The sequence below is a fragment of the Amblyraja radiata genome, chromosome 1 (genome assembly GCF_010909765.2).
Source record: "Amblyraja radiata isolate CabotCenter1 chromosome 1, sAmbRad1.1.pri, whole genome shotgun sequence".
Classification (NCBI taxonomy): domain Eukaryota; kingdom Metazoa; phylum Chordata; class Chondrichthyes; order Rajiformes; family Rajidae; genus Amblyraja; species Amblyraja radiata.
In genome coordinates this window covers 21,991,037-22,063,125 of record NC_045956.1, presented here as the reverse complement: position 1 = coordinate 22,063,125, position 72,089 = coordinate 21,991,037, and the positions used below count along the sequence as shown (strand labels likewise).

Here is a 72,089-nt window from a genome sequence, read left to right as displayed (position 1 = left end):
ATAATCTGCCTGGATAATATGAGCATCTGCTGACCGAGGAAATGAAGCAGCTTGGACATTAATTGTCAGGAGATGAACCAGGGAAGGAGTTGGGGAGGGAGGGAGAGAGGGGGGGGGGGAGGGGGGGGGGGGAGGGGGGGGGGGGGGGGGTTATTGGTGGTTGCCGTTGGAGATGAGTGAAAAGAGTCCAGAATTCCTGTTGAGATACCGCTCTCACTTTTAATTTGCTTTTAGATGCTGAGGTTTTTTGGTTGGGGAGAAGTTTTCACAGTGCTTAGCACCAGACGAGATGTATTTCCATTCCGAGTTGTTACTGCACAAGATCTTAGACACTGTTGTACAATTTATCCTTCTTGAAGAAGGGGCTCCTGGAAGAACATGATTACAAAGGGACAATACGTAGATTATTCCTCCGGGGACTGGAGTCTGCATACCCCAGGCATCGGCATCCTCCGTCAATGCTTACCACAGCAGTACATCGCTGAGGTCTTTGTACTGTGATGTCCATCAGAAAGTAATGCATTCCGTAGAGATCAAGTCTATTCATTGGCGATGTGGGGAGACTAGGTCGTAGGGGAGTAATCCATTCACAACCTTGCGATAGGAAAACAGAAAGGGGCAGAGGTTGCTGCCTGCGCTGGCAGAGAGAACACTTGATTATAGCCACACCCTGACCTCATAACAATCCTATACCAATATAAAGTGAATGTACCCCACAGCTGGCGGCCTCTGAAGTGCTGACCCTATCAGTTTCAATAAATTCATTAAACACGTCAATATAGGCACGGCCTGAAACATAAGAGTTCAGAATTTAAAAGCCTTGCACTCTCCAGAGTTTGACTACGTGCTGAAGTTTATTTGAATTGCAAGTACATTCATCTGTTTGATCAGATTTCAGTCGTTTCAGGCTGCAACTATTTTTAATGTTTTATTTAGAAGATGACACTGGCATTTTACGTTGCCTGTGAAATAATAGTCCAATTTAAAGGGACTACACAGCAAAGCAGCCTCCCTCGACAGAATCAACTAACCTCCACCACCCTATTCCTAAACAGAATAAACAGTGGATTTAAGTTTTATAAATGGTAGGAAAATTCATAAAGTATATGAGATATGATGTTTGTACTTAGAAACAGCGAGACAGGTAATCCATCTCACAGAGATCATAATATTAAAAAAATCCAAACTACTAAACAATCAAACTAACTAATACGGGAGTCAGGGGTTATGGGGAGAAGGCAGGAGAATGGGGTTAGGAGGGAGAGATAGATCAGCCATGATTGAATGGGCTGAATGGCCTAATTCTGCTTCTATCACATGACTTTATGACCTTACAACCTAATTCAGCAGCTATCGACTAAAAGTATTGATATTATCCTTAAGCAACGTAACATTATATTACACAGAAGAAATTGTGATTCAATATGTGAAACCACCAAAGTTAGAAATTGAAACTTCTATAGAGGTATAGTATTTAATTAAAAGCAAACACTGTCTGTTTCTCATATGTATTTAATTTTTTTGTTTACTTTAGAAGTACAGCATGGAAACAGGCCCTTCAGCCCACTTTGTCCGCATTGACCAGCTAGCCCTGCACGCTAACACTATCCTACACACTAGGGCCGATTTACAATTATACCAAGCCAATTAACCTACAAACCTGTACGTCTTTGGAGGGTGCGAGGAAACCGGAGCGCCTGGAGAAAACCCATGCAGGTCACAGTGAGAAGGTAAAAACTCCATATAGACCGCCCCCTTAGTCAGGATCGAACCTGGGTCTCTGGCGCTGTAAGACATCAACTCTACTGCTGCACCACCATACCGCCTTCCTCAGGCTTTATCTTGTACCAAACGTTATTCCCCTTATCACTGTATAGTGTACCGTTTACTCTGCCAACCAGCTTGCACGCAACAAAAGCCTTTCACTGTACCTCGGTGCATGTGACAATAAACCAAACTGAACTGATCTTATCCCACTTTCTCATCCATTCCCTGCACAATGGGGACAATTTTTTTTCCATTTTAGTGCTGTGTGCTGTAAGATGGACTTTCCACAGCTGAGCTTTCAAGCATCTATTTTATTGAATTGGCCCATGTTTTTTAGTCTCTATTCATTTTATTTCATGGTCACTGGAACAACCAAATATGTGTGATGCATATCAAGTTGGCCCTCTGAAAAAAGAGCCTCGTCATATCATAGAAATAATAATTTTTCTGCGATATGTAAAAAATATTTTGTCGGCGTACAATCTCGGAGCCTGCGATCCTTTGCCGTAGATCATCAGTGAAATTGCTCCGACCGCGGGGCTTGTGGACTTTAACACCGTGAAGCCGCGCGCGGTCTCAGGTAAGAAACAGCCGACTCGGGAGCTCCATGCCGCGCGGAGTGTTCCGATCCGATACGACGCCGGAGTTTCGATGAGAGGGCTTGAACATCGGACTGTCGGCAGTGGAAAGTGCGGGTTCAGCCCCGACCACTACGGGTGAACAAATGAGGAAGAGGACTGAACTTTATTGCCTTCCACCACAGTGAGGAATGTTGATTCCACTGTGGTGGATGTTTATATTAAGTTTTATTTTATGTGGCTGGGTGTATTGTTGCTTTTCATTTAGTATGGCTGTATGGTAACTCAAATATCACTGTACCTTAATTGGTGCATGTGACAATAAATGTGAACTTGAACTTGCTGATATTTGCTGTTTGCTATCTGAATAACCCAGTTTATTTGAATCCATGTTGTTCTGAGGTGGATGTGGGGGTGGAGGGGGTAGATGTCATCAAGACTTCCATTTGGTCCCGAAGTTTATCACCAGTGGATCGTCAACACCAGCCTGCAAACAAAAGCCGTGAAAAAATAGTTCACGATGGTTGAAGGAGCCATAATTAGACCAAAATGAGTGAACTGAGATGGGATTAGAAGGTGAAATCAGAGAGGCACAGTCTCTGGAGAGTTGCAGGGTTGGAATAATTTACTGTGAAACAAGTTGATGGGAACAAAAAGAGATTTAATAGAAGTGTAGACATTTTAATTTGGAAGTTTCTTATACTTATATTGCTCTCTTGTGGTTATAGATGGATCAGTACCTATTGAAAACCACGAGAGAGTATTGAGCATTACATTCCAGATTAGTAATTAACAAACTCATGCACGACCAGGTCCCATGTACTTAAATCAGCACATAGGTTCAGAATATAGTAGTTTAGTAAAATCCCCACTCATCCTGAAACTTCCTTTGTTGTACAAATGCTTCTGAAAAAGATACACAACTGTGCAGCTTTCAAACAAAGAGCATTTTTCATTATTAGACATTCAATTCAATACTAATGATACTGTACTTCAAACTGAAGATTAATTGGAAAAAAACTTGTGACAAATTCTCTTTCTTTCCAGATAAAGGGTGGAGAGAATTTTGAACAAATAATTGTAATTGATATAGTGTGCGGCATGGTGGATCAACGAGAGAGTTGCTGCCTTACAGCGCTTGTAGAGCCGGAGACCCGGGCTTGATCCCAATTACTGGTGCTGTCTGTACGGAGTTTGTACCTTCTCCCCGTGACTGCGTGGGTTTTCTCTGGGATCTTAGGTTTTCTCCCACGCTCCAAAGACGTACAGGTATGTAGGATAATTAGCATGGTAAATGTAGAAATTGTCCCTATTGTGTGTAGGATAGTGTGCGGGATCGCTGGTTGTAATGGACCCGGTGGGCCAAAGGGCCTGTTTCCGCGCTATATCTCTACACTAAACTCTCTACAACTCTATCTCTCCACTAAACTAAACTAAACTAAATATGTTCCAGATGAGCATGTAGTTCTTTGTTGGTTTAGAATCAATATATGCATTATTTCTGAGTCTGTACAAAGCAAGCAGCAAGAAAGTTCATCTCTAATCCGTGCAGACCGTAAAATATTTGTAATAATATTTATCAGGTTTCATATGTCATCATCATATCCAGTGAGTAAAACTGGTTTCACTTCTGTTTAGTTGTGTGAGCGAGTGACAAAAGTTTGCCATGCTTTACAATCACCCTTCAGTGATTGAAAACATTATGAGCTGAAAGTTAATTTGAGTAAAGTGTGTGTGTGTAAAGACAGTTCTGAAATCTATTCTTGTTTTTTTTTTAATATCTGCACTCTTCCTTTACTAATCCTACACCATCCCAGAACAAAGGAGAAAAGAGTGCAGAAAACTGCTCTTCCTCTCTGGATCTTGTTGATGTTTGAACCAGGCATAGAATAACCATTGCAATTAAACAATGTGACATCGAAAAGCATTAACCGAATGGATTTGTGGAAACCTAAGATAGCTCAGGCTGTCATTTGGGTGTTATATGCTCCTAGAGACAAAAAAAGATCATTACAGTAATGGACGTAAAGTTTCAAGTGAGCTTCCTTTCTGCATTTTACCCATTTTAAAGCCTTGCAAACTGCCATCGGGACCTCTTCACTGTATAAATGTTTACCAGACTGCAGGCCACAGGAGTGGATAGACATGCTTCATTTGTGACCTTTATGTAAACCTATGTCGAAGATAAAGTGGAGGACAAAATGCTTGAATGGGTTATGTGTCAAAAAACCGCTGGGCCTCCCGACACAAAATGGATATGGCTTACTTAAAGGAATATTTATGGAAAGCAAATAGTAAAACAAAATTTATAATCATTACCATCTTCAATATCAACACACCTGCTCTGGTCACTTTTGTGATGATAAATTTAGCTCAGATCCCTGTAACAATACTCTGGCAGTTATTATAATGTCTTAACTCAAAGAGTACATAACTCTGTGCAGTACTGCAAACATGACACCATTCAGGTCAGTTGACTGTGAGTTAACAAGCGTTTTGTTAACCAATTGTATAGCTTTTTGGTTAATTTCTCACCATTTGTGAAATATAGTTTTGCAAACTTCATACATGACAGAATGCATTTTGTACTGCAGAAACTTTAGGAGAAGCAACATGCCCATATTTATAAATCACCAGTCATTTGCCTTTTCACTACTCACGTACCATCATTTCATTACATTAACTAGTTTTCTGTTGATTAGTTCAATCCATTCAGAACAAATAAAGACTTTGTGTTAATCCAAAGGTTTGGAGAACCTAAAGCAACATCTGTACCCTCCAAAAATTGACAGTACTCTGTGTAATTAAAAGGAGCTGCAGATGCGGGTTTATATTGAAGATAGACACAAAATGCTGGAGTAAAGGGCTTGTCCCACCAGCATGCGACCTGCATGCGGCAAGCGCGACCAAACCGGAAACGTGGGCCGCGAGGAGGTCGAGTGATCCCCGTACAGGGTCGGTCCCACCAGCATGCGCCTGCATGCGGCGAGCCCGACCAAACCAGAAGCGGGGGCCGCGCGGAGATCGAGTGAGTGACGTGAAGTTCGAGCGAAGTCCGCGGGAAGTTCGCACGTGACATACGGCGTCAAGAAGCTGTGTCCGGCGTCGAGATGCTGCGTATGCCCGTCGAGGCGGTGCGTACGGCGTCAAGGCGGCTGCGGGCCGGCAGGCCGTTGCCGCGTGGAATTTTTGAACATGGTCAGTTTTTCGGAGCCCCGCGCGATGTCGGGACCAGCTTTGCACAACTCCATACGGCTCCGGCGATCGAAGTGGGACTGGCCCCGCGAGGCTGTACGGCTCAAGCGACCACGTTAGGTCGCGCTTGCCGCATGGAGTTACATGCTCGTGGGACAGGCCCTTAACTCAATGGGTCAGGCAGCGTCTCTGGAGAAAATAGATAGGTGATGTTTCGGGTTGAGACCTGAACCTTCATCTAGCCGTTTTCACCAGAGATGCACTGGTATTTTGTGTCTATTTTTAATTGACTTTGCTCCTTGGTAGGATTTTCATGCATTTAATTTGTATTTGGAAGGCATCACTAAAATATGTAAGTTATGTACTTTATTATGAAGTCATGTAATTGAAAATGCTTCTATTACAAAGGAGGTCACATCCACACTCCAAGTGCTTGGCTCTTGTTGAGCCCTGTTCGTGATTTGCAGCTCCCAGTTTTGAAAAGTTGTCTTCTCTAACTTCAAATAACCCTTGCTTTCCCTCTCTCTCCATTCCTCCCCCTTCCCAGTTCTCTGACCAGTCTGACTGTCCTCCTGATTACATTTTATCTCTGTTTGCTTTGTTGTCACCTTCTCCTAGCTAACAATGGTCTATTCTACATTTTCCTTGAACTTCATCTCTTTTGATCTCTCACACTTCCTTATCTCTGTAACTCCCTCTCCCCTGATGCTCAGACCGAAGAAGGTTCTCGACACGAAATGTCACCCATTCCTTCTGTGCAGAGATGCTGCCTGTCCTGCTGAGTTACTCCAGCATTTTGTGTCTATCTTCGGTGTAAACCAGCTTCTGCAGTTCCTTCCTACAAATTAAAAAACCTTGTAAAATCTACATACAGTACAAATATGCAAGTCACCACATAAAGTGCAACGACAAAGTTACAGAAGTATTTAATATAGTCCCTCTTCCTTCTCCGACCAGTGTGCTTAGTCAAAAGTATAAATTGATCAGAAGTTATTAATTGTCTTCAATGTTCTTCATTCCGTCATGCAATCATGGAAGATTCTACATAAATCAGATTATTAATTTTTATGGGTTAAGCCAGATTCAGATTCAGATTCAGATTCAACTTTAATTGTCATTGTCAGTGTACAATACAGAGACAACGGGGGGTGATTGGCAGTCACCGAGGTACATTGTTGAGTAGTTTGACAGCCACAGGGAAGAAGCTGTTCCTGGACCTACTGGTCCGGCAACAGAGAGACCTGTAGCGCCTCCCGGATGGTAGGAGGGTAAACAGTCCATGGTTGGGGTGAGAGCAGTCATTGGCGATGCTGAGCGCCCTTCGCAGACAACGCTTGCTTTGGACAGGCTCAATGGAGGGGAGCGAGGAACCGGTGATGCGTTGGGCAATTTTCACCACCCTCTGCAGTGCTTTCCGGTCGGAGACAGAGCAGTTGCCATACCATACTGTGATACAGTTGGTAAGGATGCTCTCGATAGTGCAGCGGTAGAAGTTCACCAGAATCTGAGGAGACAGATGGATCTTTTTCAGTCTCCTCAGGAAGAAGAGACGCTGGTGCGCCTTCTTGACCAGAGTTGAGGTATTGTGGGTCCAAGAGAGGTCATCAGAGATGTTGACCCCCAGGAACCTGAAGCTGGAAACACGTTCCACCTCCGTCCCGTTGATGTGGATGGGGGTGTGCGTGCCGACCCTAGACTTCCTGAAGTCTACAATGAGCTCCTTGGTCTTCTTGGAGTTAAGGGCCAGGTTGTTGTCAGTGCACCATGCTGCTAGGAGCTGGACCTCCTCCCTATAGGCCGACTCATCGTTGTTGCTGATGAGGCCAATCACCGTTGTATCATCTGCATACTTGATGATGGTGTTAGTACCATGTCCAGGTGTGCAGTCGTAGGTGAAGAGGGAGTAGAGGAGGGGGCTCAGCACACAGCCCTGTGGAACGCCGGTGTTCAGGGTGAGGGTTGAAGAGGTGTGCTTGTCTAACCTAACAGACTGGGGTCTGTTGGTTAGAAAGTCCAGTATCCAGTTGCAGAGGGAGGGGTCGATGCCCAGGTTACAGAGTTTGGTGATCAGTTTAGAGGGAATAATGGTGTTGAATGCTGAGCTGTAATCGATGAACAGCATTATTACGTAAGTGTCTCTGTTGTCGAGGTGGGAGAGGGCGGAGTGAAGTGCCGTTGAGATGGCATCCTCCGTACTCCTGTTCTTGTGGTAGGCAAACTGATAGGGATCCAATGTGGGGGGTAGGCAGCCTTTGAGGTGTGCCAGGACCAGCCTCTCGAAGCACTTGGTGATGATGGGAGTAAGTGCAACTGGCGGAAGTCGTTGAGGCTTGCCGCAGTGGAGTGTTTTGGCACCGGCACGATGGAGGTGGTTTTAAGGCACGTGAGGACAACTGCTTGGGCAAGTGACAGGTTGAAGATGTCAGTCCAGACGTCTGTCAGCTGCGCAGCACAGGCCCTGAGGACGCGCCCGGGGATGCCGTCAGGGCCAGCAGCCTTACGTGCATTAGTCCTACTCTGTGCCACGTACACGTCATAGGGGGTGAGTGTGAGGGGTTGGTGATCAGCAGGGAGCACAGCCTTGATGGCTGTCTCTAGATTGTCCCTGTCGAAGTGGCCATAGAAGTGGTTAAGCTCCTCAAGGAAGGAGGCGTCGCTGGATGTGGGGGTGGTGTTGATGGGTCTATAGTCCGTGATGGCCTGGATGCCTTGCCACATGCGTCGAGTGTCGGAGTTGTTGTTGAAGTGCTCCTCAATCCTGAGCTTATGGCAGTGCTTGGCCTTCTTGATGCCCCTCTTCAGGTTAGCCCTGGATGAACTGTAGGCTCGAGCATCGCATGACCTGAAAGCGGTATCCCGTGCTTTCAGCAGTAGCCTGACCTCGCTGTTCATCCATGGCTTCTGATTCGGGAATATGATCACCCGTTTGAGGGAGGTGACACTATTGATGGTGGAGTTTATAAAGTCCAGAACAGAGGATGTGTAGGAATCAATCAACCCACATCACCAGTATAAATTATACTGGGAACTTCTAACTGGAACATGCTTATGGATTACTGCCTCAGATTGTGTAGTCAGCCACTGGCCATTATCATCAAATATACACTTCATTTATTCGGCCATCGTGGAATCAGCTTGCATTCCCATGTTAGTCCAATCTTCTTGCGCATATAAGCCATCATGAGGGGACCACCGTGTGTGGGGAGGAAAGAACAATGGAGGACCTGGCATGGGGGAGACCGCCATGAGGGGGTGGGGGAGGGGGGAAGAACAAAGGAGGATCTGGTACAGGATACTTTGTCACTTTGCCGGTGCTCGTTATCTGGTGACTATTGGATATCTTGGGTGTGCAGGTGCAGGCAAGGAATTTCACTGTGACTTGTCATATGTGACAACAAAGTATTTGTTCATTCATTCATTCTGAGGGCATCATGGCGGAAGCACCACCTTCAGAAATTGCTGAAGTATTGTAATCCATAAGTTGGTAAGCTGGAAAAGACGTCAAAAACGTTGAATGTGTCAGCATGAACATTTAAAACTATTCCAAAGCATTTAACAAATGTAGTTTAGTTTTGGTTGAGTTTAGATATACAGCATGGACATAGGCCCTTGTTTCCACTGAGTCCATGCCACCTGTTCGGGAGAGTTCAATGTTCTCTCACTTTCCCATCCACATCCATTAGGGGCAGTTTAGCAGAGGCCAATCCACCTGCAAACCTGCACGTCTTTGGGACGTGGAAGGCAACCGGTGCATCTGGAGGGAACCCATGCGATCACAGGAAGAAACTCCACACAGTCAGCATCCGAGGTCAGGATCGCAGTCGGGTCTCTGACACAATGAGGAAGCAGCTCTACCAGCTGCACCCATGTGTCACACAAGATGTTTCAAATGGAAAAATTAATTCATTAAATATTAAGATACATTTTAAGCAAAATAGTTAAATACATGTGAATACAAAATTAAATTGTTTTCAAATACCAGGAATTACCCAAAAATTACCTTTGCCCTTGCAGCCATTCATTTCCAATTTAATCTAATGACGATTTGATTCCTGTAGTATATCCAACCTAGAAATAGAAAATTATTATTTTAATATTATTTTTTAATTATTATATTAAGATAGAAGACCGGCACGGTAGCACATCTGTAGAGTTGCTGCCTTACAACGCCAAAGCCCCAAGTCACAATTTCGATCCCGACTACAGGTACTGTCTGTACAGAGTTTGTACGTTCTGCCCGTGACCTGCCTGAGTTTTCGCTCAGATCTTCAGTTTCCTCCCACACTCCAAAAACTTACAGGTTTGTAAGTTAATTGGATTGGTATAAATGTAAATTGCCCTCAGTGTGTGTAGGATAGTGTTAATGTGTGGGGATTGCTGGACCTGACTCGGTGGGCAGAACGTCTTGTTTCCACGCTGTATCTCTAAACTAAAAGAAAAAATATGTAGTAATCAACAGAACCAATACAATTCGTGTCAAAGGAAAGCTAAATAAAGCAAACCCTTACCAAATGATGCTGCTTTTGTTCCCCACAAGGCGCATGTGAACACAGTTGGTGATTGATGCAGAAGTGTACCACTGGACCAGGAATGTCCTCAGCAATGCTCTCGTTCCTCTGCTCCAAGTTTGCCAGTTGGGTGATTACAGCTGCATATCTGTCAAAGGAATGGCAATAAAAGATATAAAGATATACTGCCTCACCCGCTGAGTTTCTCCAGCATTTATATCTACCTGCAATAAAAGAGGAATATCTTAAAGGAAATTCCTTTGTGGTATTTTTTGTAGGTTTCACCTCGGGCTGTGAAGGGCATTAAGCATGGAACCTCAACTGGGTTCTGTGGCACAATTGTAAACTTGTAAGCATGTAGGATTGTGCACAAGTCTTCAGCAAATGCATTAGATTAGATTAGATTAGATTAGATTCGTTTATTGTCATTCAGACCTTTCGGTCTGAACGAAATTTTGTTTCCCTGCAGTCATACATATAATTTAAAAAATGGCAAAAAACACACAATCAACATAAATTTAACATCCACCACAGTGAGTTCACCAAACACCTCCTCGCTGTGGTGGAAGGCAAAATCTTAAAGTCTCTGTCTCTTCCCTCTTTGTTCTCCCTCTGCGCCGAGGCGACGGTTCAAACTCCGCGGGTGGTTGCTGCCTCCGCCACAACTCCAGGGCCGAGTCGGGTCTCCGCCGCTGCTGCTGCTGCCACCGCCACAGCTTCGGTGCCGAGCCGCGGCTCCGCTGCTGCTGCTGCCGCCGCCACAGCTTCGGTGCCGAGCCGGGTCTCCGCTGCTGCTGCTGCCGCCGCTACAGCTTCGGTGCCGAGCCGGGTCTCCGCTGCTGCTGCTGCCGCCGCTACAGCTTCGGTGCCGAGCCGGGTCTCCGCTGCTGCTGCTGCCGCCGCCACAGCTCCAGGGCCGAGCCGGGTCTCCGCTGCTGCTGCTGCTGCCGCTACAGCTTCGGTGCCGAGCCGGGTCTCCGCTGCTGCTGCTGCCACCGCTACAGCTTCGGTGTCGAGCCGGGTCTCCGCTGCTGCTGCTGCCGCCGCTACAGCTTCGGTGCCGAGCCGGGTCTCCGCTGCTGCTGCTGCCGCCGCCACAGCTCCAGGGCCGAGCCGGGTCTCCGCTGCTGCTGCCGCCGCCGCTACAGCTTCGGTGCCGAGCCGGGTCTCCGCTGCTGCTGCTGCCGCCGCTACAGCTTCGGGGCCGAGTCAGGTCTCCGCTGCTGCTGCTGCAGCTCCGATGCCGCCAGCTCCGCCATTAGGCCTCGGCGCAGACGGAGACGGGGAATACGACCGAAGAAAAAGTCGCATCCCCCGAAGGAAGAGACCAAAGCATGTTTCTCCCACCCCACCCACACACATACACAACTTAATAAAACAAAATTAACTAAAACATGACAAGGAACAAAACGAAAGAAAAAAAACAGACGGACTGCAGGTGGCCGCAGCTGTTAAGCCAGCGCCGCCATCTTTCTCACTCTAAGACTCCAAACATGTTATCCAAACAATTTCTCAGTCTGATGAAAAATCTCAGACCTGAAACGTTTACTGTTTCCCTTACAACAGATGATGCCTAATTTGCTGAAAGAAAGGATGAGGCGGAGACAGTAGGCTGTGGGAGAGCAGGGAAGGGGGAGGGAAAGGAGGGAGAAAACTAGTACTACCTGAAATTGGAGAAGCCAATGTTCATACCGCTGGGGTGTAAAGTACCCAAGCAAAATATGAGGTGCTGTTCCTCCAATTTATGGTGTGACTCACTCTGGCCATGGAGGAGGCCAAGGACAGATAGGTCGGATTCGGAATGGGAGGGGAAGTTGAAGTGCTGAGCCACCGGGAGATCAGGTTGGTTATCTTTTAAATTGGTATGAGTATGAGAATAAGTATTCTGTTTAATTGTGGTGATTTTTGAAACCCTTCCCACTGCAGGACAGGTGTGAGAAACATGAATGCATATTTAAGATACATGTGTGGATAAATCAGCAATCTCAGCTGCTTCACATGGTTTCAGGAGTACATGGTTTACTGAATGTCGTAACTGTAAATTTAACTGCCAAAACAATTGCAATTGTCACTATCGTGAGCTTCATTTGATCATCTGCCATAATGTCAGCAGAATTTCCATAGAAACCCTGAGAAGTGACATAAACAAAATTAATTGGGTCTCGACCCGAAACGTCACCTATTCTTTCGCTCCTTAAGGGGCTGTCCCACAGCGGCGACCTAATCTGCGAGTTTAGAAGAGTTTGTCCTCGACTCAAACTCACAGCATTGTCGACATGTGGTCCCAGGTGGTCCTATGAGGTCACTGGAACTCTCCTTCATGCTCGAGGGAAGTTCCCGCTTACTCGTGGCCTCAGTTTGGTCGAGGAAAATTTTGCAGCATGTTGAAAAATTGTCCGCAAGTAAAAAATGGTCAGCATGGTTCTTTTGAACCCGTAGTGCAGTGGAGTGGGGTTGCTATGTAGTTACAAGCAGTCGAGGGCAGCCGTAGGCAATCTCCTTCGCTGACCGGGCATTTTAATTGGCTCATTGGAGTTTTTAGGATCAAGGGAAACCGACCGGTAATGTAAAATGCCTGCTAAACTTTATTACTGAATGTGCAGTATGAATGGTCGTGTCAGTGGGACAGGCCCTATAAATGCTGTCTCACCCGCTGAGTTTCTCCAGCATTTTAGTCTACCTTCGATGTTTTCAGCGTCTGGAGTTCTTTCTTAAACACTATTCATTTTGTTTCCCTTAAAAATCTATGTTAGATTTAGCTCTTGGAGCTAATGGAATCAAGGAATATAGGGAGAAAGCAGGAACGAGGTACTGATTTTGGAAGGTAGACAAAAATGCTGGAGAAACTCAGCAGGTGAGGCACCATCTATGGAGAGAAGGAATAGGCTACGTTTCAGGTTGAGACCGTCCTTCAGACTGATTTTGGATGATCAGCCATGATCACATTGAATGACGGTGCTGGCTCGAAGGGCCAAATGGCCAACTCCTGCACCTATTTTCTATGTTTTTATGTTTCTATCTTATTTATACATAGGTTTTGGAATGCCAATTCCTGTTGATGATCTTAACAGACATGAATATTGACATAGTTCGCATTGCTGAGGCAGATAAAAAATAAAAGGAATGCCAGATGATTAATAAGAATTTCTCTGCAAATATTATGGCAGTGCTTGAATAAAAATTGATATATTCTTGAAGATATTGGTAACAGGGGAAGATGGGGAAAATTGGATGCTTCATTTAAAGTCAACACTGCCACAATGGATTGAATGGACTACATCCGTGCTTGATATTTTTATGACTCCATAAAAGTACCTGTACAAGATGAGATAGTGTAAAGTATTGATTCACCGGAATGAAAGATGTGAACAGAAATGATTGAAATAAAATAAGGTTTTTTTTTTAAATGCAGCCCGAAGGAACAAAGGTTAGCGATTTAATGGAGGTTTCAGATATCACTGGGTAAATAGGGAAAACCTTTCTGTCATAAGGATAAAATTCTCTCAGAGTCTGTCGTAGATAGGAAGAACGATTTTAATGAACAAAACAGCAGACGTGACTTGCATTTATTTAACTCTTTTAAGGAAACAAAGCATCCCAAAGAACCTGATGGGAGGATCACTAAACTGAACCATATGAAGAAATGAGAGGCAAGTTATACAGAGTGTTTTAAAGAAGAAGAATGCACAGAGGCTCAGAAAGGAAATTCCACAGCTTCAGGCTCAGTCAGCTAAAGACACACCCACTAAAATCGGAGAGATGAAAATCGGAGATGCACAGGAGACCAGATTGGAAGAGCAATGAGATCTCAGAGGGCTCGAAGGCTGGAAGAGGTTAAAGAGATAAGAAGAGGTGAGGTTACAGAAGGATTTAAAAACAAGGTTGAGAATCCTAAATAATTAGAGAGTTGTTAGACCATGGAATGGTTTACTACTGGGAGTAATTGCAGAGGAGACCATTGCATTTTTTCAAGGGATAGAGAGATAAACATTTGAAGTAGAGGAAGACAAACAGAGCATCAGGGGATAGAATAGGGCAGGAGGATTAGGCTTGGATTGCTCTAAGAAAGATCGGATACAGATGCAACAGGTTGACCTTTGGTGCTGCTAGCTTCTGCGTTTCTATTACTGTCGGTGATTCTTAGATTTAAGTTATGGCCATGCTGTTTTAATGAATTCTACCTCAAATATTTGTCTGCTTTTTCCCCTCTTGTCAAATGCATTATTTTCTGTTTGCATTCCAGTTGTATTTAGTGCCCTGCATATAAAGGGCGATCATGTGGTACTCTTTAATTGTAATTGCTATAAAATGAAATAATGAGTTCACATACTGATGGAAGTCATGTCACAACAAATCTTCTGACTGCTTCCTATTTCATTTTGCTGCAAGAGATTTTCTGGTGCCAATTTTGTTATAGTTTTCAATTTCCTAATTTGCATTGCTGCCCTAGTGTTGCCACATCCATATTTTTGCTACTAAGGACATTTTGGGGAGATACATATATAATTTTCTTAGTGTTTCCTGGAAGTTGACCCCCATGTTTGCTACACTGGATGTTGGAGATTCAAGATGCACTGTGTTCTGATCAATAATGGCATTATTCTTGATATTCATGGTCAGAAAATAGTTAGAGCTTTGAACTGTTTGAAAGATACCAAGATGTTCCACATCTCGAGGGCCAAACATTTGTGAAAATGTGTACTACTGTTTCACATCTATGCTGTGCAAGTGAGTATCTCAGGCTCTACAAAAATACCCTGGTTTGCCACTGGCCTGATTGCCTAAAACACTAAATTAGTCGGATTCAAAGCCAACAGCTGTATTGGAAGTTTAATTAGCATATCTAGCTAATGTATAAAATATATAGCATAAGGAACTGCAGATGCTGATTTACAAAAAAAGCCACAAAGTGCTGGAGTAACACAGGAGGTCAGGCAGCACATCTGGAGAACATGGACCTATGACGTCTTGGGTCCAAACCCTTCTTCCAACCTGAAATGTTGCCTATCCATGATCTCCAGAAATGCTAGCTGACCCTTTGAGTCATTCCCACAGTCCGTGCCTTTTTCAGTAAACAGCTCTCTGTATTGATGCAAATACTTTGCGTGGCTCTTTGATTGAAAGATACAGCATGGAAGCAGTCCCTTTGGCCAACTAAGTCCATGCCAACCATTGATCACCTATTTACGCAAGTTCTATGTAATCCAACTTTTGCATCCACTCCCTACATGAGGCGCAATTTACAGAGGACAATTAACCTACAAACCCACTCATCTCTGGGATGTGGGAGGAAACCAGAGCACCTGGAAGAAGCCCATGCAGTCGCAGGGAGAAAGCGCAAACTTTATTGCTCGGGTTCAAACTCGGGTCTCTGGTCCGGTGAGGTAGCAGCTCTACCAGCTGTGCCACTCTGTTTCATGTGGACTTATTAGTCCTCAGGATGATTCGGTACATATTCCGAGCCTTCCAATCAATATTACCCTCTATGGTTCTCGAATGTCCATTCATATAGGTGACGACAATGATAATGCTTAAAAGTTCTTTGATTCGCGTAAATTGTTTTGAGATATATTCAGGTTGCGAGAGGCATTATAGAAATGTGAGGCTTGCTTTTTCAGATAACCTTTTGCAGTTTTCTGAGATGCACATTAACAAGTCTTGCAATGAGGTAGTTGCATGCGAGTTGAAATATTTGCTAAATGCTACTAAAGAGCTAACATTTGTGAGGAGTATGCAGCTGCATATATTGTTCTGAATTTAGTACAAGTAATAATAATAATAATAATAATAATAATAATAATAATAGTAATAATAATAATAATAAACTTTATTACGGACTCAAGGTCCAGACAAGGGGCAACATTACATTAAAAATGCATTGTATATCAAATATCATAAATACATATAAAATCATGGTATATCACTTATAAAAACATCATAATTTATATATTTTTTTTAAACACAATACTTAAGTTAAAAATCCAGATTAAAAGATGATCAATGTCCTACAACAAGACAACGATACCAGTGTCTCCACAGCTGGGACAAGTGACAAGTGTTTGCTCCTGTTATTTAATGGCAGGTGTGAGAACAGGTAACATTTTGAATGAGAGAAAGCCATGGACAATCCTGCTGGATTTTACAACTGGATAAAATGTTGTTAGTGATAGAGTCATAAAGTCATACTGCACAGAAGCAGTCTTTTTAACCCAACTCGTCCATGCCGACCAAAATTCCCCATCTAAGCTAGTCCCATTTCCCCACATTTGGCCCATATCCCTTTAGACATTTTGTATCCATGTACCTGCCCAAGTGTCTTTGAATCAGGCAAAATTATTTTTTCAATTATCAGATTTTTAGCAATTTTTGTGATTTGAACTGCTCATTGATAAGTAACTATAGCAATAAGTCAAAAGTGTTTTATTGTCATGTCCCAGATAGGACAATGAAATTCTTGCTTGCTGCAGCACAACAGAATATGTAAACACAGTACATAACGGGAGAAAAAAAAGTTCAGTGTGTATATACACACATACTCAATAAATAAAGAAATATAGTGCAATAATAATAATAGTCTGTTGTAGTTCAGAGCTTATTTGTTGTCATGTTTAATAACCTGATGGCTGTGGGGAAGAAGCTGTTTCTGAATCTGGATGTTACATTTAAGGCTCCTGTACCAGCTGTACCAGGCTCCTGTACCTTATTCCCGAAAAGCATGTGTGTGTCTTTCTTTTCACTTGCCCTACTATCTACACCATCTGTACTATACTATCACTATTGATGATATACAATAGATAGCATACCATATATACCATATCTACCATGCACATACTATCTATACTATCACATGAAGCTCACTATTTCTTTAACCTTGCTTTCCCAGTTAAATCAACCACAGACATTGCATGTGAAAGATTTTCACTAAAAAATATTATTCATAAAATTCTGTCTCTCGAGGGTCTGCTTCAACTTCTCCGTGGGCTTATTATTCATTTGGGGAGGTGAATGTTCAACTGATGAAAGAGGCTAAGGATATTTTGGCCAAAGGATCTGCGCTGACAGACATTTCTCAGAATGAACAGCTGGCGCTTATGTTTTTAAGTAAGGTTGGAGCTTGAATCCAAATACTCCACCGTTCACCATTTTCCCTACTCAATCACACACCCCTTCTGCCTCTCTGCCCTTCTCTAAATATGTACAAACAGGATATCTCTTTCACTATTCCCATCTTTCATCTCTGGTGATCCTCCATCGCATAGGGTTACTGTTTATAATGCATGATGAAGCGCGCGGAAGGAGCTCAGGAGGAGAGAACTGTTCTAATACAACTGGAAGATATCACAGGGTCACTAAGTGCAACATTACAGCACCATTACAGCTTACTAGGATTAAAGATTGTTAGCAGAGACTGGGAGAGCTTGTCGAAGGCTGCTGTGCCTAATGGTCATTTAGGCAGTGTTGCAGCAGATTTCTTGTTCTTGTTACGTCTAAATTTTACATATTGTACAAAGTACCAGAAACTTTAGTTATATTTATCGCCATTCATTTTGTTTGCATATCGTTTTTCCCCTCCATTAATTCCCCTAATATTTGTAGAGTGCCTCGAGATGGATTCTTAGAGCAGCTGGTACTGAAGCAACCAGGGAGAAGGCAATTCTGGTTTTAGTGTTGTGTAATGAACCAGTTTTGATAAGGGAATTCAAGGTAAAGGAACTATTATGAGGTAGTGACCATAACATGATAAGTTTTAATCTGCAATTTGAGAGGGAGAAGGTAAAATCGGAATTGTCAATATTGCAGTTAAACAAAGGGGACTATGCTGACATGAGGGAGGAGCTGGCCAAAATTGACTGGAAAGGGACCCTAGCAGGGATGACAAACAGCAATGGCAGGTGTTTCTGGTTGATAATCCTGAAGATGCAGGGTCATTTCATTCCAAAGAGGAAGAAAGATTCTAAGGGGAGTAAGAGGAGACCTTGGCTGACAAGGGAAGTCAAGAACAGTATAAAAATAAAAGAGAAAACGTATAACATAGCAAAGATGAGCGGGAAGCCAGAGGAATGGGCAACTTTCAAAGATCAACAGAATGTAACTAAAAAGGCAATACGTGGAAAAATTATGAGGTATGAAGGTAAGCTAGCCAAGAATATAAAGGAGGATAGTAAAAGCTTCTCTGGGTATGTGAAGAGAAAAAAATTAGTTAAGACAAATGTGGGTCCCTTGAAGACAGAAACAGGTGAATTTATTATAGGGAGCAAGGAAATGGCCGACGAGTTCAACAGGTACTTTGGTTCTGTCTTCACTAAGGAAGACACAAACAATCTCCCAGATGTACTAGGGACAGAGGACCTAGGGTGATGGAGGAACTGAAGGAAATTCACATTACACAGGAAATGGTGTTGGATAGACATTACTTCATTGCATTGTGTATTGCTGCCCTTGATTGTTGATTTCATTATCTGTATCAATTTTAAATAAGACAATACGACACAAATTTAGATTGTTTTCTCAAGTGCATCGGAGGCTGAGATGAAGTTATAAAATGATGAGAGTTGTAGATTATGAACACAGTCAGAATCTATTGTTCCCAGGATGGAAATGTCAAATACTAGAAGGTATAGCTAGCTGTAGAGGACTGTTAAAGGAGATGGGCGGGTCAAGTGTTTACTCAGAGATTGGGAGGTTCTCAGTAGAGGTAGAAACAGATATGATCATGGATTTAAGAGGCTTTTAGATTGGGTCATGAATATGCAACAATTGCAGAAATATCATGTGCAGGCAGAAATAATTAGTTTTATTTGGCATTATGTTTGGCACAGACATGGTGGACCGAATGAACTGTTCCATTGCTGTACTGTTCTATATTCTATGGTTACATAGTCAAGTATTTCATGGAACAGATAAGTGAGGATTTGATTGAAATTTACTGATGACGATATATGACTCCAGCAGCCTTGGTTAAAATATACCAAGGAAACACTTGGTATATTTGGAAGCGTAGGTTGGGCGATCGTTTCGCCGAACACCTCCGCTCAGTCCGCAAAAACCTACCTGAACTCCCGGTGGCTCAGCACTTCAACTCCCCCTCCCATTCCCAATCCGACCTCTCTGTCCTGGGTCTCCTCCATTGCCAGAGTGAGCAACAGCGGAAATTGGAGGAACAGCACCTCATATTCCGTCTGGGGACCTTGCGTCCTTATGGCATTAACATTGAATTCTCCCAATTTTGCTAGCCCTTGCTGTCTCCTCCCCTTCCTTAACCCTCTAGCTGTCTCCTCCCACCCTCCCTTCCGCCCGCCCTCGGGCCCCTCCCCCTCCTCCCCTTTTCCTTCTTTCTCCCACCCCCCATCAGTCTGAAGAAGGGTTTCGGCCCGAAACGTCGCCTATTTCCTTCGCTCCATAGATGCTGCTGCACCCGCTGAGTTTCCCCAGCAATTCTGTGTACCTTCCAAGGAAACACTAGCTTGATTTGCCATAATTCCAAACTGTTGTATACTCATTGTGTAGGAAAGAATTGAAGATACTGGTTTAAACCGAAGATTGACACAAATGCCGGAGTAACTCAGCATCTCAGGCAGCATCTCTGGATGGAAGGAATGTGACGTTTCGGGTCAAGACCCTTATTCTGATTGAGAGACCGGGGAGAGTGAGATGCAGAGATAAGGACATGTAAGGTGTGAAAGTTAGACAAAGGGAAACTCATAGATTGGCAGATTGTACAGTGCTGCAGGAGAAACAGTGCAATAATTATCTATCATTCCTGTTACATAGGTAACTGCACGACCAATATCCAGAGAGCAGCAAAGATTGGAATTTCATCTCCTTATGTGAGGCAAACTAAATCTTGCTCCAAGGAAGTGACATCCACTAATGTTAAGACTGACCAATGTGAAATTTGTTGAATTCAATAAAAATATGTTCTTTGGAGGTTTTTATTAACATTCAAAGTAAGTTAAAATTAGTGTTGAATGCATATTGACCAATGTTACTTTCCCTCAAATAACAGTGTAGAATTTATTGGTTCATTTAGTAACTTCACTATCAAGCCATCAGCAGTAAATAACTGAGGCAAAAATTTATCCTCAACCATTTGTACAAAACTTAGATACAGAACTGAACATCATGTCTACAATTCAAAGGTAGACAAAAATGCTGGAGAAACTCAGCCGGTGAGGCAGCATCTATGGAGCGAAGGAATAGGCGACGTCTCGGGTCGAGACCCTTCTTCAGACTGATCTACAATTCAGGTCTATTGAACTGCATGCATGTTTTTCTTTATTCTTTTAAACATTCTGAATACGTTTGAAATATTAAGTACTAAAATCTCACAAATTAATTTAAGGGTGCATGTGGAGATTGGTCAAAAATCCATATACAATTACCATTTTTTAAATTTGTGCTTTGTCCTCCCTGGTTGTTTGATTTGTTTATTTTATTTTATTTTGGATCATTTCTAGATTTGTTGCGGAATATTTTTTGAGAGGTTGGGCTATTAACTTGTTTCTGTGCTTCTGACAATTTCTCATTCTTAGCCAGCCACGAGACAATGATTACAAATTATTTCCTTGCACAATCTCTCCAACAATCCTCTTTCAAACCCCATCTTAAAACTTATCCCTTTGACCAGGTTTTCGGTCACCTTGGCTAATCGACAGCTTGGTGAAAAAATGTTGTCTTCTAAACCTTTACTGAAGAACCTAAATGTCTAAAATCAACAGTGTTGGGTGAAAGTATTTTGATAGTTAACAATTCATGGGTGTTGAGGGCAAAAAGCCTAAAAGAGATGTGTGAGACAAGTTGTTTACACAGAGAGTGGTGGGTGCCTGGAACTTGCTGCCAGAGTTGATGGTGGAGGCATATACGATCATGGGGTTTAAGATATTTCTTGATAGGCACGTGGATGTGGAGGGATATGGATCACGGGCAGGCAAAGGAGATTAGTTTAACTTGGCATAATAATCTTCACTGGCATTATGGGCCTGTTCCTGTACTGCACTGTTCCATGTATTATGTTTGCATTCTTGCAGCGAAACACTTTTCTACAATTCACTCGGCCCATGGTGGAAAGCTGAACACAGTTCATAATGTGAGAACCCTGGAATGCAGAGCTCCACCTGGGCATTTAACTCATTACCAATATCCAATTTGTATTACCACTAAATTGCTTATTATTTCTTGAACAAATTTGCATGCAAAACAAAAGATCAGCTACTTCCAAAACATTAATTCAGAAGAATTGCAGAAGTATCATTATATATTGAAAAAAATGAATTTGTTAAAACCAAATAAGAGCTAATTAACATTAGAGTATATCATGTCCTCAATACTGTCCCTGCAGCATAATAAACAAAGGTTAAAACATTAGTTAACAACCGAAGTCAATCAATGTTTATTGCATTGTTCACTACTGTTGCCTGGTAGTAAATTTATGTCCATAATCTTATCTTAGTTTTGTTAATGTTCAAACAGCTTTCAAACTTTACTCTTTTGAGTGAAGGAAAGAATATCATGTGAAGCTAGAATGGGGCAAATCGCTGGAATATTTGTCCAGACCTAACTGAAACTTTGTGCCCTTGTTTATTTCTGGGAAGAACCAGATTAGCCACAGACACGGAACTGTTCTAGCCCAGGAGAAGCACTCCCATCCCTTCTGTGCCCATTTAAAGATAATTCATGAAAACATAGTAAACATAGAAAAATAGGTGCAGGAGTAGGCCATTTGGCCCTTCAATCCAGCACCACCATTCAATATGATCATGGCTGGTCATCTAAAATCAGTACCCCATTCCTGCTTTTTACCCGTGTCCCTTGATTCCGTTAGCCCTAAGAGCTAAATCTAACTCTCTTGAAAACATCCAGTGAATTGGCCTCTACAGCCTTCTGTGGCAGAGAACATCAAAATGTTCTAATCTTACCTTTTGGCTGGTGGTTTCCAGATGTTCCCTTAAGGAGAAATGTTTCAGACCAAAGCAAATTTAAAAAAATATGCAGAACAAGGCCAGGGCCTGCTTTATCTAGTTTTTGCCAAATACTTTGCGGGATGCTTAACATGAAGTTATGACTCTGATTAGGATACTGAAGCAATCTATTGACACCTTCACTAGATGTTCTGGGTTTCTGCCCTGTGACATTGCTGACCCAATTTTAGGTAAATCAGACTTCTACAGGAAGCCCTGCCCCAAGAAAGCACCTAATATCACCAAAAACGTATGATGCAATCAATTATTGAATGGTATACAATTTTGTTGTGTTATTACCTTCCCGTCCCATCGCCGGAGTTTCGATCTTCCCGACACGAGGGCTTCAGACATCGGACTGTTGGCAGCGGTGACTGCGGAGGGTTCGACAGCCCCGACCACGGGTGAACAAACGAGGAAGATGATTGAACTTTATTTCCCCATCACCGTGAGGAATGTGGATTCCGCTGTGGTGGATGTTTATGTTAAATTTTATTGTATGTGGCTGTGTGACTTGTTGCTTTTTACTTAGTATGGTAACTCAAATATCACTGTACCTTAATTGGTACATGTGACAATAAATTCGAACTCGAACTTGAACTTGAACTGTGTGCCTGTAAAGTTGCAGCAAGTAAGAATTTCACTGTTCTGTTCCTGGTGCATTTGACAGTTAAGTACTTTTGACTTGACTTTACTAAATTGGTGGCTCCTCTGACACTAGTTTCTTTCTCCAATATTTAGCGGATGGGACTCAATTTACATTTCCTGACACTGAAAGATACAACGGCTATATAATTCTCAGTTAGTGCCACATTATTTCCCATAGACATTTTGTGAAAGTCTGGGAAGTCTAAATATGTTCATATCGATGCGTAAGAGATTTAAATTAATATAAAATCTGCAGATGCAATACCAGACTAAACTAGAATTAAGGACCTGCATGGAGATTAGTTCAGCTCTGCCTATAAATAAATGGGTTCACAGCTAATAAATTCAAACTAAGATCACAGGAAGGCATGGACTGTTTCTAAGGCAGGCAGAAGCAGCAGCTAGTCCTGGGAATTGCTAATTCCCATGTAAGGTGAATGAATGACGATATAAACTGCTGTAGGAGCCGACTGTCGTATCTCTGCTGGAAACTATACTGAAATGCAAGCTATTAATATATCAAGTTGTACCTCTGTGGGATGCTGCCATGATTGGATTAATGCTGCATCAGGCGCCCACAGGGACAAACAGCAGGAAAGCTGACCTTACAAGAGGTTACCACTGTCTCAGAAACACTGAGTCATCAGCCCAATAAAAGCCCTTGAGGCACATAATACAGCTAATAAACAGAAAATATTGGATTTGTGCGGCACTAAACTTGGTTTTTCAAGATTGTCAACACATGTAGCAATGTTTCCCAAGGCTTGACAAAGGGCCTGCTTTGTGGCCAAAGAAAGCAATGGCCTAGCCCTCTGGAAATGGTTTAATGAAAGATCTTATTCTCAGAGATCAGAACAATGTACCATCAGCGGTCTGTAGACAGCGGCTCCAGTTTTGATTGGAAAAACACTGATTTTGTTTTTTCCTCAGTCATCATATTTAATGAATATGAGACCCAATAGTGAACGCTGCGGTAAGCCGAGAGGATTATTTTAGGCCTGAGAACAGTCACTGCTGGAAACATTTACACAGGGCCACTGGAAACAACCTCACTCCGTTTTCAATATTAAAAAATATTTTGCAAGCCGCTTGCGACTCAAAATTTCCAAAAGTTACACCAAACAGACAGTAAGCTGAATGCCAGAAGTTAACATAGGAAGTTTTAGAGTCAGGTCATTTCGATAATATTCCTTCGGCAAACACATAACTAATGAAACAGAGCACATGCATGGTAGGATATTAAATTGCAGTTTTGTTTCACGACACATTTGCCAGTTGGCGGTGTTGCAAAACTATAGTTGTACCCAAATAGTAAACTCAATCCTGTAGTGTGATTTAAATTTACTTCAGTTTCACTAAGCTGCAGCCTTGATTCCAGGTTGGGGCTAATGCAAAATAAAATGAAATGGTGAGAACCTTTGAGCTTTTTACTTTCTAGTACAAAACATGAAGATCTGGAATGGTACTGTATGACCCCTGGGTGCAGTTTTGTTTAGATAATTGTAGAGATGCAGCATGTACCCATCGAGTCCACGCCAAATATTGATCACATACTAACGCTAGTTCTGTTAACCCACTTTCCCACATACTCCCTTCACACAAGGGCCAATTTATACTGGCCAATTAACCTACAAACCTGCATGCCTTTGATATGTGGGAGGAAACTGGATCACCGGAGGAAGCCCATGTGGTCACAAGAAAAACATGCAAACTCTGCACAGACAGCACCCAGTGTCAGGATCGAACCTGGGTCTCTGGTGGTGTTAGGCAGCAGCTCTACCAGCTGTGCCATGCTCCTGCCCATTGGTTGCATTTTCTGTAAATGCCTTGAAAATTAGCTTTGAACAGGAAAGGAGCCAGCAATAAGAGACCCGTACAGAGGATGGTGGATACCCGAGTCCCACATGGCTATTTTAAATCACGTTTCACTTGGATAATTTTTAGCTGGAATTGAGCATCGTATTTCTGTAAATGAAACATCGTTAATTAAAATGCATTGGAAAAAGTTGGTAAGAGATCAGCCAAAAAGATTAAGAGAAAAAATATCCGGTTTGTTTACACAGGCAACAACAGTTACATAAAGGGAACAAATGTCAAGGAATAAAGAATGGAGAGAAATATCATTAAAATGGTCAAAAATACATGTCTTGGTTTGCAGAGTTAATGTAACGGCAGGAGGGCTAAACTTCACAATGTTTATTTCAAAGCTGTGGCACAAGAAACTGATTACAAAGGTGAAAGCAGCAGTCAGTTTCCCAGATGAAATACTTCAGAGGACTCAGTGACCATAGTAACAAATATTGAGGTAGCCACTCCTTTCTCATCACAGTTAAGACCCATTCATTGAATTGATTTAATGTTGTCGAGGTTCAGAAACTTCTTTTTTAATTAATTATTATTATTTGCTCTTTTTTTTTTTTTAAATCCTCCCTTTTTGTCCAGCCTGCTCGATGCCCCATTCTTCGGTAATCAGTTTGTGTGAACTACTTACCAGGAATTTCCATGATACGTCAATTGATAATTAAAACTCAGCAGGAACCCACCTTCAATGGACTCTCAGCCGTGTCTGTCCAACAAAACTCACCCAATGTGAGGAACTCACCGTGCTTTTATTACCATGGCCCAATGGCCATAAACACCATTATCTATATTGCGAATAACCCACCCTTTAGACTTTACACTTTAGAGATACAGCACGGAAACCCACCGAGTTTACACAGACCAGCAATCCCCGTACACTAAAACTGTACTATTCACTAGGAACAACTTACAATTTTCACCAAAGCCAATTAACTCACAAACTTGTACTACTTTGGAGTGTAGTTGATTTCATCACCAAGGGCCAACAGCCATATCCGATTGTGAGTAATTCACTGTGATAAAGTCACCATGGCCCTCGTGTCTTAAACCAAACATCACCATCATCCACTTAGAGTGACACAGTTTGGAACCAGGACCTCCAGCCACACTTCCGGCCACACTTATTCAAACCATCTACTATTGTTTGCTCACCAAGGCTCCTTCTCCATATCCTCCTTTATGTGCTCACCATGAATCACACATTATGGATTACTCACCATATTCCTCTCCACTGAACTCCTCTCATGAACCCTTCTCCATATTCTAGTCCTCACACTCTGTTCACGGTGAAACGGTCACAGTGGCCCATTCCCCATGCCTCCCCCGCCATATCCTGCTCACTGCTTTACTTCATAATGAATCATTCACCATGGGCTGAACTGTGTGGCCTGCACTTTCCTCATTAAGCAACTATACTGCCACGGTTCCTATTAAGCCATACAAAAAAAAGTTTTACTATCATTAAACTGCAAAGCACCATATGTTACCCAGTACTTCTGTCGTGGGCTACCAGATAGCAGCAGTGCAAGAGGCAGCAAATTCAAGAATACCACATCTGTAAGTTGCATCAGTGGGTGCAGCAGCATCTATGGAGCGAAGGAAATAGGCAACGTTTCGGGCCGAAACCCTTCTCCAGCATTTTTGTGTACCTTCGATTTTCCAGCATCTGCAGTTCCTTCTTAAACACTGTAAGTTGCAACATGCACCTCAACTTTGTGCCAGATATTTGAGTGGAGTTGCTGACCTTGAGTGAAAGGATAAAGGTTTTTTTTTTTTTTTTTAATTTCACTGAATCTTGTGCCTGAAAGTACATTCAAAATTATCTTTTCCATTATTTTTATGTTAATTTATAAACCTTTTTCATAGGCAGAAATATTTTAAAACAGTTCAAAGGTCTTTGGTAGCAGTGAGCTGTCAAAGGACCATTATGGAAGTCTAACAAGGTGTCAGGTGAAGTCTGATGAAGTTAGCACTCATGGACTCACACTACAACCTCAAATAAGCTCTGAACTTCAATAGACTATGATGATTATTATTATTATTATTGCATTACTTTGTTTCTTGAGTATGTGTGTGTATGTATATATATACACATTTATATATATGTGTGTGTGTGCGTTGGGTCCCAGCATCACACAGGAGGGCTGGTCATCCAACGCAATATTCCACCTCTCCACCAATTTTAAATGGTGGCCAGTTGGGGGGGGGGGGGGGTTGGGGGGGGCTTTCTGCAGCGCTAGTATGGGTGTTGTGGGCTGAAGGGACTGGTTTCCAGAGGGCTAGTATGCAAATTGTGCGCCAAATGGATTCTTGGGCTGGCGTCTCAGTCAATCAAGCCTGTTGTGCTGGTAACTCACTCACGGCTGGTGGGCTGGTAGTTGACTGACGGCTAATCCTTGAAATTCTATTTCAAGCAGGGTATAAGGCCATCAAATTCAAGTGCAGTTTCTTACCACTTCTAGCAGGGTGCAAGGCCACCAAATTCAAGTGCAGTTTCATACCATTTGAAGTAGGGTGCAAAGCCACTAAAGACAGCAAGTCGTGACCTCTCCCTCCTCCATCTTGCAGACACTGAGCCACACCCACATTTCCGGGTTTTATAACCCCCCCCCCCCCAACCGGAAAAGGTGTGGCTTTCATGGAGTGATTGACAGGAGAGAGATTCTCAACATTTAAAAAATAACTAATAACACTTTTATTTTTCATTGATATGAAGAATTCTCCGCACCTGCTCAGTGGAGGGGGACTGAATAAGATGGCCAAAAATCACAGCCGTAAGTGGTAGCGTTTTATCTAAAATCAATATACAGTGCAAACAGGAAGTAAGTGCATTTACAGTAGTGCCTTTTAACTTCAAGCCAAAGCACCCAATCCACCATTTGCAGTAAGTAGTGCCTTTCAACTTCAAGCCAATGCACCCACGCCACACCCAAGCCATCATTTGCAGTAAGTAGTGGCTTTCAACTTCAAACCACACCCATGCCACCATTAGCAGTAAGAGGTGCCTTTCAACTTCAAGTCAAAGCAACCAAGCCACCAAGCCACCATTTGCAGTAAGTAGTGCCTTTCAACTTCATGCTACCATTAGCAGTAAATAGTGCCTTTCAACTTCAAGCCAATGTACCCAAGCCACCATTTGCAGTAAGCAGTGCCTTTCAACTTCAAGCCACCATTTGCAGTAAGTAGTAACTTTCAACTTCATGCCACCATTTGCAGTAAGTGCCTTTCAACTTCAAGCCAATGCACCCACACCCCCATTTGCAGTAAGTAATGCATTTTAACAACAAGCCATTGCACCCAAGCCACCATCTGCAGTAAGTAGTGCCTTTCAACTTCAAGCCAATGCAACCAAGCCACAATTTGCAGTAAGTAGTGCCTTTCAACTTCAAGCCAATGCACCCACGCCCCCATTTGCAGGAAGTAATGCATTTTAACTTCAAGCCATTGCACCCAAGCCATCATTTGCAGAAAGTGGTGTCTTTCAACTTCAAGCCACACCCAAGCCACACCCAAGCCATCATTTGCAGTAAGTAGTGTCTTTCAACTTCAAGCCACACCCAAGCCAGGCATTTGCAGTAAGTGGTGTCTTTCAACTTCAAGCCACACCCAAGCCATAATTTGCAGTAAGTAGTGTCTTTCAACGCCAAGCCACACCCAAGCCATCATTTGCAGTAAGTGGTGTCTTTCAACTTCAAGCCACACCCAAGCCATCATTTGCAGTAAGTAGTGCCTTTCAACTTCAAAGCTCCCAAGCCACCATTTGCAGTAAGTGGTGTATTTCAACTTCAAGCCACACCCAAGCCACCATTTGCAGTAAGTAGTGCCTTTCAACTTCAAGCCAAAGCAGCCAAGCCACCATTTGCAGTAAGTAGTGCCTTTCAACTTCAAACCAAAGCTCCCAAGCCACCATTTGCAGTAAGTAGTGCTTTCAACTTCAAGCCAAAGCACCCAAGCCACCATTTGCAGTAAGTAGTGCCTTTCAACTTCAAGCCAAAGCAACCAAGCCACCATTTGCAGTAAGTAGTGCCTTTCAACTTCAAGCCAAAGCAACCAAGCCACCATTTGCAGTAATAGTGCCTTTCAACTTCAAGCCAAAGCTTCCAAGCCACCATTTGCAGTAAGTAGTGCCCTTCAACGTCATGCCACCATTTGCAGTAAGTGGTGTCTTTCAACTTCAAGCCACGCACAAGCCACCATTTGCAGTAAGGAGTGCCTTTCAACTTCAAGCCAAAGCAACCAAGCCACCATTTGCAGTAAGTAGTGCCTTTCAACTTCAAGCCAAAGCAAACAAGCCACCATTTGCAGTAATAGTGCCTTTCAACTTCAAGCCAAAGCTCCCAAGCCACCATTTGCAGTAAGTAGTGCCTTTCAACTTCATGCCACAATTTGCAGTAAGTAGTGCCTTTCAACTTCAAGCCAATGCACCCACGCCCCCATTTGCAGTAAGTAATGCATTTTAACTTCAAGCCATTGCACCCAAGCCACCATCTGCAGTAAGTAGTGCCTTTCAACTTCAAGCCACACCCAAGCTTTAGAACCAATAGTCATTTTTTTGCAAGCTTCAGAACCAATAGACACTTTTTGCAAGCTTTAGAACCAATAGACATATTTTTGCCAGCTTTAGAACCAATAGACATATTTTGCCAGCTTTAGAACATATAGACATGTTTTTGCAAGCTTTAGAACCAATAGACATATTTTTGCAAGCTTTAGAACCAATAGACATATTTTTGCAAGCTTAGAACCAATAGAGACATATTTTTGCCAGCTTTAGAACCAATAGAGACATATTTTTGCCAGCTTTAGAACCAATAGAGACATATTTTTGCCAGCTTTAGAACCAATAGAGACATATTTTTGCCAGCTTTAGAACCAATAGAGACATATTTTTGCCAGCTTTAGAACCAATAGAGACATATTTTTGCCAGCTTTAGAACCAATAGAGACATATTTTTGCCAGCTTTAGAACCAATAGAGACATATTTTTGCCAGCTTTAGAACCAATAGAGACATATTTTTGCCAGCTTTAGAACCAATAGAGACATATTTTGCCAGCTTTAGAACCAATAGAGACATATTTTTGCAAGCTTTAGAACCAATAGACATATTTTTGCAAGCTTTAGAACCAATAGACATATTTTTGCAAGCTTAGAACCAATAGAGACGTTTTTTTGCAAGCTTTAGAACCAATGGAGACGTTTTTTGCAAGCTTTAGAACCAGTAGACACTTTTTGCAAGCTTTAGAACGAATAGACATTTTTTTGCAAGCTTTAGAACCAATAGACATTTTTTTGCAAACTTTAGAACCAATAGACATTTTTTTGCAAGCTTTAGAACCGATAGACACTTTTTCTGCAAGCTTTAGAACCAATAGACACATTTTTTTGCAAGCTTTAGAACCAATAGATACATTCTGCAAGCATTGTAGAACCAAAAGAGACACATTTTGCAAACATTTTAGAACCAATAGACACTTTTTGCAAATATTTTAGAACCAATAGACACTTTTTGCAAACATTTTAAAACCAATAGACACAGTCTGCAAGCATTTTAGAACCACTAAGGGCACTTACATTTGAGTAGACATGTGTTCAATGTTATTCACAGCTCAGAGAAACGTGACCCTCTGCCTTCCTCCATCTTGAAGAGTGATGAGGCACACCACTTCCTGGTTTTATAGTCCCTCCCCCCTGCCGCCAGCGGGGGCAGCAGAGAGAATGGGGAATTTTATAAAAACATTAATATCTCTGTCATTTTTCATCGACGGGAAAAATCCTCGGCACACATACGGCGGAGGGGGGCTCTGAGCAAGGTGGCCAAAAATGACGGCCGTAGGTGGCGGCGTTCTCTTGGAAATCGCAGCACAGATGGCCAAAACCGGTCAAGAACAGACTTTTAGTAATATAGAAGATATATGTGTGTGTGTACTTGTGATTATGTATATATATACACACTCTTGTTTATCATATTGTTTACAGTGTACTATGTTTACATATTCTGTTGTGTTGCAGCAAGTAAGAATTTCATTGTTCTATCCAGGACACATGACAATAAAACACTCTTGACTCTTGGACTGCTCCAGTAACGAGGCCTCAGATCCACGTAGGTACAAAATGTAACCTGAGGGTACAGCGCAGGTGAGTGAGTTGGGTTGGCAGACTGCATCAACAACAGTCCCATTATTTATTTGAGCCGAGTCAGCTGCTATATATATGGCCATTGGCAGAAGCACACAAGTGTAGTAAAGAACTGCAGATGCTGGTTTTAATCGAAGGAGTGGAGTGAGGGAGTTCAGCGTACGTTCACTAGGTTAATTCCCGGGATGGCGGAACTGTCATATGATGAAAGAATGGAGCAACTGGGCTTGTATTCACTGGAATTTAGGATGAGAGGCGATCTTATAGGTTTGTTGGTTAATTGGCTTGGTGGGTGTAGGATAGTGTTAATATGCAGGGATCGCTGGTCGGCGCGGACCAGGTGGGTCGAATGGCCTGTTTCTGTGCTGTATCTCTAAACTAAACTAAACATATGCAATTATTAAGGGATTAGAAATGCTAGATGCAGGAAAAATGTTTCCGATGTTGGGGGAGTCCAGAACGTGAGGTCACAATTTTAGAATAAGGGGTAGGCCATTTAGAACTGAGATGAGGAAAAACCTTTTCACACAGAGAGTTGTGAATCTGTGGAATTCTCTGCCTCAGAAGGCAGTGGAGGCTGATTCACTGGATGCATTCAAAAGAGAGTTAGATAGAATTCTTAGGGCTAGCGGAATCAAGGGATATGGGGAGAAGGCAGGAACGGGGTAATGATTGTGGGTGATCAGCCATGATCACATTGAATGGTGGTGCTGGCATGAAGGACCAAATGGCCTACTCCTGAACCTATTATCCATGTATCTATGTATCTACGAAGATAGACACACAATGCTGGAGTAAATGTAAAACTTCTTCAGTCTGAAGAAGGGTCTTGGCTCAAAACGTCCCCTATTCCTTCTCTCCAGAGATGCTGCCTGTCCCGCTGAGTTACTCCAGCACTTTGTGTCTATCTTTGGCAGACGCACACAGTTGGTCTCACAATTTCTGGCCCAAGTTACAGAAATTTAAGAAAGATACAACAAATGGCCGATGCTGGAATCTTGAGTAAGTCACAAAGTGCTGGAGTAACTCAGCGGGTCAGGCTGCATTTTTTGGAGGATATGGATAGGTGATATTTTGAGTCTGGTTCCTTTTTCAGACCGGAAAATATAAGCAATTCCATAATGATGGCACAAATGGATATTGCTTGTTGCATAATTATTTTAGTTTTAAGTGCATCAGTGCCTACATGGATAAAGACAAACATAAGTGTCTAGTAGGTCAACATTAGTGTCTTTAAAACATTTGTATGCATCATTGAGGTAATTATTAAGGTTATTAAACAGTCCCTTAGAGAAGAGAAATTCTTTGAATTCCAAACCCCACAAATCATAAATAATCCTCTTATAGTTCTTACTGTGTTTCTCACATACTGGAGACATAAAGTACAATGTTCTAAGAAACCTTAATGCATTTATAAGCTTCCAAAGAGAGTGTGGTAAAATCCAGCAGCTTAGCTAGTGACACTGTATGAGCAAGAGGCCAGTTGGTGAGTTTTGAAATGGGGAACAGAATAAATAAGATTTATGGTAACGTTAAATTAAAACAGTTTTTCATCTTTCACCAAGGTATATGTATTGTTGCCAATGAGATCCTGCTCAGATGCTCACTGAATTTTTCTACTAACATTCATCTGGCTCTTAGCCATAACTAGAATGGCCTGTGTTGTGAAACGCTCCAGAAATGATGTTGGATGCAGGATCTCTACATGCAGGCTATTTGCTGATAAAGGATGTCAATTTGTGCTTCAACCTGTCTCTGCTCAATTATGAAATGTTCATCTTCCCTTTCACATTCCCGCAACGCCAAACCCTCCCTTCCTTTGTAATCTTTGTTGGTCGAGGCCTGGAGTTGTGTCCCTCTTGATGCCATGTCCTTCAAATGCAAAGGAGGCCTTGGACTCTCTCTCTTAATCTTGCTCTCCTTTAACCCTCATTTATCCCAATGACACCCCTTAAAATCTACGTGTTGAGCATAATATATCTTAGTGCCAAATTGTGAAAAGCCTTAGGATGTTTTGTCACCTTACAGTAAAAATATTGTTTTGGATACATTAAAAAAAAACGATTGGCGATAATGGGGACATTTTTCAAAATCGTCACTTCCAGTGAAGTGTCACAGAGAGCAGAAACATAAATTGGAAAATGACAAGGAGTACAATAAATCTGGGACATTGCACTTTACATCTGATTCTCTGATCAAGCATCCCAACAGCAAGATGCATGACTGCGGGGGGTAACATGCAATGTGCCAAACATATGCAGGCAGGTATCATAAGTAGTTCACGGTTTTATGTGAAAGGGTAAGTATATTTAACTCTTTGAAAGCATTCCAAGACTGAACATTTATTGAAAGTTTCAATAATGTGACAACATTTCATATTACAGCAGCTCCATGCACCATGCATTAACACACATGGCAAATGTGTTGAATACAATGTTAGCAGTTGTTCTTTGCACTTCAGGCACTATGCAAACACATAATATATGACTGAGTTTAAGTAGATGGTGGATGTTTTCAACAATCAACAAGGTTTGTTTATAGTAATCTCATAGTTCCCCTCTGCTAACATTTAAATTCTTATAGATGACCTCCAGGTCCTCAGTAATCCCCAGATTAAATAAAGAAACAGCATGATAGTTGTGAAGTGCTGTGTTACTGGACCTTCAGCAAAGTAACATTCACACGAAATGCTGACAATCATGTAGATAAAAGAGCTGTATCTCACCATAATAAAACTCAGTTTTTTTTTCCTGTCCAAACCATTCAGTCCATGATAAACAAATGCTCTAAATGGACATGGGTTGATAATAACCCTATTAATTTAGTTTAGATGTTCAAAAACAGACTGTAATTAGATACCTTTAAGTGTACCTTTGTCAATTTGATTAGTTTAGTTTACTTTAGTTTAGTTTAGTTTAGTTTAGTGATACAGCATAGGAACAGGCCCTTCGGTCCGCTGAGTCCATGCTGACTATTGATCACCCGTCGATCTCTACAACTCTACAAGTTCAACATCACACTCTAATATGCATTTGGCCACTGAGAAAATTCTTGAGAATTCGTGAGAAAAAAACTTTTCACCCAGAGAGTTATGAATTTATGGAATTCCCTGCCACAGAGGGCAGTGCAGTGGAGGCCAAATCACTGGATGGATTTAAGAGAGAGTTAGATAGAGCTCTAGGGGCTAGTGGAGTCAAGGGATATGGGGAGATGGCAGGCACGGGTTATTGATAGGGGACGATCAGCCATGATCATAATGAATGGCGGTGCTGGCTCGAAGGGCCGAATGGCCTCCTCCTGCACCTATTTTCTATGTTTCTATGTTTCTATGTTTGACCCGAAACATCTCCCATTCCTTCTCTCCAGAGATGCTGCCTGTCCCGCTGAGTTACTCCAGCATTTTGTGCCTATCTTTGGTTTAAACCAGCATCTGCAGTTCCTTCATATACTAAAAGTTATTCCTCATCATCTTCACCTACCTGTTTTGGCGGGACAATTTTGATGTGGTTGGGAATCTTCCACATTAACTTTTGTTATTGCCGTGATTAATTTGTTTGCATATTTCTGCACCATCTATTCCAACACCATTGGGTGGTCTGTGGATCTTCCTTCTGTGTGATTGATTTTTTTAATCTTTCGCTGCAGACACATGGATTCTATTTCTGTCTTGCTCTTTGTAATATTGCTTACTTTATGCTGCCAGAATGTTATCTCAAACAAGTACAGTTACACCACCTCCCCATCTACTCACTTTATCTTCTAAATATATGAAACCCTCCAATGGCCAGTTTCCAGCCTTCATTTTCAATAGCTACTGTACATTTCAGTTACTTTCCATAAGATCAGCAAATGCTCAACACCTGAGGAAAGAGGAAAATAAATGATTGTTTCAGATCGATGACCTTTCTTTCCTCAGAGTTTTCTGTGCTTAATAGGGTGGTGAATCTGTAGAATTATTTGCCACAGAAGGCTGTGGAGGCCAAGTCAGTGGATATTTTTAAGGCAGAGAGAGATAGATTCTTGATTGGTGCGGGTGTCAGGGGTTATGGGGAGAAGACAGGAGAATGGGGTTAGGAGGGAGAGACAGATCAGCCATGATTGAATGGCGGGGTAGACTTGATGAGCCGAATGGCCTAATTCTGCTCCTATCACTTGTGATCTAATATAGTTCCCACATACTCTGCAAATATAGCAATCATGCTGAATCAAAGAGAAAGTTGTTTTCAGCAAGTAGATGTAGATCAGCAGCTCTTGAATATTTGACCTTAACTGCGTGCCTATCCCTTGCTTTAAATTATTGTGCCATTGTACCTACAAAATGCATAAATAATATTGAGCAACAAAAGTAAAGTTTGGTCCGGGCCACTTCCAAACATCTGTGTAAGCCAGCTCATTTCAAATGCAATAGTTCGATTCAATCTACTGTTTAGTTCTGGGACTTAACCTCATCCTCATCATTACACAATCTGGAATGGTACTTGTGGATCAGGGGTGAAGAGACTGCAAATGATTATAGGAAGGTCAGTGGCTGGTGGTGACTTATTCCTATGGAAATGTGCAATCTCCACTTCTGTCTTTGTTGCTCATTAGTTCAGCAGCTCCTTACTGGTGTCCCGGCTGTGAGTATCAAGCAAATCAAAGCCGAACAGTGTAAAGTGCATGTTGAACAGCAGAGATGCAGGGATAAAGCATCAGTGGGAGCTGGCGAGGTTAGGTTTTTCATTTCAATCTTGGGGAAATAGGTTGAACCAGCATTAAGGATCACAGACGTTCAAGCTGGATTGAAAATACACATTATAGGCGTGCACAAACACTGAAACTTGATCACACACTTAAGTACGCTGTACAAAATTGGTTCACCACAAAGCAGAGCCCAATGAAACCAAGTGTATCTCTGCAATCTTTTGAGGAGGATGTTCAAACTGCCTTGTTTTCATCAGCAAACAATAGATACATTTAATAGAGATACAGATGACAAAAAATCACTAAAAAATATATTTGAACATCATGAGTAATTTTCACATTTTAAGACATTTTCTGTGCTTTGGTCAGATTACTTATGGGTGGAAAAGCAGATACTTGTTAAAAAAAAGTTTATTTTGTCACAAACCCAAGTAAAATTATGTTCAATTGAACTAAGTGCACTGGATTGCACTAGTGGCATTGGGCTGCAAGGTTATGTTAGCCATCAAATTGGCACAATTGTTATGTAAACTTGACAGTGTGAACAATATGGAGACTCTGGTTCATGACCCGCAGATTGCAGTGAATATTTGCTTGAAGTCACCTTGGGTATTGCCCATGCTCATTGGAGACACATTACTGGGTAGATCAAGTCAAGTCAAGTCAAGATGTTCAAATTACCGTCTAGGTATGTCAGAGGCATTGGTAGGAGATCCAAAGTACCCAGTTTACTCTTCGTATCAAGTTGAAAATCTTCACCTATTTAATATTTTCACGATTATTTTTCACAAAGGGACATTTTTAACTGTAGTGTACTTACACTGGCCTTTGCAGATTTACATTGGCCTTTATATTGAGACACAGACTAAAGCACACGTTCTCAAGATTGATCACACGTTTAAATGCTCGGTGCAAATTAGTTTGGAGGGTAGGTTCATAAGTCCACGGAGCACAATTAGGTCATTCAGTCCATCACGTCTACTCCACCATTCAATCATGGATGATCTATCTTTCCCTCTCAACCCCATTCCCCTGTCTTCACCCCATTACCCCTGGCACCCATACTAATCATGGAATCAAAGATATTAAATTACTTGTTGTTCCACCAAGGTAAAGAACTTAGGACTCCTTAAGCATTCCCTAAGCGAATCCAGGACACCCTAAGCATATCTGATGGAATTCAGGACACCCGAAGTGTAGTTAAGTTTGGTCACTATTGTTTTGACCAAAAAACAAAGCAGCAATTTGCACACAACATTAGATTAGATAAATTTGGCATCGTGTTTGTCATAGATTTGTGGGCTGAAGATGAATTGGTTTACTAATCTCAAAGGATAGTTGGGAGGAAAGCCTTTTATACATACATTACTGCTCTCTTAATGTTAGGCACTCCCTGATATAATTTAAAATGCTGCACAGACTCTATTACTCAAAGTCCAAATTGGACAAGATCTTCCCAAATGTCTCTCCTATTTGTGATAAATGTCTCCTCCAAGAAGCGACTACAACCCATTCTTTTGCTTCCTGCACAAAGTTACAAAACTTCTGGAGGGGAATATTTGATATATTTTCCAAAATACTTAAAATTAAATTGGACCCAGATATAAAACTGATCATATTAGGTATGTCAGAGGCCTGCTCTAAGCTAACGATATTTCAAAGACGTTTCCTCAATTACAGCCTAATAATGGCAAAAAAAATTAATACTTACATTTTGGAAACAGACAACAGTCCCCACATTGAAGATGTGGATTACAGATATGTCCGAGACACTACATTTGGAAAACATTAGGCTTGTCTTGTCTTGGGGGGGGGGGGGGGGGCAGGCCTAGGAGCAACCCAAACAGGGCATCTTCAGCTCTACCCTCTCACCTACGCGCAGGCCATCCAAAGATGGAGATGGTGGGCGTGAGGTGCAGCCAGAAGGCAAGGAGCAGCCCCTTGAGATATTGGAACAGGGACTGCAACCTCACGCATTCCATGTTGACATGGAACACAGACTCATCCAGCCTGCAAAAGTACCTTTCTCTACCTTAATTGCTTGAGCTGCACAGCTGAAGGAACATTGACCATAAGATTCCAATCTCTATGAATAAAATAATTTTCTCTCCATTAATTTACATGGAGTAGAAATCTGTGGTTATTTATCGGTGCGCAGATTTCTGCGCAAAACATTCCCATGTTGGCTGACCCAGAAATCTGAAAAAAATCAAGTTATAGGCAATGGTAGTTCTGCCTCGTAAGGAGAGCAACCGATAAATATGAAGGTTGTTTACAATGAGTGAATACAAGTGGTTGTTACAGGTTAATCATTTTAGACATGGGCTAATTATCCTATTGATTGACACTTCAGCATAATCCATTTCAATTGACTGCTTTATAGCTTGCTGATGTTATCTTATCCCTGTAGGGGTTTTGTTTTTCCCTTTACTCCACAAAAGGATTCCCCTAGGTTCTAGACCTCGGAATTATGGTGGGATATGATAAAAGGTTGAATTGACCAGAGTGTGCCGATGAGAGAAAACAGAAACCAAGATGGACTCAAAGCAAGTCTAAAATTTACAGGCTTTATTAAACAATGAGAAATCGAATCTCACCAACACTACACAATGCGTGGCTAAACTTATGCTTTAAACTAAAACTATGGACGAAAACTATCGGGCACGTCGTAAAACTTACTTTAACACAAGTTACTTGCAAGCATACTCCCCCTTGACCTTTCTCCCCTCAACCTCCTATTTCGGGAAATTCACCAGGTCACCAGGATACTCACAGCGAAGTCGATGCAGGCCCACGAGCTGTCCAGCAGAGCAGGAAGAGCAGGAAGAGAGAAAGAGTTCTGGCTTGACTTCGGCTTTTATACCTGAGCTTCCTTTGAAACCCCCAGGTGGTCCTCTGGATAGAAGGGGTTCTTTTGATGTTTCCCAGTTTCGATCTGGCATGAACAATAGGCTTCCGATGATAAGGGGTTTGCTGATGTCATGATCCCTCAGCCTGATCGTTATCATCCCCGATGGTGATTGTGCTTGTGCTGGCCTGTTTACCACCGTCTGCTGAAGCTTGGTTCCTCCCTTTGTGTATCCAAGAGAATCTCGTTATCTCCGTCTCAGCCTTCCCTGTTCACACCGTTGTGTGATGTCCAAGTCCACAGGCCAGACGGGTTTGATTCTTGATGTGTATTGGAGGGGGTTTTTTCCGTTGCAGCCAGCAAATTTGTCTTTTAAGATATCCATGTGCTTATTCAATTTCTTCCATAATTTTGGAGGATTTGCCCAAATAACTTACATGCCCCTACGACACGTCCAGGCTCGCACGGACCGTGTCGATTGACAAAGTTAGTGGGCAATCCTCCAGCCTCAAGAGCTGTAAACACTCCTGGTGAGAAGGTGAAATTATGTACCCCGAAAGCCCCCTTAATCGCTAAACTAGGCCCTCGAAGCACATTAACTTACACTATACACATTTTACTTTACATCAATCCCACAAACCATACAGTACCCTCACGACCATTCCCTGAAAATGCAGGGATTACAACTTATGTACAAAAACTATTGCACTAGAGTACAGACATTTTACAGTGATGGGGTGTCGTTATGGTGACGTCGGGCGGCTCGATTTACCAGCTGTTGTAATTTGGCCATCCTCCTCCGCCTTTTAAATTTGCAATTAATGCATAGCAAATACACCACAATTATCATCTGGCAGATGATCAGAACATGGGACACGATGCGGACCCATGCTGGTACTATGATCCAGGACTCCAGGTCCCACCAACTTGGAGACTTGATCTCTTCGATCTCCCTGGCGATATCCAGAGTCTTTTGTTCCAGGGAGAAGAAGTGTTTGTGCGACAACTCGACCGCCACCAGCAACTCTTTTAATTTTTCATTCACTGGGGGAATATCATACCCAAAATGGGCAACATAGTCAAATAAGTCAGTTACATTTTCTCGTACCGAGAGGTGAACCGAAGAAGGTTCCGGGATGGGTAATATTCGCTGCTGTGCCACATGGACTTCTGCCCTGGGTTTAAAGCAGAAGCTGCTGTGCGGTATCGGGCACCACAGCTGTGATCCGTGCTGATACCGCTGGGCACTTGTGGTGACACAGTACGTCCCACTGCCTATATACGCCACCTGTGGAGGGACATGGTCTGCCGCCATCGCCTCCATGGTGCAGTTTATAGGCTGTGCCCCAACAGTCCTGAACCCACACTGAGGCCTAGCCTCAGCGCCCATGTGCTGGGGACACAGGATTACCTGTGCTCCCCGGCTCCGACAACCCAAAAGGTCAATGCCTGTCACAGCTTGCTCCCTCACTATGACATAGGGCGGGACCTTCCCGTAGCGAATATGCACCCCCCCACGAACAACTCCCACGTTCTCCACTCGGTACAGAGGAGCTGGTCGTGCCGAGGTTCCCATTACCGGGATTCGTACGACCACTCCCATTATGGTGTGATTGGATTTTCCGCAATCCACCGGTACCGGGTAGGCCTCGGAGGCCACACGAAGCTGACAAGGACTCAAAGTGCTGTTATAAGGGTGTAGCGCTGCTAGGTGCTGGTTGCTTATCCAGGAGGGGACCCGACCTTGCCTCAGGTCTTCCAGGTTGCTCCTCCCCTCCCCCAACAACCACGCACCATACAGCCCACACACCTCATTCTGTGCAGCCTGATCGGACGCATTCCGGTCCTCTTTAATCAAAGCGTTTATCGTTTTTGCATGTGTCTCCAATTGTGCTATGATTTCTTTTAGATGTAGAGTCATTGCCACCTCTTCGTGCAGTCCCGATCCTACCACCGCATTTTCCTCCCCCAGAACCTTTCTTAACTGGCCCTTCAACTGATTGATCTGCAAGGCCAGTTCTACGTTGTCCATGCTATTAATAATAGATGTCCCCGTGTTAAATGCTGTAAACCCGTCATTAACCACCCCTCGTCTTTGCCTACCGGACCCCAAAGTGAAATCCCCTCCCCCGCGGTACATCTCTTCTATGTCTATGTCCCCAAAATCCAGGTTGTGGAATTTCTGGAACATGTCTTTTTAATTCCGTCTCGCGGGGGCACCATGCGGGTACTCCTCCGTGTCCCCGCGACGCGCCGCGCACATCCGGAGGCACATCGTTGCCATCATCCATACGGCGGGGCTACTTATCTGGAAAACAAAGCAAAACACCTCCTTGCCTCCACAGACCTATCCGCCTAAAATGGCATTTGGGGTTTTGATTTGTCTGTTATGGGCCACTTTTCCACAGCACATCCCTTCGATCCCGTACTGTCTGTCCCTGTACTCCCCTGTAGCTATACAAAACCTTATCTAATTACGCTAACTACATCTACTTACACACAAACCAATGCTATATACAACGCCACCCGTCTCCGGGTGGCCAACTCATAACTGGTCCCCGTCACGCTGGGGCCACCCCTCTGGTGGGCCCTCCCGTGCAGGCCAGAACTCCTCCTGTCGAGGGGCCTGACTGCCCCTCACCTCCCTTTGCACTACGGGGTTTTGAGTTACCCCTACGTTCCCTGTGGAGACTGGGCTCCCTCCAGCCGCACTCCGTAGTGCCCTGTTTCGGCCACTCTCCTTCCCGGCCCTCCTGTGGCCGGCCCCAGCCCTAGGTTTAATTAGGGATGGGGACCACCTTACTGGGGGTTTAGGGACCCTGTCACTCCTACGTCTGACCGGGGGTTCCCACACCAGAGGTGATACCTCCATCTCCTCTGCTTCTGCTAGTTCTGCCTCTCTTAGGCAGTCTACGGTACCTGCCTGCGGAGGGCTGGAGTCAGCATCCTTCCCCGCTGCTTCCAGTCCTCGCCCTGGAACACAGTCGGCTACTTCAGGCTGACCACCTGTGGACTCGCCTGGCTCCCCTACGGTTTCCACATCAACCCGGGTCTGTCCTTGATCTTTACCCCCATACGGTCCCTCTATCGTCTCCTGCCTGCAAATGGCTGCTGAGGCAGCCTTTAAAATGGGGTCTTGTGCCTGGACCATGGTCAGGTCCGGGGCCAAAACCACTCCCGCACTCTCCTTTTCTCGAGGCTGCTCCCTGGCTGCAGCTACCTGTCCTTCCTCATGGGGATCCCATGCTTTCCCACTCCTGGCTCCTTCCCTGGCCAAGCAATCCGCCCTCTGATTTCCCTCACCCCGTGGACTATAGGGCGCCCTACTAGATAGAGGGGATGTACGGGGATTGTCCATGTGGACAATAGTACTTGAAGCACCTGTGTCCAGCAGGTAACTCCCGACCACATCCTGGACCTCCATCTTGACCCAGGGTCTCCCACATGGGCCATACTCTAATGGGCATAGGAATGTGGGCTGTTTCGCTGGCAGTCATAAAGGTGCCGGGGGTGCGGATATGGGCGTGCCCTGGCCTGTTGCCATGGCTACCTGTCCGGATCCTCCCGCCTTTGACTGCAAATAGGTAATTAGATCTCTTACATCTATTGTTACCTCCGGGGCTGGGTTGGCCGTTACCGGGGTCCTATCCCCCACTGCTCTACTTGGGTTTCTGCACTCCCTCTTGTAATGCCCGGGCTTCCCACACCCATAGCACACCAGCCTCATCTCGGAAGAGGTCTGGCTGCCTTCCTGTTTCCACTGCCTCCTTTTGGGGGGTGCCGGTACTATTTCGTGCACCTTGCCCTTAAAGGGCTCCTCCTCACTTCTCACCCCATTGCGATACGCAAGGGTGAGCTTCCTGATCACCTCCGCCTCGTTAAGGTTTGGGTCAGCTGGGTCGAACCAGTGCTCGGCCTTTGCCCTAACTCGCGGAAGGCAATTCGCCACCAGAGACTTCAGCCAGTGAGCTGTTCTCCCATCTAAATTCTGCCTATCTAAAGGCATCCCACACGCTCCCTCATACACTGCCCACAGCCTGTCTGCGAACATGTCTGGGGACTCAGCTACCTGCTGCTTCGTCTCCCCCACCCTGGTGAAAGGACTACCCTGATTCAACCCCATGGCCTCCAGAACCGCTGTCTGTGCCGCTACCCATGTTTCAGGTCTTCCCCCTTCCCTGGAGGTCACTGCCTTGCATAGGTATGAATCTAGGGTCATCAGTAGCAGCTTTACCCGTTCTACCTCATCGCAATCGTTTATTTCGGCTGCCTGCTGCACCTCCATAAAATGCAATGACGGGTCTCCTGCCCTGGTTAACTTGGGAACCTGAGCCACCATCCCCCTCAGCACATGTGCCCCATGGGGAATGATGATATCACTCTCTATGGGCCCCCTATCTGCCTGCCCTACCGGGGGACCATATTTCCTTTGCCGTGCCGGGCACATCTGCCCTACTCTGGGCTGTTGCCCCTTTACCCCCAGCTCTCCCACCATGATCGGTAACCCCACCACCTCGTGGTGTGCTACACATGGCGCGGAAGCCGCTAACTGAGGGTGCTCTCCCGCCCCTCCTTGGGCCTGTCCCTCCCCGGACAACCCGAACCCCACCTGCCGACCCGGACCTATCCCCGGCGCCTCAGGAGGCGGTCTATTCCCCTTTGCCACTGGGGAATCATCTGCTGAGGGAAGCCCTCTGCCCCCGGGGGACCCCCCTGGTCCTACCAGGTGAACCCGTCCCCTAGTCTTGGACAGAGTCTCCTCCAGCTGCGCTATCCTCGCCTGGCAAGGCCCGTGATCACTATTGCCTAGCTCGCTACGGGCCACCCTGTATGCTGCTTGTATATCCTGGAACTTTCCCTCCAGCTCCCTGCACTTCTGTGTACTCTGAGCCAGGAGTTCCTGGGCGTTCCTTTCCCTCTCCTTTGCCTCTACCACCTGGCATTGGAGGAATTCCTGGGCATTTCTGTGGGACTCCCTCGCCTGCAAGATACACTGCCTGGCTTTACTGCATTCCTCAGATAGCCCTTCCCCTTCTCTAGCGCTTTCTTCAGCGCTGGCCCTAGCTTCTCTCTGTTGCTCTTCCAGTCTATCTATCTGTCTCTGCATATTGGCTACCTGCTGTGATAGGCACGCTAGCCAAACTGCCTTTTCCTGCCCTTTATTATACAGTTTGCTTTCCGTCCATTGAGCTGCAGCTTCTGCGGGCTGCTCAGCTCTCAACAGTGCTATCACCCATTGTTTGGTGAGATTGATCTTTTTAAACAGATAAGAGGAGATTCTCTCCTCCATCTTGCTACGTTCTCTCACCCCCTCTGACAAATCACATATCCCAAACCACCGAGGTCCTGCCATGGTCGCCATTCTGTAGGGGTTTTGTTTTTCCCTTTACTCCACAAAAGGATTCCCCTAGGTTCTAGACCTCGGAATTATGGTGGGATATGATAAAAGGTTGAATTGACCAGAGTGTGCCGATGAGAGAAAACAGAAACCAAGATGGACTCAAAGCAAGTCTAAAATTTACAGGCTTTATTAAACAATGAGAAATCGAATCTCACCAACACTACACAATGCGTGGCTAAACTTATGCTTTAAACTAAAACTATGGACGAAAACTATCGGGCACGTCGTAAAACTTACTTTAACACAAGTTACTTGCAAGCATACTCCCCCTTGACCTTTCTCCCCTCAACCTCCTATTTCGGGAAATTCACCAGGTCACCAGGATACTCACAGCGAAGTCGATGCAGGCCCACGAGCTGTCCAGCAGAGCAGGAAGAGCAGGAAGAGAGAAAGAGTTCTGGCTTGACTTCGGCTTTTATACCTGAGCTTCCTTTGAAACCCCCAGGTGGTCCTCTGGATAGAAGGGGTTCTTTTGATGTTTCCCAGTTTCGATCTGGCATGAACAATAGGCTTCCGATGATAAGGGGTTTGCTGATGTCATGATCCCTCAGCCTGATCGTTATCATCCCCGATGGTGATTGTGCTTGTGCTGGCCTGTTTACCACCGTCTGCTGAAGCTTGGTTCCTCCCTTTGTGTATCCAAGAGAATCTCGTTATCTCCGTCTCAGCCTTCCCTGTTCACACCGTTGTGTGATGTCCAAGTCCACAGGCCAGACGGGTTTGATTCTTGATGTGTATTGGAGGGGGTTTTTTCCGTTGCAGCCAGCAAATTTGTCTTTTAAGATATCCATGTGCTTATTCAATTTCTTCCATAATTTTGGAGGATTTGCCCAAATAACTTACATCCCTATGTTTGACAATGTTGGTTTCAGAGCTGTATTTGGAATCACAGTTCCCTATCGTTCCCACTGCACAAACCATTGAAATGACTGGAGTTTGGTATGAGCTCTGATTTTGCTGCATTTGGCATGGCTTCTGGGGACTTTTCACCAATAGTTATGGCAGATGAGTGCAAAGCCGTTGTAGAAATGTGCCTACTTTGACTCAACATTTATTCTGACAAACCCTCGTGGATACAAGGGTATCAGAAGCAGTCATCATGAATTACTTTACTTGGCCTCATCATAGATATCAGAGGAGCACACATTTCTTCAATTATAGTTTCATTGCCCAATTCCTGATACAAAATGAACAAGGTGATCTCTCCTGCACTCTGAAACATGCAACTCACAAAAGTTGAGGTGCATGTACATGAATCTCTGTAATCTCGTCAAAATTTAGAGTTCTCCTGTATACAGGAGATGGGGTAGCTGATTTATGGTCTCTATCATCTCTCAAAATGTCCCACACTTCAGTGTGACCTGACTTCTTCTTCTTGCGTATGGCGTGCACAGCCTTAAGTTGTAGGACAACTTGTTCTATTTGATCTTATTTGATTGTGCACGCTGGGTTGATTGCATTCGTCGAAACAGGGCGGACCATGTGAAGTTGCAATCATCCACCCCAGTGTGACCTGACAATGTTTAATAACATGGTGGTGAATTTGCGGAATTCATTGCCACAGAAGGCTTTAAGGCAGAGATAGATAAGAGGAGAATGGGAGAGATAGATCAGCCATGATTGAATGGGAGAGTAGAGTTGATGGGCCGAATGGCCTAATTCTACTCCTATGACCTTTTGAGATGACCTAATATCAGTAAGGTGGAAGGGACTGTTTGCATGCTGTATCTCTCTATGACTATGATGATAGGCAGTTAGGAAAAATACGGAAAATACTCATATATAAAATTATTAATGCACTTCTATTTCATATACACACTATTCTCAGTCACATTGGGCTGGATCTCCTGGCTCTCCTGGCTCTCCACTCACTGAGATTTTGCTGCACAGTTATGGCCATAACATGCACCACCCTCTACAGTCCTGTTGATTTCCACATGCCATCAATCTTTGCTGAACCCTGATTTCATTTCCCAGCTGAGCAGTCTTGCAAGTTCATAAGTCATATGTTCATCATAAGTTGAAACAGACTGGCCACCAACTTGAACGACTCACAAAGAAATCATCTCTCACAGTTCACCATGAAGCCTACAAACTCCACCTCACTGCCTACAAAGATGCCCTCATTGCTGCCAAGTCTGCCTACCTCTCCACCATCTTCACCGACCCCTGCCAAAACCCCAGAACCCTCTTCTCCACAGTGGGCAACCTCCTCAAGCCTCGGACCAACACTCTCCCTACCTCTACTCCGGATCTCTGCAACTCATTTCTCCACTTTTTTTCGCTGATAAAATGAACATCATTTATCAATCTTTATCCCCTGTATCTGACCCCCCAGCATCTACTCCAGCACCTGCCAAGGCCCCTCTTCTCCCCATCTCTACTGACCTCCCGACCCCTCCTCCACAATGCCTCCTCTCCCAGTTTGACCCGGTCACCCCTCCTGAAATCTCCAAACTCATCAGCTCTTCCAAACCCACTACCTGCTCCCTTGACCCCCTCCCCACTCCACTGCTGAAGTCCTGCCTCCCCGTCCTCTGCCCCTACCTCACTAATCTCTTCAACTCCTCACTGTCCCAAGGAACTGTCCCCTCCGCCTTCAAAACTGCTGCTGTCACCCCAATTTTAAAGAAACCTGGTCTTGATCCCTCCTCTCTCATTAACGACAGCCCAATCTCAAACCTCCCCTTTCTTTCCAAAACCCTGGAGCGTATCGTCACCTCACAACTTCAATCCCATCTCCATGCCAATAACCTATTCGAACCCCTCCAATCTGGTTTTCGCCCCCTCCACAGCACAGAAACCGCTCTCCTCAAAGTCCTCAATGACCTCCTCACCTCTGCTGACACCGGTTCCCTCAACACCCTCATCCTCCTCGACCTGAGCGCAGCCTTCGATACCGTGAACCATAACATCCTGCTCACCAGACTCAAAGACCTCGGTATCGAAGGTACTGCACTCAGCTGGCTCCATTCCTACCTTTCCAACAGATCCCACTTCATCTCTCTCCATATCCACACCTCTGCTACAGCCACAGTCACTCAAGGCGTTCCCCAAGGCTCCGTACTCGGCCCCCTCCTCTTCATCATCTACATCCTCCCCCTTGGTCAGATACTCCGCCACTTCAACCTGGACTTCCACTGTTACGCCGATGACACCCAGATCTACCTCAGCACCAAATCCCCCCAAATCCCCCCCCCCCTCCCCCCCCCTCTCCCATATCAACTCCTGTTTGTCAGCTATAAAAACCTGGATGCAACATAACTTCCTCAAACTCAACAACGATAAAACAGAATTCCTCCTCATAGGCTCCAAATCCACACTCAGCAAAATCAATAATCCCACTCTCACCATCGACGGCACCACTGTCTCCCCATCTCCCCAGGCCCGCAACCTTGGCGTGATCTTTGATTCCACCCTCTCCCTTGAGCCTCACATCCGCCATGTCATTAAAACCTCCTTCTTTCTCCTCCGCAACATCGCCAAAATCAGACCCTCTCTCACACCCCCCGCTGCTGAAAGACTCATCCATGCCTTCATCTCCTCCCGACTGGACTACTGCAACTCACTTCTCCTTGGCATCAGCTCCAGCTACATCAACCGACTCCAACTGGTCCAGAACGCAGCCGCCCGACTCATCACCCACACCAAATCCTGGCACCACATCCATCCAGTCCTCAAACAACTTCACTGGCTTCCCATCTCCCACTGGATCACCTACAAAATCCTGGTCCTCACCTACAATGCCCTCCACCATCTGGCCCCCCCATATCTCACTGACCTCCTCTCCCCCTACCAACCCTCACGGTCCCTCAGATCCACATCAGCCGGTCTCCTCTCCATCCACAAATCCAACCTCCGCAGTTTTTGCGACAGAGCCTTCTCGAGGGCAGCTCCCAGGCTCTGGAACTCCCTCCCCCAACTCCCTCCCTGCAATTCTGAGTCCCTCACCATCTTCCAGTCCCGCCTCAAGACCCATCTCTTCACCTCTGCCTATCCTTAGCCCCACGTCCCCCTCCCTTTTCATCTGTGCTTGAATAGTTGCTCATTTTTTGGTTTGTTTTGTTTTGTTTTTGTTTTTAGCCTTACCTTGCCTTGTAAAGCGACTTTGAGTCCCTGAAAAGCGCTATATAAATTCAATTTATTGTTATTATTATTATCAAGTTCAGCACGGCTGTTATGGACCAAATGGACAGATCCTGTGCTGCACTGTTCTGTGTTCCATCTCGGACTTAGTTAAGTGTATTTCTTCCACTATCACAAAGCTAAATGTTCCCTGGCAGACCAATGTAACAAAATCATCAGGCCTTTGGAGATTAGTCTATTACATCCTGTTGCACTGTCACTGGTACCTGTAAAAGCACAAATTCAACAGAGTAGTAACATGAGGAAACATATAAAAATGACAATTACTGCTGTGAATTTTTGTCTCATTGTGTAAATCTCCAAATCTTTTCTGGATAACCTTACAGTAATAAGTTCATAAGATATAGGAGAAGAATTAGGCCATTAGGCCCATCAAGTGTACTCCGCCATTCAATCATGGCTGATATATCTTTCCCTCTCAACCTAATTTTCTTGCCTTCTCCTCATAACTTTTTACACACTTAATAATCAAATATCTATCAATCTCTGCCATAAAAATACCAGTTGTCTGCACTCATGTTGCAATTATCGCATTTCTCAGGTGATCATCATGGAAGGTTTTTCCTCCACTGTGTCTTTTTTTTAGGTGAACATGAGTGTTTAGTTTAGTTTAGTTTAGTTTAGTTTAGTGATACAGCGTAGAAACAGGACTTTCGGCCCACCGGGTCCGTGTCGACCAGCGATCCCCATACATTAACACCACCCTACACACTAGAGACAAATTTTACATTTTACCAAGCCAATTAACCTACATAGAAACATAGAAACATAGAAATTAGGTGTAGGAGTAGGCCATTCGGCCCTTCGAGCCTGCACCGCCATTCAATATGATCATGGCTGATCATCCAACTCAGTATCCCGAACCTGCCTTCTCTCCATACCCTCTGATCCCCTTAGCCACAAGGGCCACATCTAACTCCCTCTTAAATATAGCCAATGAACTGGCCTCGACTACCCTCTGTGGCAGGGAGTTCCAGAGATTCACCACTCTCTGTGTGAAAAAAGTTCTTCTCATCTCGGTTTTAAAGGATTTCCCCCTTATCCTTAAGCTGTGACCCCTTGCCCTGGACTTCCCCAACATCGGGAGCAATCTTCCTGCATCTAGCCTGTCCAACCCCTTAAGAATTTTGTAAGTTTCTATAAGATCCCCTCTCAATCTCCTAAATTCTAGAGAGTATAAACCAAGTCTATCCAGTCTTTCTTCATAAGACAGTCCTGACGTCCCAGGAATCAGTCTGGTGAACCTTCTCTGCACTCCCTCTATGGCAATAATGTCCTTCCTCAGATTTGGAGACCAAAACTGTACGCAATACTCCAGGTGTGGTCTCACCAAGACCCTGTACAACTGCAGTAGAACCTCCCTGCTCCTATACTCAAATCCTTTTGCTATGAAAGCTAACATACCATTCGCTTTCTTCACTGCCTGCTGCACCTGCATGCCCACTTTCAATGACTGGTGTACCATGACACCCAGGTCTCGCTGCATCTCCCCTTCTCCTAGTCGGCCACCATTTAGATAATAGTCTGCTTTCCTGTACGTCTTTGTGGGAGGAAACCGAACATCTCGGAGAAAACCCACGCAGGTCACGGGGAGAACATACAAACTCCGTACAGACAGCACCCGTAGTCTGGATCGAACCCAGGTTTCCGGCGCAGCAAGAGATGAAAGGCAACAACTCTACCGCTGCGCCACCGTGCCGCTCTAGTGTGAGGTTATTTGGTCACATTGTGACAGTCCTATCCAGTAAGCATCCCTCCAAGGCACAAAGGCAGTGGCAAGGGGCCAGCAGCCACTCTGGAAAATAGGGTGGAAGTGGGAGTTTAATAAAGAAAATTCATTGAATCCCAGTCACCATAGAAGGCATGAAACAAAATGAGAAATGCTGGAGAAACTCAGTCGGTCAAACAGAATCTATCGAAAGAGGAGCAGAGTTAATGTTTCATGTGAAGGAAACTAGAGTAATCATTCAAGGCATAATCTGGTAGGAGAGCTGCCAGAAGAGGTAGTTGAGGGATGTACTATAACAACATTTAACATTTATAGCAACATTTAAACACTCAGACAGGTACATGTATGAGAAAGGGTTAGCGGGATCTGGGCCAAATTCGAACGGGTAGGATTAATGTAGATGGGACATATTGGTCGGCATGGGCAAGTCGGGCCGAAGGGCCTGTTTCCATGCTGTTTAACTCTACGACACTATGACTCTGCCAGTAAGTCCAGTTTATTTCCCAACCTTCACAGTTCCATATTGGGCTTCAGCCCATCTGAAAGAAGTAAGCCAAGCCCTATCCCTCTTCACCCTACGCTCCCATTACCACACCCCCACCTGACGCACTGAGATATCCCTGCACTACTTGGATCACTATTAGCAGAGGCCATCCATTAAACCAGAGCCAGGAGATTCCAAGCCTCTTGGATTCTTGGTACCACAACAAGAAACTGACTTGAATGGCACCCGGGCTGATTGGAATGTTGGAGGACCAGTGATCAGTGGGTGTTTCTGCTCAGGCATCCATCTTCCCACCCAAATAGAAGGCAAATACTGTCAGTCATCTCCATAATAATGGTTGATGACCCAGTACATGTAGATTGGATATAGTTCAGCTTACTTAGAGACAGAGCATGGAAACGGGCCCTTTGGCCAACCACATCTACGTCGACTATTGATCGCCCATTCACATTCATTTTACGTTTTCCTACTTTCGCATCCTCTCCCTACACGCTAGGGGCAATTTTACAGAGGCTAATCAACCTACAAATCCCCACGTCTTTGGGATGTGGGAGGAAACTGGAGCACCCAGCGGAAACCCACCCAGTCACAGCGAGAACATGGAAACTCCACAGAAACAGCACCCGAGGTCAGGATTGAGCCTGGGTCTCCGGCACTGAGAGACAGCAGCTCTACCAGCTGTGCCAGCTGTAATGAGGCTTGATTGCCAATCAGGACCAAAAGCGGATTAAAGTACTTGTATGAACTTTCATGGATCACACTGGCATGCCCAAGATGTGCCCAGGAAGCTGATTAATATAAACCAGTGGTTCTGGTGAAAAGATGTAACAAAATGGCAGGGTGAGCAGCATCTAACTGCATCCAGCTGCATCTAGCTGCGTCTAGCTAGCAATGACCCAGAGACTTGAAGGTGGAGATCCCTATAAGGAAATGCCGTTAACCACTGCTTCATGCCTTTAATGTCCAGGAATATAAGGTCATACGGTCATGTGATCGTAGAATTAGGCCATTCGGCCTATCAAGACCACCCTGCCATTCAATCATGGCTGATCTATTTCTCCCTCCTAACCCCATTCTCCTGCCTTCTCCCCATAACTTCTGACAGCCATACTAATCAAGAATCTATCTATCTCTGCCTTAAAAATATCCACTGACTTGGCCTCCACAGTCTTCTGTGGCAAATAATTCCACAGATTCACCACCCTCTAACTAAAGCAATTTCTCCTCATCTCCTTCCAAAAAGAACGTTCTTTAATTCTGAGGCTAGGACCAGTCCGAGGCTCTCCCACTAATGGAAACATCCACTCCACATCCACTCTATCCAAGCCTTTCACTATTCTGTATTATTGTAATATTGTTCCATTGCAGCTCTTCGGGGTGGGAGATTGCAACCTTCACGTGGTCCACCCTGTTTCGACTAATGCAATCAACCCGACATGCACAAACAAAAGATCAACTAGAACAAGTTGATCTACAACTTTAGGCAGTGCACGCCACACGCAAGAAGAAGAAGCAGCTCTTCCGCCCTAGTAGCTGGGTCAAAGGTAAAACAAAGATTAAACGAGAGATATAGCGTTGAAACAGGCCCTTCGACCCACTGATTCTGCGCTGACCAACAATCCCCGTTCACTAACACTATCCTACACACTAGGAACATTTTACAAAAGCCAATTAACCTACAAATCCCACCATTTTGGGATGTGGGATGAAACCGGAACACCCAGAGAAATTCCATGCTATATCCTTTAAGGGACTGTCCCACTGTGGCGACCTAATCCGTGATTTCAGAAGAGTTTGCCCTCGACTGATACTCGCAGCATGGTCGACACGAGGTCCTAGGAGGTCGAAGGGAGGTCGAAGGAGATCGAAGGAGGTCGTCTTCACTCTCCACTATTCGGTGTCCAATTTTCCCGAAGCTAGTCTTCAACATAGTCGAAGGAGGTTGAAGGAGGTTGAAGGAGGTCTTCTACATAGTCGAAGGAGGTTGAAGGAGGTCTTCTACATAGTTGAAGGAGGTCTTCAACATGACACTTTTTCAAACTCTCCTAAACTCTTCTAAACTCGCCAATTAGGTCGCCGCAGTGGGACAAGCCCTTTAGTATTTGATATTTAAACTATGCCATCCAGTATTATATTTTTAAGACATCAATAGCCTTGTCTAACTTTTTAATATCTCTATTCCAATAATATTTTTTGGAATAGAGATCCAATCAACTTCAATCCAATACAAAATCAACTTCTGAACACATTTTGAACCATCTGCCATTCATTGAAGCTGCAAGCAAGCTGGTTCTATTATCTGAAAATAGAACTAAATTGTGGAATTATTTCACACTAAGATTGGTAAATGGAAGTATAGTTAGCAACAATAACATTGTTCTGTAGTCGACAACCATGCAGCCTATTAGCCATGGAGCATTCTTGCATAAAATACATGCTGCTTACCAGAACACTTAACAACATTGTTTCACGCTGCCGTGTGGGCGGCCCGGTGCGGGGCTGAGACGCTCCCGTGGGGGCGGCCCGGAGCGGAGACGGTGCTCCGGTGGCTGAGGCGGTGGCGACCTGAATCCGGGGCTCGGCCGCGGGCCAGTGGATGACATCGTCGGGAGCTCGCAGGTCACAGGTTGATGCCTGTTTTCCGGAGCTCCCGTGGCAACAGCTGCGTCCGCTGGACTGGAGGGCGGCAGCTTCGACCACCCCCGGGCTGCGGAGCTTGAACCGCGGGACTGATTTACCATCGCCCGGTGGGGTATCGCCTCAGCGCAGAGGGAGAAGAGGAGGGAAGAGACAGCAACCCTAAGACTTTTGCCTCCATCACAGTGAGGAGGTGCTTGGTGAACTCACTGTGGTGGATGTTAATTTGTGTTTATTGTGTGTTGTTTATTATTACATGTATGGCTGCAGGCAACGACATTTCGTTCAGACCGAAAGGTCTGAATGACAAATAAAGGATTCAATTCAATTCAATTCAATTCAATTCACATTAAGATTGGAAGTGTAATTACCTGCAGTGGTGTGGGAAGGAACTGCAGATGTCAAGAGTCAATAGTTTTATTGACAAATGTCCCAGATAGAACAATGAATTTCTTACTTGCAGCAACACAACAGAATATTTAAACATAGTACACTGTAAACAATATAATAAACGAGAACAAAAAAATGTTCAGCGTGTGTGCTGTATATATACACATACTCACAAATGCACATACACATACACGCAAATTGTTGCATAAAATAAATGCTACTTACCAGAGCACCTTATGTGACTCACAGAGTCACGTTGTGTTGATCCAAACTTCACTCACATTCACTCCTCACACAGCCAGCAAGCAAGCAAGCCTGAACAGCCAAATCCGAAAGCCTTATTCACAAAGCTCCCTGTTGTCAGAGCCTATCAAACTCTTTTTCAATGGCTGATAATCAGACAATTAAAATTAGTACAAATTGACTAACTTAATTTAAAATAAATAACTGAAAAAACACATGATGAAGTTTAAAAAAAATATTAAAAACGCGAAGGTAAAGTAAAATAATGAAAAATAATTAACAAAAAATTATTAGCACTAATCTTTACAACTCGGGTTGGTGACTTCTTTCATGTGAATGGGATCCTCTGCATAAGTCAAATATCCCTGGCATCATGATGAGAGGCCAGTATGGTGTATCCAGTTGTCAACTCAACAAAGATAGACACAAAATGCTGGAGTAACTCAGCGGGACAGGCAGCATCTCTGGAGAGAAGGAATGGGTGACGTTTCGGGTCGAGACCCTTCTTCAGACTGAGAGACAGGGAAGATAATGAGTGACCCCACCTTAATCTTCCATATCTCTCATTTCCCTTTCCATTGACTCTCAGTCTGAAGAAGGGTCTCGACCCGAAACATCACCCATTCCTTCTATCCAGAGATTCTACCCGTCCCGCTGAGTTACTCCAGCATTTTGTGTTTTGGTGACCTGATACGTCAGTCAATGATGCCGGCAGTCGATGAAAAAATTGCCAAGTGGGACAGGCCCTTAAGTAGTTGTGTCAGGGTAGATGTAGATCACTAATAGCAACAGAGCGAATCAACCCGACCACCAGGTCTGATTAAGGGGTTGATAAGTTGTGTCTATGGCATGGTGTCTATTGGTTAGTGTTCAAGCATGTATGTAGCGATGTGTTGCAATTGATGAGTTTAACCCTCCTTTTCAGGTACATCCAATTATTGTTCTTGGCATTTTCTACGACACTCCTACATGATCCTCCACAATGACTTTATCGGTAGTTTGGCCTATGAGGAGTGTCAGAGGTTATGGGGAGAAGGCAGGAGAAAGAGGTTGAGAGGGAAAGATAGATCAGCCATGATTGAAAGGCAGAGTAGACTTGATGACCCAATGTCTTTTCGTCTTTTAAATTTTTTTTAGTGTGTGATAAAAGTTTGTGTAAATGTTCTCCGGTTTGTTTTATGTGGGGGGAGAGGGAGGGGTCGGAGGAAATCTCTTACCTTGCCGGAGATGCGATTGTTTTCCGGGTCGCATCTCCGGTCGCTCTGCGGCCTACCATCGATGGAGCTAAAGGCCACCTCAGACTGACTTGAGCCCCACTGCGAGGCGTGGACTTAAAATCAGAGTCGATCCCTTGCCTGGGATCGCTCCAACCGCGGCCTGCGGACTTTACCATCAAGAGCTCGCAGTCTCGGGAGAGGCCGAGTCGGGAAGCTCCAACGATGCAGAGGCTCGACCAGCCCCAACCCGGGGTCCGATCGCCGAAGCGGGGGAGCTGACATCCCTCCAATGCAGGAGCTTGATCACCTCGACACAGTGGGCCCAAACGCCACCATCTACGCGAGTCAAAATCGTCCCGTCAACGGAGGGCTCAAGGCCCCCGACCGCGGGAGAGCAAAGAAGCGAAGAGATTTGAACTTTTTTTCGCCTTCCATCACAGTGAGGAATGTGGAGAAGTCACTGTGGTGGATGTTGATGTTAAAATGTATTATGTGTGTTCCGTTGCTTTTTATTTGTATGACTGGCTTGCAAATGAAATTCCTCGTATATGGTGCAAAACATATTTGGTTAATAAAGTATTATTGTGACTATGATTGTGATTGTGATTGTGATACCATAAACGTGAACATACTGTATACCAGGGAATAAATGTGCAGGTTGTGGTAGGATACAATGCTGTTGCTGCTGCTGCCGGCCTAGAACATTTCATGTAGACCCAGTATTTAACTGTTATATTGTCCGAAACCTGATCATTTAACATCATATTCACATCACACAACGCAATGTCAGGTAAATGCAGCACAAAAACATTATTTTAATTTGTTGTACATGTTCCTTTTCAAATCAATTAAAAACAAAGTTTGTGAAGTGCTCAAGAGTCATAGACACATAGAATCATAGAGTGATACAGCAATCAAACCAAAACTGTCCATGCCAACCGTGTGGGCATTCTGGGCTAGACCTAGTCTCATTTGTCTGCATTTGGCCCATTTTCTCTGAAACCCTTAAACATTCATACACCTGTCCAATTTTCTTTTGAAAGTCGTAATGGAATCCACTTCTAAAGCTTCCTCTGGCAGCTCATTCCAGATATGGAGTACCCTCACGGAGTGAAAAAATTGCCCTTCAGTTCACTCTTAAATCTCACCCATTTCACCTTAATCCTTCCCGCCTGGACCTAACTTTATATAAACAGATCAATTAGTTTGTGAATCCTCGACTGTGCATGCCCTCACTTCATCCATGCCCCTTATGATTTTGTACACTTCAATACGATTACCCCGCAGCCTCCTATGCACCAAGGAAAATAGTGCAAGCCAATCCAGCCTATGTCAGAAGGAAAGAAAGTTCATGTAGAGTATATAAGGTTGGCAAGGGATGAGAAGCTTAGTTCAAGTAGAATAATGGTTTTCAAATCTGTGTAGTAGACTGCTAATGTAATGAAATTATCATTTAATTTTGCTCCCCCTCTTCGTTCCTATATCCAATGCATGGTATTGATACTGATATTAGATTATTATTGTCAGGTCTACCGAGATATCAGCATCTGCCTGCAGGGTAACACTTTCTAAGTCCCGTTTATCGTGTGGAATTTGTCATTCTCAAAAAAAAATCAGTCGCATATTGTGTAGGAAGGAACTGCAGATGCTGGTTTAAACCAAAGACAGACACAAAATGCTGGAGTAACTCAGCGGGACAGGCAGTATCTGTGGAGAGATCGAATGGGTGATGTTTCAGGTCGAGACCCTGCTTTTTATATTGTGACAGTGGGAGGAATAATGGGGCTGGAAGACCCACTGTCAATAGGAGCTTAAAAAAACAAAATCGGGGGAGAGTGAGCTAAAGCAAAAAGATGGATTATTCAGCTCCATCCAGTGTTGTTTCTCATTTTTTGTCTAGAATATTTCCCAAACTAAAAGTCATTCATAAAATTTAGATTAAAAAAAAAAAAAAAGAGCAATTGTCAATGACTGAGTATCCACCTGGATTGTCACTTTGAAAGAATGAAAAGAAAGCAGAAACATTGTTCTGATTTTAGACGATCAGCCATGAATGGCGGTGCTGACTCGAAGGGCCGAATGGCCTACTCCAACACCTATTTTTCCATGTTTATATGAAGCATAGTTCAACAATGTTTTGAGAAAACCATGGAGTTCACACTCTCCTCCTGTGCTTTCTGTTTAGTTAACGTAGATCTGTGGAATGCCTGGAATCTCTTGGTTCCACGCAGCTAATGATTCTCTTAATAGCTGATATGGCGACCTTCACGTGGCACTGATGAATCACACCTTCCCGCCTGGACCTAACTTTATATAAACAGATCAATTAGAACAACCCCTGCAAGAGATTATCACTATGGCTTTTATATTGTTAAGGGATTAGTACTTTTCAGACTCTTGCCAAATGCATCCACACACATAGCTGTTAGTATGTTGAATAGTTTGTTATTGTAGTATAAATGGTATTTCATTCATGCTCATATCACAGAATCAGATTATTTCAGTTGACTTTAAGATTAGAGGCTTACTTGCAGATCTCTGTTTATAGCCGCTGTTAGTAGCTGGTGATTGGAGGCTAAAGTAGGAGCAAACACAATGTAATCATCAAGCTAATATTGGGCCACTTATTCACTCACTCTTCACCCACTGATGTCAAGATACGAAATGCTAACATTGTTATAATTCATTCTTAAAACAGGCAACATGATGGAAGATGGCAAGGCATGTGATAAATGAAACATAAAAATGTTTGCAAAATGCAGAGGAGTTGCCATTCTGCTAATCAGATATCAGTCACACTGGGACTGAGGCCACTGATAGCAGCCACTGTGATTTGTTGCAACAAGTGATTTGTTATCACCCAGAACCTGCCGTTTTCTCAGCCTCTGGGACTTTTCATACAGACCTGCAATGTTTCTGCAGGAAATACTATTATATACCAACCAATGTGTAGGAAGGAACTGCAGATGCTGGTTTGCATGGAAGAGAGACACAATATGCTGGAGTAACTCAGTGAGATTGGTAGCATCTCCAGAGAAAAGAAATAGGTGATGTTTCTGGTCTGTCTGAAGAATGGTCTCGACGTGAATTGTCACTAAAGGGCCTGTCCCACTTAGGCAATCTTTTGGGCGACTGCAGGCGACTGCCGCAAAATTTTCAACGCTTTAAATTTTTCGGCGACTGTGGTGGCAATTTTTGCATTCGTAGGTTGTTGTAGGTTGAGGTAGGTGTTGTCGTAGGTTGTTGCCAGGTGTCGTAGGTGAATTCCATTAAAACTGGTCCCTGGCAGTCGCCTAAAGAGTTGCCTAAATGGGACAGGCCCTTTATTCCTTTTCTCCAGAGATGCTGCCTGACCAATTGGATTTTTTAATAGGATTTGTTGCAGGATATCCAGCTGCACTACACCATTCACCTTGAAGATGCTGCGCTTTTGTTCATTTGGCAGTAGATTGGACATTCTCTCATTTGTGGCATTGAAAAAGGGCGCGTGGATTATCCATATGCACGATATCGAGAACAAAAACAATTTTTTGATCACTTAAATGGTTGAAGAATGTACTGAACATATATCTGCATGTTCATTATGCAAAGAGCATACCACTGCAAGCAAGGCAAAAATATTCTTTAAGATGTCTAGAATTGTTATTCTATCATTAGAAGGTGAGCCATCAGTAGTCTTGCATCTAATCAACAGTCTGAAGAAGGGTCTTGACCCGAAACGTCACCCTTTCCTTCTCTCCAGAGATGCTGCCTGTCCCGCTGAATTACTCCAGCATTTTGTGTCTAACTTCGGTTTAAACCAGCATCTGCAGTTCCTTCTTACCTGGTAGTCTTGCCCAGTTTATTTTTATTTATTTCTCTGCTGTTACTTATTCTGTCCACCAGTGGTTTTTCCAAAATGGCCATTGTTTTTGCATGATTGAGAGTGAGCATCAAGAAGCAATGTTAAACTGTGCCTTCAAAATGTATACTGTACATCAGCAGATAGGTTTTCAAGGCTAAAAAAACACTAGGTCTTTGAGTCAATTAGAGTGACCAGCCACCATACAGGTTCAGAATAGATAATTCACACGAGGACTCAACCTTAGATTCACCAAGAGCATTAGAGGCGTCAACAATTCAATTATTTGTAATTGATTAGGTCGTGTAAAATGAATCAACCCGTGGAGCCTCCAGCCATTTAGACAAGTCAGCTATTTATGCTGAATTGAACAGAGAAATGCAAGCAGTTCAATGATGACCAATTGAAAATCAATCTTATAAATTGCAACAAGTTCACGATTTAAACACATAAAATTCTGAACAGAAACTTTCCAAATGTTCTGTTGGATTGCAATCAGTGAACCTGTCAATACATCCGCCACTTAACCCAGCACCGTCCAATGATGGAAACACAAACTTGTTGGGATACTACAGCAGTTCAACAATGAAGGCGACTTAACAACTAAGTTAGGAGAATGATTCCTAATTCTGCAGCAGTCAAGTTGGGAAATTTGCTTATTAATCTTTGATCTGGTATTTTGTTGGTTCACATGCTTGATCAATGGTGTTTTATCATTAATGTTTTATTATTATTATTAATGTTTAGTGTTTTCTGAGTCATTTGTAACTGTCACTGTATGTCATGTTGTTACTAGTGGGCAGAGCACCAAGGCAAATTCCTTGTATGTGAATACTTGGCCAATAAACTTACTTACTTACTTAATCCTACACCCAATTATCTGAATGTAACTTTTATGGTTATGAAGCCGATGCTAAGAGTAAATGACACTATTTTCAGCCATTTATGTTTACCATATCATTTAATTATTTAACAATATTTTAGGTGAATATAGCTGATTCTTTATTTATAACATTTGAAATGTAATCATTTATTTTAATTTTTAACAAATTTTGTATGTTCGAACATTTAATGGCATTTAATGGCTCGAACATTTAAAAGCGTTCCAAAGGCTTGAAGGAGATTAAAAGTGGGGGCAAATTCTTCACCAAATTTGTGGCAATATTTTCCCTGGTCCACACATGACCTAATTCCATCACATTAGGCATTGGCACCATGAGCATCTCACTGTCTGGATACAGGATGTTTTAGACTTTATTCATACAACTTGGAAACAGTCCCCTTGGCCGACCGAGTTCCCGCTAACCAGCGATCGCCCCATACTTTAGCATTATTCTACACACTCGGGGCCAGTTACAGTATACAGAAGACAATTAACCTACAAACCTGTACGTCTTTGGAGTGGGAGGAAACCGGAGCACCCTGAGAAAACTTACATGGTCACAGGGAGAACCTACAACCTCCATATTGAGGGGGTGTAGGTTTACAAGGTTAATTCCCGGGGTGGCGGGACTGTCATATACTGAGAGAATGGAGCAGCTGGGCTTGTACACTCTGGAGTTTAGAAGGATGAGAGGATATCTCATTGAAACGTATAAGATTGTTAAGGGTTTGGACATGCTAGAGGCAGGAAACATGTTCCCGATGTTGGGGGAGTCCAGAACCAGGGGCCACAGTTTAAGAATATGTTTCTATCTATAAGAATAAGGAGTAAGCCATTTAGAACGGAGACGAGGAAACACTTTTTCTCACAGAGAGTTGTGAGTCTGTGGAATTCTCTGCCTCAGAGGGCAGTGGAGGCAGGTTCTCTGGATGATTTCAAGAGAGAGCTTGATAGGGCTCTTAAAAATAGCGGAGTCAGGGGATATGGGAAGAAGGCAGGAACGGGGTACTGATTGTGGATGATCAGCCATGATCACATTGAATGGCGGTGCTGGCTCGAAGGGCCGAATGGCCTACTCCTGCACCTATTGTCTATTGTCAATTGTCATATAGACACCACCTGGAGTCAGGATCGAACACAGGAGTCTGGCGCTGTAAGGCAACAACTTTACTGCTGCAGCACTATAGAACATGGAAGGGATGCAAACCAGGTAGGTGTATGATAATGAGGTATGTGTGCCATGGTAGGAGCAGTCATCTCCTCAGCAATATTCCGAGTGCTATTGCTGTCAACTGATCCAAACAGGTCACTACCTGTCCATTTACAATTGAGCTCACAGGGAATGAAGATTGGGAACCGATTGAATTATAACATTTTCTCCAAATTTATGGTGATAGTGTTGTTGAATTTTATACATTAGTACCCTTTTTGAGTGTTATCAGGACTGGAATAACTATGGAGCAGGATGTAGAGCTAGAGGGTTTATCCAACTTAGACATCTGAAGCTAGGAACATTCAACCAGAAGCTAAGATGCAGGAGATGATATTGATCCATTAGCTGATTACATTTTATTGTGATCTGAAGAGCCAAGGATACAATCACCCCCAATAAAAGCCATAATGTAGAATTTTATAAAATGGAACCAATAAGTCTCCGAAGAATTGAAATGGAACCAATGAAACATTTATTAACATATTTCATATTAGGAATTACTATAACAGGCTCTAAAGCCAGGTACCATGTGAGAGACATTAGACAAAAGAGCTTGTCAACTTAGCAAATGGGAGAAGCAAAGTCACCAATGCCACTTTTCTACTTCAGTACAGTTCTCAATGTCATGATGTCTTTACCAAGTTCCTTTGTCATGCAACAAATCAGTGGGACTTTTTATAAAAAACTCTCGCACTGGGTTAATAAACTGCAGCCAATGTACGACTTAAACCGAGTTTTTACGTTAATTCTCCCTAATGTGTAGGAGTGGATGTGAAAGTGGGATAACATTGAACTGGTATGAACCGATGATCGAAGATCAGTGTGGACTCGGTGGGCCGAAGGTCCTGTTTCCATGCTGTATCTCAAAAACTAAACTAAAGTAAAACTAGAGTCAGTCGTTCAATGGTTTATTTATTGTTGCATGTACAGAGATGCCGTGAAAATAGACACAAAAAACTGGAGTAACTCAACGGGACAGGCAGGATCTCTTGAGAGAAGGAATGGGTGACGTTTCGGGTAAAAACCTTCTTCAGACCCGAGTCTCGACCCGAAACGTCACACATTCCTTCTCTCCAGAGATGCTGCCTGTCCTGCTCAGTTACTCCGGCATTTTGTGTCTATCTTCGATTTTAGCTGGCATCTGCAGTTCTTTCCCACACGAGATGCTGTGAAATGTTATCAAGTGAAATCAAACATGAGAACAATAGATCCTCTCCTATAACAGCACACAGAGAGGTGCCACATTCCAGCGCCATCTTACAACACCCAAGCCTTCGATCTTGGGCTAAGAAGTCAATCCAAGATATCTCTTTGAGACTTAAGTTATTTTAACATCTGGGGCATTCTACAATTGACCAGGACTAACTCTCATCTAAGTTTCAAGCAGAAGGTTGGCACCAAGGATCTTTGATATGGTCTCTGGCTGTTAGTGAAATGGTCTCTGGCTGTTAGTTTAGTTTCGTATAGAGATACAGTGCAGAAACAGGTAATTCGGCCCACCGAGTGCACGCCGACCATCGATCCCTGTACATTAACACCATCCGACACACACTAGGGACTATTTACACTTATACCAAGCCTATTAATCTACAAACCTGTACGTCTTTAGCATGTGGGAGGAAGCCGAAGATCTCGGAGAAAACCCACGTGATCACGGGAAGAATGTACAAAAGCCATTTTGCCAGCAGTTGGGATCAAACCTGTGTCTCCGGCGCTACAAGTGCTGTAAGGCAGCAACCACTGCTCTACCGCTGTACCACTATGCCGCCCGAGTTCACACCGACCATCAACCACCCTGCTGTAGTGTTAGGGAAATTTCACAAGTGATTTTTGTTTGGCTGCAGGGGAATCGAGGGAAGGATTCGTGTTCCCCCTGTCCCACAAAGACACATTGGAAACATGCCAATGTGTTACCTCTCTGAAAGCTTTTGGGCTTACTGTCTTCTGATGCCCCATGTTCAAGCAGAGGTCAGCAATGAAGCCCTTTCAAGCAACTGGAATGAAAATTAGTGTTTGGGATTGAACAATATTATTAAAACTTGGCTTTTGAATCTCAGTGAGGCTTTTCCTTAATTAGAAGCTGCCTGCCCGAAATGGCATTTGTATAACAAGAAAGGAACTCAGGACACAGAGCGTAGAAGAGAGAATGACCTATTGCTAGCTCGTTCATATCAGTACTAAGAATTAGAATTGCCTCGTATAGTTATTTGGTTTCACTAGCTGGTGGCTATTGATCAAACCATCTTATCTCGGAGACAATAAACAATTCCAATTGTTTACCAGGACTTTATAGTCCTTGACAAGTTGTCAATCTTACCCTGGGATAAAATAAATTGTTTGTAAATACTGTGGGTAATAGATAGTTTTCACACTACAACATTGCAAAGTCTCACTCAGATATTGCTGGTATTTGACTAAAAGTAAAGGGAAAATGCTTTTACCTTCTTCTCTCAAAGGAGAAATTTACACCTTTTAAAAATCTCTGCAGAGCTGTAACGTTAAAATATTATACTGCCGGGTTTCTAATCATGAGCATACATAAGCCACATTGATTGGCACAGTGCCTCTCATCTTGATAAATTGCAAGATTGCCCTCTTGTATTTATTTAAATGATGAACAGAGCTGGTGAGTTGCGAGGGGAGTTTGACCTCTAATTATTAATTATCTAATCATTTCACAGGAGGCTGCAGTCTCCCTGGTGCCACATGTAATAAAGCTTTACTTCCACACACTGACTTGGCCATCAAAGACACAGCAAATAAAAAAGTCCAATGTATCCAGAATAAAGACATTGACGATGAGAATGGGTCGACTGGGCTTATATTCACTGGAATTTAGAAGGATGAGAGGATATCATATAAAAACATATACAATTATTAAGGGAACGGACAGGCTAGATGCAGGAAAAATGTCCCCGGTGTTGGGGGAGTCCAGAACCAGTGGTCACAGTTTAAGAATAAGGGGTAAGCCATTTAGGACTGAGATGAGGACAAACGTTCTTCACCCAGAGAGTTGTGAATCTGTGGAATTCTCGGCCACAGAAGGCGGTGGAGGTCAATTCACTGGATGTTTTCAAGAGAGAGTTAGATGGAGCTCTTAGGGCTAACGGAATCAAGAGATATGGGAGAAAGAAGGAACAGGGTACTGATTCTGGATGATCAGCTGGCTCAAAGGGGCGAATGACCTATTCCTGCACCTATTTTCTATGTTTCTATGTATCTATGGTCAGTTCTTCATCCTCCACCCCCCCCCCCCCCCCTCCCCCCGTAACTTTGCACATCCCCAATTCATTCCACTCGTCACTTTAATTTAACGTTTCATGTATTTTGTGTGTTTATGACTGTTGGCAGATCAATTTCCCTCCTGGGATAAATAAAGTTCTATTGTATCGAATCGTTTCGTAGATCTTTTTAGTCAATTCGACTTATATTTGGTAATTTTTGTACTTCCTGTAGATTGATAAAAGTTAGTTGGTGGGTGAGGAACTCTTACTGCAATTGTCCATGCTTCGATGAATTCACACCTAAATTACTGTGTACTGCTGTGGTCTCCTTACTTAAAGCAGGCTATCTTTAGATGCACAGAGACTCTTGCCCAGAGTAGGTGAATTCAATTCAATTCAATTCAATTCAATTCAATTTATTGAACCATAGGTTTAAGTTGAAGGGTAAAAGATTTAATAGGAATCTGAGGGGTGACTTTTTCACACAAAGGGTGGTGGGTGTATGGAACAAGCTGCCAGAGGATGTAGTTGAGGCTGGGACTATCCCAACATTTAAGAAATAGTTAGACAGGTACATGGATAGGATAGGTTTGTAGGGATATGGGTCAAATGCAGGCAGGTGGGACTCATGTAGCAGGGATAAGTTGGCCAGTGCGGGCAAGTTGGGCTGAAGGGTCTGTTTCCATACTCTATATTTGTTGTGCAGGGAGTGCAACAAAGGCTCACTAGAGTGAATCCTGGGGTGAGAGGGTTGTGTTATGAGAAGAGATTTAGTACAAGGTCCCTGTATCTATTATTATTTTGATGAAAAGGTGATCTCATTGAAACACTCCAAATTGCCGGACATTTGACAGAGCAGAGTTGGGAACATATCCTCAGATTGAGTGGCTGGCCTTTTAGTATTGAGGTGAGGAGAAAATTCTTCACTCTGTCCTCTGACACCTTGGATTCCAAGATACGTAAGAAGAATTTGGGACAGGTGAGTGAAAAATTGGTTACACAGGTTGGTTCTAAGGAAGATAGACAACGTGGTTGCTAAATTCCAAAGCTTAGGAGGCATGAAGGCTGAAGGCACAGTGGCACAGCAGTAGCGTAGATGCCTTACATCACTTACAGTGCCAGAGACCCAGGTTCGATCCCGGCTATGGGCGCAGTCTATATGCAGTATATACGTTTTCCCATTGATCTGTGTGAGTTTTCTCCGAGATCTTCGGTTTCCTCCCACACTCCAAAGACGTACAGGTTTGTAGGTTAATATGCTTGGTATAAATGTAAATTGTCACCAGTGTGCGTAGGATAGTGTTAGTGTGCAGGGATCACTGGTTGGTGCGAACTTGGTGGGCCAAAGGGCCTGTTTCCACGCTGTATCTCTAAATTGTGTTAGATCAAAGGAAACTGGGTCAGTGAGGCAAGAATTTGAAGAATGCCGAGTTCCATAGAGTTACATGGAATTGAAGGCACCATTTTATGCAGCATAGCTTTGGTTGGATACATCACCAAATACTTCATCATGTTTATTTACAGTTTCAACAGTGTCAGCAAGTTATGCAACATTTTTACAGCTATAACATTTTTAGAACTAACGTAATTTTCAAAGCAAGAGACAAAAAAAATCTGAAGGGTCTCGACCCAAACCTTACCTCTCTATGTACTCCAGAGATGTGGCCTGACCCACAGAGTTACTCCAGCAATTTACTGCTTGGGGGTAAACCCGCATCTGCTGTTCCTTATGTCCCTAGGACCCATTCCTTCTCTCCAGAGATGCTGGAGTTACACCACCATTTTGTGTCTATCTTCGGTTTAAACCTTATTGTCCTTTGGTTAGATTGTTCTGTGGAACCTTTGTGTTTCATCCTAAAATTGCCAATACGGATTTTGTCTTCTGTTTCTGTGCCCTTTAGCAGACACACAGGACTAATTCCATGGAAGGAAGGTTCATGACTTATAGCTGTTAATGTTTGGTCCAATGTCAGTGCACTTAAAAAGGTTTACATGGCATCTGCAAAAGGAATCAAAAGAGATGTTTATCTGTCTCAATACAATGAATACTTTTCAGTTTCATGTTTACCAGGGAAAGGGTTCACAAAACAAGGCAGATTTGTCAAGATATTAATCATGAGTAGAGATTATTATTTTTATATACTGTATCTATAATTTTTGGTGTAAAAATTTCAGAAAATTCTATTACTTTCATACGTTACCTTCATAGTCCGGTTAATCCACACTCCTGCATTTCCTCAAATTAATCACATTTCAATCTTTTATCTTTTAAATTTAACCATACAACATCATGGTGGTAATTCCAGCCCTTCAAAACATAGAAACATAGAAAATAGATGCAGAAGTAGACCATTCGGCCCTTCGAGCCAGCACTGCCATTCCATATGATCATGGCTGATCATCCCAAATCAGTACCCCAGTCCTGCTTTCTCCCCACATCCCTTCATTCCGTTAGTCCCAAGGTCCTAATAGCTGTGTCTAACTCTCTCTTAAAAACATCCAGTGAAGTGGTTTCCACTGCCATCTGTGGCAGAGAATTCCACAGATTCACAACTCTCTGGGTGAAAAAGTTTTTCCTCATCTCAGTCCTAAATGGCCAATAGGGCCTGTCCCACGAGCATGCGACTGCATGCGGCAAGCGCGACCAAACTGGAAGCGGGGGCCGCGCGGGGGTCGTGCGGAGTTCGAGTGATCCCCGTACAGAGCCGGTCCCACCAGCATGCGACTGCATGCGGCGAGCGCGACCAAACCAGAAGCGGGGGCCGATGGGAGATCGAGTGAGTGACGTGAAGTTCAAGTGAAGTCCGCGGGAAGTTCGCGTGTGACGTACAGCGTCAAGACGTTGCGTACGGCGTCAAGACGCTGCGTATGCCCGTCGAGGCGGTGCGTACGGCCTCAATGCGGCTGCAGGCCGGCAGGCCATTGCCGCGCGGAATTTTTGAACACGGTCAGTTTTTCGGAGCCCCGCGCGATGTTGGGACCAGCTCTGGACAACTCCATACGGCTCCGGCGATCGAAGTGGGACCAGCCCCGCGAGGCCGTATGGCTCAAGCGACCACGCTAGGTTGCGCTTGCCGCATGCAGTCGCATGCTCGTGGGACAGGCCCTTACCCATTATTCTTAAACTGTTCAACTATTCAAAAGGACGCTTGAGTGCATTTCTGCTACATTTATTGTGGTCAACAAGACAAAAAGCATTCACATGACTTATTGGATGAATTGTTCAAATGCTGGACAAAATAACAAATGTTGATGGTTAAAGATATGCGTAACATACATTTTTGATTTTCGGTTGGATTACTCCTCCTATTTACCAGCACTTTACAAAACAAATAGCATTTTGAAAATAATGTTTCTGACTCATCAGCTGAACCTCTTACAGGGTTTATAATTTATTGATCTCTGTTCATTGAAGATCATAATCAAATCTGGGCATCAAAAGAAAATGGGTGAACAGATACGCAGGCTGGGATTTTCCAAACAGGAGATGGAAGGGATATTTAAAGGCGAGCTATTAAATAAAATTCATTTAATACTTAATGTTTGAATGAGCCCTTAATTAATCTATTGCGATGAAGCAAAACTTTTTCAGCCAGAGAGTTGTGAATCTGTGGAATTCTCTGCCACAGAAGGCAGTGGAGGCCAATTCACTGGACGTTTTCACGAGAGTTAGATAGAGCTCTTAGGGGTAATGGAATCAAGGAATATGGGGGAAAAAATGCAGGAACAGGGAACTGAATTTAGATGATCAGCCTTGATCATATTGAATGGCGGTGCTGGCTCGAAGGGGCGAATGGACTAATCCTGCACCTATTTTTTTAAATGTTTCTATGCTTCTATAACAAGAATTTTCTTATATCCAATGTTCTCCTTTCTCAGATATTACTTTGAATGGTTTCATAACCACTGACTTTGGTCCATTATTTAGTTGTTTCTTCATTTATGAGCTGAGCAAATGATGGACAAAGAATAATTCTTCCCGTCAAGTCGGAATGGAGCAATTCACATTGATGTCCAATTTTAAATTTTGATACGATTTGGCAAGGAACGAGCTTTCTCCCATAATTCTGAACTGGATCGTAAATTGTCAATAGGATCACAATGACATGCCAGCTAAGTCCCAACTGGAAAGCCTCAGTGGCTTTAGGAAGTATAAGTAAGCATGAATATAAATTCTCCTAGAAGGAGTCTGTTAGGTATGTAATAGAAATAGTGTTACCTGCCTCCAAGTTAAAGGAGGAGGGGTGTTAGGTATGTGATAATTAGCATATGTAATTAGTGTCTTGTGATGTCTTGTGCAAGTACGCATGTGCACGGGGAGACTCAAGGGGAGACTGAAGGTGGCGTCCTGCAATAAAGTAGCTTGTTAGTTTACTCCCGTATCTGAGCCTTATTAAAGTCAGTTCCAAGCATCCAAATACACAACAATGTCAATGGTGGGGAGTCAGGTCTGTGAGGTGGACTGGGCTACACGCACTATGCCCTGCGATTTCTTGCAGTCTTGGGCAGAGTTGGTTTTCTAATCAAACCTGCTTGCTTGACATGTGATGCTGTTAGCAGTTAACTCTTTCTTACTGAAAACCCCCATTTAACCCTTATGTTAAAAGGAGCAGGGTAGCTAGGAGGAGAAAGGAACAGAGGAAGTGCAGGTTACCTGAAATTGTTCCCATTTTCACCCTGAGCCTGAAAATGGCTGTCAGGGGTTATGTGGAGAAGGCAGGAGAATGGGAATAAGAGGGAGATACAGATCAGCCATGATTAAATGGTGAAGTAGACCAGATGGGCCGAATCGCCTAATTCTGCTCCTATCACTTATGACCTTATGACCTTATATTCATGCTGTTGGATTGTAGACTTACCCAGGTATAATATGAGGTGCTGTTCCTTTAGTTTCCATTTGGCTTCACCCTAGCAGTGGAGGAGGCTGAGGAGAGTCAGGTTGAGAGGGGAATTAAAAGTGTCAGCAGCCAGGATATCCAAACAACCATGGGCTGACAGAGCACAGGTGTCAGGCAAAGTGGTCACCTATTTCTGCATTTGGTCCCACTTGTGTACAAGAGACATCATTGAGAGCATTGAATGCACTAAACAAGGTTGGAGAAGGTGAATTTCTACTCCACCTGGAAGGGCTGTTTAGGTCCCGTGATTTTACACCTTCTGCAGCTGCAGGCAACATTGCTTGGGGAGTGGGCGGGAGGGATGGGTGTGGAGGGTGGAATTAAACTGAGAGGTCAGAGAGAGAGTAGAAAGTAAAGTGCTGGAGGAACTCAGTTGGTCAGGCAGCAGCCCTGGAGGGAAATGGCCAGAGGACGTTTCAGGTCAGGTGAGGCTCCTTCAGGTCAGGCCAGGCTCCTTCTTCAGAAGGGTCCCGCCCAAAGCGATGTCTATCCATCTCCATCCACAGATGCTGCTTGACCTGCTGAGTTCCTCCAGCACTTTGTTTTGCCCAAGATTCCAGCATCTGCAACCCCTTGGGTCTCCAGTCATGATTGGGGATGGTCCCTGTCAAAAGCAAAGGTAGGCGGAGGGAAGATGGGACTGGTGGTGTCTAAACAAGTTTTTTACACAAAGGGTGGTGGGCTTATGGAACGAGCTGCCTGAGAAGGTAGTTGACGCAGGTGCTATCACAATGTTTAAAAAAACATTTGGACAGGTCCATGGATGGGACAGGTTTAATGGACCTAATGTCGGCAGGTGGGACTAATGCTGATCGGCATGGGAAAGCTGTGTTGAAGGGCCTGTTTCCACACTGTATGACTCTCTATAACCTCTATGTCCACCACAATTAATGTAAAATGTGTGTAACAACAGGGGGACAGTTTCTCTGTCCTTCCCATTCCATTTCTGATGGTTTGATCCCATCATAATCAATTAATGGGTGTGGGGCATTCTGGTTCTTACCATTGGAACTACACAAGGAAGATAATAAATGTAAATTCGTGTTAATCAGCCACCACTGAAATCGGCCACAATGATGAAATTAAAGAAGTCATTAAGAGGCCTTCTTCTGTATTAACAGGTTGCTGGGACTTAACATGCTGATGAGGACATATCCCTATGTTACTTAATATTCTGGCTATTTGTATGTTCAAGGAGCTATCCTTCAACAGTTGGTATATTTTGGATGTCTGGTGCTTACAGCTGAGAACCTTCAGATCAGTCACCAGTATTTGAAAATCCAAAGATTTTCTGATTGTTGTGATGTGTCCCTATTGTAAATATGTAATGTTATGTAATGGCCACTGAAACTTTCGTCAATCATTTATAATTGTCTTTGTGTTTAAAAAGTATAAAACATAACCTGAATTTTGAGTTTGGGGGAATTTCTGAGACGATCTCCAAAATGGTGTTATTTGTGATGAAGGAAGCCCTCGATACCTCCCAGCTTCAGTGTCTCCACTGACTAGTTTCATAGACGTAGTAGCTGTCTTCAGCAGTTCAGGCTTGCACAAAAGTGCTCCAGACTCCATCCAACCACTGGGGACATCTCCTTTCACCAAACCTACCGGTGGCCAAGTAGCCATGGCAGAGAGAAGTCCCAGACAAGTTGTCCTATTACTCTGAGCCACACCTTCTTGGCTCGAATGTGTGCTTTCAGAATAAACAAAGGCTCTGCTGCATGTAAGTAGAAAACGTTGGTGTGCCAAGTTCCAGCCTCAGTCAAGATCTTTCTGTCTCACTCCTGCCCAATTTATGGATGGAATGTGCCAACAGGGGGGCAAGATATTTTGAGAGACCACACTAATAAATATAAAAGATTGCTCCCTTTATTACATTTAATCTGATGTGGCAGTTGTCTTTGGTGTACTTCCATTTAAAATGTTTCATTGGCAAGATTAATCTAGACTCCCAGTGCATAGGCTCTGCCCTGATTTATATTGGAGAAGAAAGGAGGATTATTTTATCCTTAAGAGCTATTAAATCTTAAATATGAAAACAAAATGTTGTGCATGCTAGAAATCTGAAATCTCTTTCCTGACGTGCCGACTATTACTAGCAATTTCTGGTCTTATTTTAGTTTTAAAATTCGCTTGAGTGTATAGTTTAGTTTCATTTTCTAATTTAGAGATACAGAGTGGAACCAAGCCCTTCGGCCCACCGGGTCTGCGCCGACCAGCGAACCTTGCACATTAACACTATCCTACACATACTAGGGACATTTGTTTTACACATACGCCAAGCCGATTATCCTACAAACCTGTACTTCTTTGGAGTGTGGGATGACACCGAAGATCTCGGAGAAAACCCACGCGGTCACGGGGAGAACGTACAAACTCCGTGCAGGCAGCACCCATAGTCGGGATCGAACCTGGGTCTCTGGTGCTGCGAGCACTGTAAATCAGCAACTCGACTGCTGCGCCACCGTTCCGCCCCTAGTTTGATGTAAAACAAGCTTCTCCCTTTATCTTTCAGTTTTCAATAAATGGTTTTGTTTTTGATTTGCATTTTTACTTGAAGAAAATATCATTGGGATCTTGGGAGGTGTTTCCAGCTGTCAAAGTAATTGAGCATTCCTGCCCGTGATTGTTATCACACACGCACTCCTTCCTACCCAAAGTAAACATTTACAGAATTATCATCCTTTCATATTTTTTTTTTAAATTTGCCTAACTTGGACAGGTTATTGGAAAGTTTACATCTTGTAATAAATATCTGTATAACTTGCGTAGTTCAATGGTGCGAAAGCCAAAGTGCATTTAAAAAAAAATCCGAACATGATGGACCAATTAGGCAATGCAGTAACCTGCCTTCACATGACATTATTTAAATAGGTAATTTCAACAGGATTAGAGATTGCACTGACAGTGATCATTATTGTATATTAATTAAAATTGGTGGATTTTTTGGCCTTTTTCACCTGCACAATATTTTTTTATATAGCATGGACATTTTAACACCCAATGTTACAGGAGAAAGCACATCTTTTCAGGCGATTTATCCAAAAGATAGCTGATAAATGTGTAAACATTCACAATTGTTGGGGAGGCAGGATTTTGGATGGAGTTTATGTGATTACAGCAATAGACAGGAGCACTTAATTTAAGTAATAGATTATGTTATCTCATTTTGAAGGAAGCTCAAAGGGGATATATTGAGATAAAAACTGAAACCTCTTTGATATTTATTAGCAAAATGTGAAGAAAATTCTAATCTCCTCAACAAATGTACAGATCTTAAAGCAGGTTAGAAAAATTGAACTATTTAACAGACTCTCTCTAAAAAAAGAGGTATACATTTTTTTTTGTAATAGAGCAAAATAAATTATCTTATCAGGATAACACAATAGGCTGTCCCATTGTGTTCTGACATTTTCAACCCCACCCCACAGGATCTTTCACACTCCCCCCACCTCACAAACCTCCCCTTTCACAGCTAACACTAAATTGGACGCAGTGCCTCCTAACTTTAAAATAAAGAGATTGAGAAGAGGAGCAGACTTTTTATTACATTACTCATGTGGAGGGCTCAGCTGGGTTTA

General features: G+C 43.6%; 1 long non-coding RNA gene across 1 annotated transcript; it reads left to right on the top strand.

The window, feature by feature from the left end:
• Positions 1–13,775: 13,775 nt before the first annotated feature.
• LOC116971543 lies at positions 13,776–54,833 on the top strand. Its single transcript, XR_004411519.1, has 3 exons — positions 13,776–13,900; positions 30,553–30,650; positions 54,745–54,833. It is a non-coding gene; the product is annotated as an uncharacterized LOC116971543 (long non-coding RNA).
• The last annotated feature ends 17,256 nt before the right edge of the window (positions 54,834–72,089 follow it).